The sequence below is a fragment of the Chenopodium quinoa genome, unplaced genomic scaffold, assembly GCF_001683475.1.
Source record: "Chenopodium quinoa cultivar QQ74 unplaced genomic scaffold, ASM168347v1, whole genome shotgun sequence".
In the NCBI taxonomy this organism is placed as follows: Eukaryota; Viridiplantae; Streptophyta; class Magnoliopsida; order Caryophyllales; family Amaranthaceae; genus Chenopodium; species Chenopodium quinoa.
The window spans coordinates 2,183,261-2,255,349 of record NW_018745251.1 but is presented as its reverse complement, the minus strand read 5'-3'; the positions used below and the strand labels follow the sequence as shown (position 1 = coordinate 2,255,349).

Genomic DNA, 72,089 nt, shown 5'->3' with positions numbered 1-72,089 from the left:
CTAGGATTGCTAAGAAGCTTAAGTATGAACGCTTCTTTCCTGCCTGTACTCAAGTTGGGACCGGTAACGATATATTCATTGATATCCAGCAAATGAGAAGGTCGGGGTTCATCCAAACAACTGCCGATACCAAGAATTTTCATGATTGGTGTGTTGAGCGCGAACACCATTGCATCTTGCCTAATCCCAGTCGCAAATATTTGGAGCGGAATGCTAGGAATGTGTGGAAAGTTCCGCAATATAATGTTGTGTTACCCACCGCCTTTGGTGGCGCATGAAATTTGGTAGTCGAACAACAACAACAACAACAACGACAACAATAACAACAACAACAACAACATCAAGGCATGAGTAGCCTTGTGCAGCAAATGATGAGCATGCAACTTGGCATGCAAAGCTTGATTGAGAACTAGCAAGGTATGTTCACGCAAACCCAAGCTCTTTCTTCGGTGCGGCCGTGGATAGAGGTGAGGTCACCCAACCGCCCAATTACCCTTAATGGCCACCTCAGCAAGGCCCGGTCCCTAAATGGCAGGGATCGCACCCTACTTGGCCCTATTGGTAAGGGCCCTCCTCCCAAGGCGTTCCTTAGGTCGATTACCCGACGAAAACAGGGTACGATTATCGTGCCCCAGAAGGGAGTGATTTTAGGAGTGACCCCAACTACCCTTATGTCGACCCTTCCCACCCTTCCCCGCTTCCACTTCTCGCCCCATTTGACCCGTTGCCTCAATGGCAATAAGACCTCTATCGTGGTCACTATGGTTGGCCCCCAGGTTTCATCGGTGGTCGGGACCCGCATGGCATTCCTTTTGACGGGTTCTCTTATGACCCCGAGGAAGATGGGGATGATGACGGAGCCGGCCCTAGTGGCCACTAGCCTCCATTTTTTTTTCTCCCCTTTACCCCCTCCCATTGTTTTTATTTGGCGCACCGAGGACGGTGCATTACTTTAGTGTGGGGGGGGGGAGGGGTGTAAGAAGCAAAGGGATTTTTTTTTGTAGTGCAAGGGAAGGTTTAGAATCATGCTAGTGTGGGGGGGGGGGACTCCATTGTAGGTGGTAGAGCTTTCATGGTTCGGTTGGTCCTAGCATGTTTTGATGTTGATTGTTTTTCTTGGTTGTGATGATGATATTTCAGGGTGATTTTGAAGAGATCTTGTTAATGAGTTTTCAATGAAAATTTGAGTGTTTGTGTAGGTGATGACGCTCCTAAGAAGGAAATTCAAAAATCCCGATAATCAAAATTTCCCTTGATCCAAACTTTGTAGATATATTTTTATTTCTATTACTTCCTTTTGTTTATATCTTTAGTCTCCTTCTTTGATTATTAACTTTTTTATTTTTGTCTTATCTTACTAGTTTATTTTGTTTTGGCTTGCGTTTCAAGATTGGAAATGGAGATGAAGGAAGTTAAGGGGAAACTCGAGCTCCCTTGGTGAGATTGTATAATTTAGCTTAGGAAGAAGTTGAATAGTTCTAGGATGTTTGCTTTTGGTTCTATGGAACCTGGGATCGTTGATGTTGTTATCGAACGGTCACTTGTATGATGATTGGTATTTAATTGGATCATATGCCTCGTTTGTGAACCTTTTTTATTTCTTTCTCTTTCTTTTGTTTTGTTTCCCCCTTTTTGTGTTACAAGCATGACTATGAAAAGTTCAAATGATTTTTGATTTAGAATTTGCTCATTCATTTGGGTTGGTTTGCCACTCATGATGATGTGTCTTTGAATGCTTATCTCCTAGTTGATGAGGTTTTACACGGTTTGAGAATGCTTAGGGTTGAGTTAGACACATTTTAAGCTAAGGTAGCACAGTTAAGAACTTTTGAGGACGTTTAAACCCCTAGCTCACGGGAAAGTGGTAAGATGGTGTTGCTCTCTATAGTGGATAGGATTACCTTTAGTTGGTATTTGCTTACTTCCCACCCCTTGTGAGGTCTAATATTGTTCAAGCCTTCATCATTCTTGTTGAGCGGCATTTAGGATCCTTGACTATGCGTATCTTAATCCTTGTGTTGGCCTCTAGCTCCCGAGATCGTGACCAAGCAACTCTAGAGGAGGAAAAGGGCGTTTTTCATTTTTCTTTGTTTTCCTTGTGTTTTGTTACAAATTTGGTTTTCATTTTTGCATGAACTTACTTGCTAACCAATTTGAGCCTTATTTCCCTTTCTTGACTTTACCATATTACTGACCTATCGGCATATGTCTTACCGACCCTTGTAGTTAGTGAAACATTTACATGTGAGGTTTGAGTTTTGAGATTGTAGAATATGAGCAAGAAAAATGTGTAAATTGGTTCAAGTGTAGTTTTGAAATTTGAACATGAAAAGAATATGCAAAGAGGCTTGAGAAGAAAGATACAATTCAAGAAGACCAAGTGAAGTTTAAAAAAAAAATAGATGAAAAATGAATGAATGGTGAAAAGGGATGAAGTACTGTTGTGAGGTTTGTATTGAAGGTTGTAGTTTGAGTTTAGGTTCAATTATTAGGTTCTTCGTGAGAGATGGCCACTCTTTTGCTTCACTTAGGATTTCCCACCAAAATTTTCAAATTGATTCCCATCCTTAACCCTTAGCCATCACATAACAACCCTAGTTAAGACCCTTGGACTTTAGAGGAGCGAGGTCAAAGACCGGTGGAGGGAGATAGATTTCAACCCTATGGAGAGTATATGCATAGTTAAGATGTCGGGATGACCTTATGATTCCACATAAAATTTCTTTTTCCGATTCCCTCGAGGAATCATGAGGAGATAACTAGGAGATGGATTGAAGCTAGTGGAAAGAACGCGGACGGTCTTGGTTGGGGCTAGGGCGGAGAACGAAATCATTAGTTCTCTATGCTTAGCTTAGGTTTGTCTCTTTAAACCTTGAGTATCTTAGAATGTTTTTTCCCTCTTTGAATTGAGAAAGTCAAGTATTCTTTGGTGCATTCATCTTCGTTTGAGTCCAAATGAAGCATTTCCTACCTTGAGGCTTGATTGGTTTTTCTAAAACCTTGTCATGTTATGTTTGTTGTGTTTGTCTCTTTGTTCTTCCTTGTTTGAGGACAAGAAAGAGGCAAGTGTGGGGGATTTTGATGTGTGGCATTTATGCCACTCTTTTATCCTTTTTTCTCCCTTCATTTTCAGTTGTTTGGCCCTTTTCTAAGCATTTTACCTTAGTTTTTTTTTTCTCCTTTCCCTTCTCTTTTATCTTCCTTTTTCCTATATTTTCTCCTACTCTTTATTTTAATTCCCATGCTTGTGTTTTGTAGGTATCATATGCTGAAAGTGGGAGGACTTCAAGGAACTAAGTAAGCTGTTCTGCGCGACTATTACGCAGTAACTGCTCGGGCGCTTATCCATGGTTGTGCGGGCGCGTAGCCTTGTCAGAACCCGCGCAGCCAAGCTCAAGAAACAGAACAAAACCAGAGAGTTTGCGCGACATACTGTGCGGTCTCTGTGCGGGGGCGCGACCTGCTGCGTGGGCGCGCAACTTTGCAGTGTGGGCGCGCATGCAAGGGCCTCGTTTCCCCGTACCGTCAAAGTTGCGGGCGCGCAAGATTGTGAGAGGGCACACATTGCTACTGCGCGGGTGCGCAGAATTCGTGTTCGGATGCGCATCGCGCGCTGGGTTTTTGATTTCTTTGCGCCTTGTTGCTCAAGTTTCTTTCTTTCTAGGAGCAACATATATATAGTCCGGACACTTTGGAGGAGTTTTACTTAGTTCTAATTTCATAATTTTAGCTTAATCTAGAGAGAGAAAGTGGATTATTACTCAAGTTTCCTTTATTGTATTCAACTTTTGGTAAAGTTCATTTCAATAAAGCAATACTTTAAAGTTTTCATCTTTAATCAAGTTTATCTTTAGTAATCTCTAATCCCTTCTGCTAGCTTTATTGTTGATTATTTTCATTCATCTCTTTAGTTCATCTAGTTGTTATTGTTTTCATTGTTCTTAATCATGTTTTGTTTTGTGTTTCTTGAATTCATGTCTAGTTTTGCTATTATGTTTAATCTCCCTTCTCTAGGCTAATTTCTTAGCTAGGGGAAGGGGGTGGAAAATATGTGTTGATATTGGATGAATGATGATGGTTGGATTGAACTCATGCCTTAAATTGATGAAAGACATGATTTTTGATAGCTTGAGATTATTGTGGCATTTATTTGATGTTTTCTAGTTTAAATGCATGAAAGTGATTTGAACTAGATTAAGATCATCTCTATTTTAATGATAGCATGAGAATGAGTTATTAAAGTGGAGTTTTATGGATTTTGCTTCTTTATTCTCTTGATTTGAAAGTAACTAATAGGATGCATGAGAATGATCCTTATTAGTATAGACCTTTTTCATTGATTTTCCTAGACTATTGCATGAGAATGAATTGTTTAGGTAGAATCTTGTGTTCTTTTGCATGTTCTTCTTGATAATCATTATTATTCCCCTCTTTCTAATAATATTTGACACCCTCGTATCCTTAGCGTCATTCTCCCTTGATTTTAATCATAATCTTCTTTGCTTATTTGTAGTTTTAGTGCTCTTTACTCAAAAACCAACAAAAACAATCCCCTTTTTACTCTTGCATTAGTGAATATTGATGTTGAGTTAGTGTGCTTCCCTAGTGGTTTGACTGTTAACTTGCCACTAACTAGTTTGGTGTAATTTTAGGTATTATAAATGATTAATTTGATTAGGGTAGTAGTTTACCGACCTATCTAACCCTCGGTCAGCTTGCAACATCAATTCTCAAATTTTATTTGTTTCCACAAGTCAAGAACTCATCCTGTTACTTATCCAAGTACTTGGATCTTCTTGGCAATAATCAAACGATCTATTACATAGATTCAGGTTGATTGATACTTGTAGGCGTCGTTCAAATTGTGCCTACGTTAAAGCATGTTGTGAATATGCTTGGCACTCATAGGAAGTGGGAATTGACATATACAATTGTGGACAAGGAAAGTAGGGAGCCGCCAACAAGTTTTTAAGGAACTTGTAAACCGTTCACGGATCATAAAAAGGCAACCACGATAAAGGGACAACGATAGGCAACAACGATTGACCCGTGAAGGTTACACCCCATTAATAATCCATGAGATTAATAACTCCATATGGTTCGGAACCACGAAAGAAGGATCGGGGATGATGGTACGAAGTGAGTCATGGAGTCATATTCGCCCGCATTGGCCTCTACTCGATTCTTATAGTGAAAAGTGAAACCTGCGATCTCAAAGGCATGCAAACAAAAAATCAATTTGTTCCAAACTATTATTAAGATAAATTGGTTGAATATTAATGCAACATATAATTCTAAAATATTCGTGATCACTTGATTAAACAACAAGATTAAAAAGGAACCTAAACTGGTTGTCCAAATTATCTTATTAAGCGTGATTTTTAATTACATATTCCCTTTAACATGAAATATGGTGATAAAAAATAAAATAGAATAAACATCAATATTGGAAGCAATTTAACAATAAATAGCGTTAGTCAAATCAAATAATAAAATAACCTAATCATGATACTAGCAATATAAAAATAAAATAAGTAATTAAGTGAATCAATTACACACTTTCCGCGTTACTTTGAATTGCTACATCATGAATAAACTGTTAGTAATTTCAATAAAAATAAATCAGATTGAAACAATTAAATTAAATAAAAAGTAGAGTTGATTTAGTCCAAAACCTCAGTCAATTATACCTTTCACGCCTTGGTTTAAATATAGAACTTTGGGTATTATATGGACTCCTTGGAGTGCTTAAAGGAAGGAATAGTGAAAGAATGGGGAGGCTAGTGTTTAGGCTAAAGAGGGAGAAGAGAATGATTTTTTGATCAAGCTTGTTGATCATTGAAAAAGGAGAGATATGAACTCTATTTATAAGGAAAAAAGAGGGTCGAAGAATCAAGAAAATATAAGAATTCAAATCGGAATAAAAACTCTTGCGATAGACAGCAGTTTTTGCGGGTTTTGTTTTTATCATATCTTTTGATCCATAAATTTGAATAAGGTAAATATGATATAGTTGGAAAGATCTTGAAGTCTAATTTATAACCCAATTCGAATCAAATTAAAATAATTTTAAGAACGAAGATATGGCCGAAATAGTGAGATGGTGTCAGCTTTGGATAGAGTTTGACATTTTATTCATATCTTTTTCGTTATAGCTAGGAATTGATATTATAATATATCATTGGAAAGATAATTTCAAGGGATATCCAATCATATAAAATTTGGATAAAAAAATATTAGTCATGAAAATCATATCTGACTATCTTTGAACGTCTTTCAATTCGGATAGAAATAGGATTTTTAAAAGAAAAGTTTTATTCAATTTCAAACTCTTTATTCTTATTTTTTCAAAAAGGATAATTACAATATTTTAGAAAACTATAGAAGCTTCTAATTAATCCTAAATGGTTTAGGAATTGCATTAAATAATTTGGACCCTCCACATGATCATTGGGTCGTAGGTAAGGTGGGCTTAGGTTCGGTTTGGGCTCGGCTTAATATTTTGGTCATAATTTATTCGTTATAACTTGGATTTGGGCTTATAATATATTTTTGGAAAGATCTTTTCATGTACCATCCAATTGTTAAATAATTGGACCTAGATTATGGAACAAAATAAACAGGATTAAACTTTTTTATAAAAAGGACACGAAATGAATGATTTTAAAGGACACGAAATGAAATATTTCGGGTTTAAAGGCACGAAAAGAGGAAAATAAGCTATCATTTGGGGAAATAGGATAGAAGTTGGGTTTGTTTTATGAAATGGAAATATGGATTTAAGCACTCCAAGATTAAATACTCAATCCGACCAATAATGGCGGTGAAAGGTTGTTCATCATCGGGCCGGGTTTGGTTTTGGGGAGACATTTTTAGGTGTCTACGGTATTACATATATACGACAAGTAAGTCGTGAAACGATTCCATATCATAGCGCATATGATGGATTAAGTTGCAGAGTAATTCTCAATCTTATTCTATCCATGTGACATTTTAGCTCATTCAGTTTCACAAAGTCTTGCTTAAATTGTTCGCTATGTGATACGGTTGAAATTCATTTACTAAAGTCTTTCTTGTTTAACTTGGTATTTAGCCTATCTTATACCTAGTTAAACTTTTAATTAGTTTTATACATATGGGTCGAAAGGCTTTCAAAGTCATTCATAATGCTCAACATGGTAAATTTCTTTACTCATTTAAACAATTTAATTAAGTCTATATCATTGTAGACACCTAAAAATGTCACGGTGTCCAAAAGCTTGAAAAACCTCGAAGATCAGTGCAGCCGCCGTAACATGGTCAAGCTACGTCGCGGCTCGGTTTAAGGTTGACGTGTCACGGAGATTAATTCCCGTGTCACGACAATTATGAGGGTCGCTAGAGCTCCGGCAGCAGCAACAGAGTGCAGGCGATGGAAGCAGTCAGCAGCTACAGTACGCAGAAGTAGGCAGGCAAAGAAAACCGCCGTGTCATGGTTTCCGGTCCCGTGTCACGGTGACGCCGGACGAGCGTCGGTTACTTTAACCGTGGCGCGGTGATTTGTGTGAGCAAGAAGATGAAAATGGAGAAGATAGAGAGAGGAGATGAATAAGGAAATGGCGAAATGGTGAAAAAGGTGAAGCAAAAGTGTGAATTTAAAGCCAAAAAGTAACCGTTACGCACCCCGTTCACCGTGCCACGGTAACAGTACACTGATGACGTGGCGCGCTGGGACTCGTTGGTAAAAAGCATAATAATCCACGCGTTGACCAATTCAAACAGCAAAAATAACAAAAAAAATTATATATATATATATATATATATATATATATAATACCCCCGTGACACGGGGTTTCATCCTGCTAACGGGAGATGTTACCGTGTCACGGCAAAAAAGCCACGTGCACGGTAGCTCTACGCATTGTCAGCAAATATTCCTGGCGTTTTTGACCAGTTTGAATGATATTTCGAGGTTTTTGGGCGGTTATTTTTCGCTGGAATTACGCGAAAAATTTTAACTGATACTTAAAGGGGACTAAAAGGACCATTTTACCCCTAGCAAGCATCAAAGTCTATTTTTCGGCATGGTCGGATAATCGACTTAAAGGTGTGAATCATCTGCGGCCCACGTTCGGGGATAATCGAACCATCATACACTTACAAATTTCAGCAATCGTCGGCTTTCCTCAGGCTTGGAAAGCGTTATCGATGGATTTTTCTTCAAGTATAGAAAACCGCCAAGTCAGCTTTCCTCAGGCATGGAAAGCGTTATCGGTGGATTTTTCTTCAAGTATAGAAAACCGCCAAGTCGGCTTTCCTCAGGCATGGAAAGCGTTATCGGTGGATTTTTCTTCAAGTATAGAAAACCGCCAAGTCGGCTTTCCTCAGGCATGGAAAGCGTTATCGGTGAATTTTCTTTCAAGTATAGAAAACCGCCAAATTCATTTGTCGGCTTTCCTCAAGCATGGAAGGCATTGTCGGTGGAATTCTTCAAGCATAGAATGACACCAAATTCGTACGTTGACTTCCCTCAAGCATGGTAAGTGTCATCCGGTAGGTTTCTTCAGGCTTAGAAAACTACCAAACTCTTCAATCGGCTTTCCTCAAGCATGGAAGGCGTTTCAACAAATGTCGCTCGGTGGATTCCTTCAAGCTTAGGGAGCTGCCAAATTCGTTTGTCACCAATACACTGGTGCCAGATACGTATTCTATCCCTTTACTCTTTTATATGTGGAATTAACATTTTTCTGCAGGTATCGGCGTATACAGAGTGATTTAGGATCGCAGAACGTCTTAAATCATTCTCCGTCCCTATCGGCTACTTTGACTATCGTTTTTGAAACTGACGTTTCTACAAACTCAGTCAAAGTGGGGGCTTCTGTAGACACCTAAAAATGTCTCCCCAAAACCAAACCCGATGATGAACAACCTTTCACCGCCACTATTGGTTGGGTTCAGTATTTAATCCCGAGAGTGCTTAAAAAATCGTATTTGATTAAATTCGTATTTTTGAACAGTCCATGGATTAGTCTTGATGTTTGGTAAAAGCATAGTTTTAATTTTAGCCCAAACTTTTTTTTATTTTATTGTTTTATTATTTATTTTTGGCCCAAACCTTTTATTTATTTTTATTTAATTATTTTTTCTTATTTTAGCCCAAATAATAATAAGTCAGAAAAGGCCCGAAATTATCAATCGGCACTTAAAATGCCGAATGAAATTAGGGTTAAAAATGTATTTAGACGGAAAAACAGGCTGGAAATTCCCGCGCCACGGCAGGTACCCACCGTGTCACGGGAATCCTTCCCGTATGACGGTGGGATTTCCCGTGACACGGGAAGTCTGCCGTGACACGGGACATTCCGTGTCTTTTCCGCGTAAACCCTTAACGCGTTTTCTATCCCGTTTTCTGATAATTTCCCGCGTCACACTAAAAATGTACTGTGACACGGGAAAGTGTGTCGTTTGACGGTGGGACTTCCCGTGTCACGGTACAGTTTGCCGTGTCACGGGATACTTTAATAGGGTTTTTGTCATTTTAGGGTTCCGTGTGCTTCCTCAGCACATTTTCCCTATAAATACTCCCTCATTTCTGATGTACGGGGCACCGAGTAATTCTCTGATTTATTTTTATCTCTTCTATGCTTTAGCCTAAACACTAGCCTACCCCTTTTCACTTCAAAATTCCTTCTTCAAGTGCTCAAAGAAGTCCATACTTTACTCGTGGTTCTGTCCTTAAGCCAAGGCGTGAAAGGTAGAACTGTTTGAGGGTTTGGCCCCAAATCAACTCTACTTTATTTAACTTAATTTAAATTGTTTTATTGTTTCCTTGAAGTTACTAACTCGTTTATTATTTTGTAGTTGCAAACAAACAGAATCAAAGTAAGAATCATGTTCCTTTTATTTCTATTATTTTTCTAACAATTTTATATTGTTGGATTTATTGTTAAATTGCTTCCAATATTGATGCAATTCTATTATTTTTATGATCACTATATTGCATGTTTAAAGGGAATATGTAATTGAAAATCACGCCTAATAAGATAATTTGGACAACCGGTTTAGGATCCTTTTTAATCTTGTTGCTTAATTCAAATGACCACTAATATTTTAGAATTATGTGTGCATTAATGTTCAACCAATTTAGCTTAATAATATTTTGGAGAAAATTGAATATTTTGTTTATATGCCTTTGAGATCACAGGAATGCTATTCAATATAAGAATCGAGTAGAGGCCAATACGGGCGAATGTGACTCCATGACTCACTTTGTACCATCATCCCCGATCCTCCTTTCGTGGTTCCGAACCATATGGAGTTAGTAATCTCATGGATTATGAATGGGGTGTAAACTTCACGGGTCAATCGTTGTTGCCTATCGTTGTCCCTTATTCATGGTTGCCTTTTTATGATCCGTGAACGGTTTACAAGTTCCGTAAAAAAACTTGTTGGCGGCTCCCTACTTTATTTGTCCCTAATCGTTGTCCCTAATCGTAATGTCAATTCCTATTTCCTATGAGTGCCAAGCATATTCACCACATGCTTTTTACGTAGGCGCACTTCAAACGACGCCTACAATCATAAAACTTAATTCCCAATATGTACTAAGTATCGTCTTTTTCTTTGTCCATTGTCAAAAATACTTTCAAATCTAAGCATTTAGCATTTGATAGTTATTTCACAATAGAGTTCGTAAACTTTTCGTTGGACCTTTATATAATTCACTTTTGCTCCCACTAAACTTCTTATTCATAAGAGTTTCTATGCTTCTCCATAAGCCAATCCTCTTATTAACTTCATGAGAAAACACGTTCCAATTCTTATATGCAATGCTTCCTTTAATCCCATAATGGATTCTTTGAGCTTGCTTTCAAATCTAGCGTTTATTTAGATTTTCAAAACCCTTAGACTATTTTATAGTCACTTCAAAAATCCTATTTTAGGAAGGCGGTTTTGGTATCTGTTTTTGCCATAATTCATGTGTGCAATTTTGCTAGAACAATCACGAAATGACTTTAGCATTCCAATTGGTGAATAGGTTTTTATTAAAATCAACTCTGTGAATTTAATTGTAATCCTTTTCAACCAATATGGCTATGTATATGTATACATTTCCACATTTGTTAGTTTTCTCCTTGAAAACGTATTTGGAATCGATGGGTCTTTCACCCTTTATGGATTTTAATAAAGTTTTAAAACATGATTTTCAAACATGGAGTCTATTTCGGATTTTTATGGCCTCTAAACATTATTCGGAATTTGGATTTGTCGTAGCTATTTTACAAGACATTATTCCCTTACTACCTAATAGTAAATCGTATGCTTGTAAGTCTTTGGTTTATTTCTTACTTTATATAAAATTTATAGGATTCAACCTAAGTCGTTGGTGAATTCTATAACCATACGGGGTTATTGCATCAAACACTGAGTTTTTAGGCACTTCAAAATCCCTTTCATTTTCTTGATCTTACTTCAACTTTTCAAAAGTTTTGTAAGAAATGAATTCTCTTTTAAGGCACTTGTAAAGTCCTTTTGAGTATTCTTGATCAAATATTCTCACAAAGCCCTTTATAAGGTCTTCCGAGATTCTCAATTCTAGTTTGTTGCTTAGCTCGATTGTTATCAAGTTCATTTTACACCCACTTGTCATTTTGGAAATGTGTGACTTTCTAGAAAGACACCACTTACAACAACTAACACTTTGTTCTCAATTAGGTTGTCCCTTTTCGTGGTTGCCTTTTTATGATCCGTGAACGGTTTACAAGTTCCTTAAAAAACTTGTTAGCGGCTCCCTACTTTATTTGTCCCTAATCGTAATGTCAATTCCTACTTCCTATGAGTGCCAAGCATATTCACCACATGCTTTTTACGTAGGCGCACTTCAAACGAGGCCTACAATTTGGCGACTCCACTGGGGAGGATTCTTGATTATTTATCGATTTGAGTGATCGATATTTAATTAAGATGAGTGGATGAGACTTGAAAGATTCTTGAAAAAATATTCCTGTGATTAATTTGGCATTTTTGCATCTGCATAGACGTTTTAACGTCGCATTCAGGTCTGTCCCGTAGGAAAAATTGGATAACTTGGTTGCGCGCGAAGGAAAACAGGGCACCAGTCAGATCTTCTGACTGCCGTGCCACGGAAAAATCTGCCGTGACGGTGCACAGTACCGTGACACGGGAATTTTTGCTGTGTCACGGCAGTCCTAAAATCAGTCCGGTGGCTTATTTTCTTTCCTCACAGTCAATTTCCTTCGATTTTTCTGAAAAAACGTATGTGTTCTACATGCATCTTAGCCCCGGGGGATTTAAGCTCTATCGACCCAAAAACGCTCATGACAATAAGGGTTCATCCGAGTTATTAAATCCACCCAAACCACGGAGTCGAGTTCGATTTCATCACGAACTCGCGGAGCCGCCCATTAGCATACACCCTCAAGGGAGGCTGCCTTGCTAACGCGTTCAAACTCTTAACCATGGTACCCTTTTGACACCCAAACCTTCATGTGTTTACTCTTTTGTTTAACCCATGACCGAGGGTTTTTATTTTCACATAGTAATTAGTACGGACCTAGAATCAGTTAAAATCTGGAAAAATAACAAAACTTACCTGGAACTGCGCACCGTGTCACGGCATGTTATGCCGTGCCACGGTGAACAGTGCCGTGACACGGGGCTCTCTACCGTCTGACGGTAGACTGCACAGTGTCACGACAGTATGCACTGTGACACGGTGCCCAGGAAAGGTGTCCTGTCAGTCCTTTTTTCGATTTTTGTGCGTACATATGTGGTTGTTGTGTCCAGTTTGGTGTCATGTCTAGCTATACGGTCAAAACACGCGTCCATAACCTCACTTAATCACTCACATATCGTGTTCACACACTTTTTTCTTTAAGTCGTACACTACTTTTCGACCGTATTTTTAGGGTAGTCTTGTTTTTGTGTCGTTTTTTTTCGGAGTAAGTCGGATGGTATCCTCTCATATTTTTTTTTAAAAAAATAAACAAGTAGAGTTTCAAAATTATAGATTTTTAACAAAAAAAAAAAAACATTTGCTTTTTTCCATTTTTCTTTTTAATCCGAATGGGTTAAGGTTAAGTTTGGTCATTAAAGGTGTGTTTGTTTCGGTGTCACAGCACTTGGTCAAGAAGCAGGGGTAGATTGTTACGGTTCGAGTCCATACCTCAACAACCTCTTATACCAAAGAGGCGTACAAGGAAACCACCTCAATCATCTCCACAAGATCCATCTCCAGTCTACTTTCAACCAACGGCCACTAAGGAAGACATCGAGAATCTCAACAAGACAATTGAAAAATTGTGTGACATGATACAGACACTCACCACTACCGCTGCAATGGAAAAGATCAAGGAACAGATGAGCAAGATTTCTGAAGAATTTACTTATGTGGAACAGCCTGTCACCTCTTCGTCCATAAGAGACAAGCTTCTTGAGAAATTTTCCACTGCTGACATTCCCAAATTCAAGCCTACTGATAATTCGCTTTTCCATTTGAAGGCTTTTTTTGCAACTATGGCTCTTAAGGGAGTAGATGTGACACTCTTCCCTACGGTGTTTCCTCTTTCCTTGGAGCATGCCTGTCAACAGTGGTTCTATTCTTTGGAATCCAAACGTGTCGCGACCTGGGAGGATGTTGCTGAAAGCAATATAAATCGTTACAAATGTAACATTCAGGCCAAGACTTCTGAATGTGAACTCTCCATTCTCAAACAAAAAGAGAATGAAGGCTTCACCACTTACTTAAGCAGGTGGAGGGAAACAGCTGTGCTCCTGGTGGATCCCCCCTAAGGAGAAAGAAATGGTTCGCTTGTTCATTGCCAATCTTACTCATAAGTACAAACAACACTTGAAGTTTCTGCCTCTGAGTACCTTTGAAGCTGTATACGATATTGGAATCAATATCGAGGATGAACTAATGAAGTCTGTTGGTGGTAACAATAATAACATCACTTGGAAAAACAAGAAGAACGACACTCCTTCTTCTTTGTCTTCTAAGCCCAATAATGCTACCAACAATATTAATATCAATGATGTGCTGGCCCTTAATGCTCCTCCTCAAAGATTCCAAAGGCAAAGGAGGGTTTACATGCCTTTGGGAATGACTTATGATGCTGCTTATGACCGTTTGCATGGTCAAGGACTGATTATGCCAATCGGACCATTTCCAGAACCTCGGCCAGAGAATAGGACCGCTAGCTATGACCCCAATGCTTATTGCAAGTTTCATCAAGGCAAGGGTCATAACACTGAGAAGTGTTGGAGGCTGAAGGATGCAATCCAAGACCTGATCGATGCTAATCAACTTCCTGTCCCTCCAGGGGCAAGAAGCCTAACATTCAAACATGTCCTCTTTCTGATGCTTTGGCTATCACGGGAGATGAAGTCTCCTTTGATCCGTCGATACTCATTCAACCTGTGAATGAACCTCTTCCAGAAGTCGTATTTGTCTCGAGTTCGGAAGAAGTGAATGGAATTTGGGATAGTGACGATGAAGACGTCTATCTCAAGGATATCGCCTACTCATCTCTTGGCACAAGTGAAAATGTTTGGGGGACTTTGAGGTCAAGGTCCTCACCAGAAGTGGACGGTTGCAACAACCTAATCCACCTCCACCTCCACCACAATCACATCCGATAATTGATCCCATTGACCCTGTGAACATCGATGTGGTCAAACAACTGCAAAAGACCAAGTTGGAGATGAATGTATGGAAGCTTTTGGCCACTTCCCACGAGCATCAAAAGGCTATGATGAATGCTCTGGTGAAAATAGGAGTTGATGATGACATGACTCCTCAAGGACTGGTCAACTTTCTCACTACTGAATTGCCAAGTACTAGCAATCTGATTTCGTTTTCTGACAAGGATCTGCCCCCGGAAGGGACCAACATAATAAGGCCTTACACCTCACTGTGGTGTGTAGGCAGATGAATGTTCCTGTGAGCCTGGTTGATAATGGCTCTGCAATCAATGTGTGCCCACTCCGTACTGCAAAGAAGCTGGGCATAAAGAATAAAGAACTCACTCCCTCCACTCAAGGGATTCGCGCTTATGATAATACTCGTCGTCAAGCCGTGGGTACTATCATACTGAATATAACTACTGGGGCCATTGAAAATCGCACTAAGTTTCAGGTGGTGGACATTAAGGCCTCTTTCAATTTGTTGTTAGGACGCCCTTGGCTTCATGAGCTAAAGGCGATTCCATCATCGCTGCACCAGAAAGTGAAAGCCATAGTTGGAGGGGTTCCAATTACTATTGACGCTTCTCCTATGCGCATTTAAGTTATTGACACTACTATCGTCCATGTTGAACATGACGAAGAAGATGAATATCTTTGGTGGTTTTCACTTGATGATGTTCTCGTGATTGAAGAGGAGGAAAAGTGCCATCTTGACTTCGATCCCTATTCAAACACCAATATCAATGCCATTCTGAAGAAGCAAGGTCATTTCCTTGGAATGACCCTTGGACTCAAGAAGAAAATGGCTGAATCTTGGGGTCATCCTGGTGCACTCAAGAAGGATACTTTTGGCTTGGGATTCAAGCCAACAAAAGAAGATGTGAAACAAGCTTTATTGAAGATGAAGGTTCGCAATAATGCTCGAATCAGAAAGACAGAAATGACTATGGATCCATATCCGTTCACCCTCAATGGCCAGTACATCAAAGAAGGGGAAGACTTCCCATGCTATGAATTCCCTGAACCATTTGTCCACAATGGGATCCGTGAACCAGGATTCAAGATGTTCCTCGATTGTGACTTTTTTGATGAAGACGAAGAGCTCTTCATAACCGAGAAGCCAGCTAGCCCGAACTCTGATGATCTAGGAATCAACATGCTTTTTGGAATGGAGAACAATGAGTCTAAGTCGGTCTGCAATGATAACTCCGAACTCTTTCAAGCTGTCATAGAAAACAAGGATTTTGACCCCTCCGAGTGAATCGGCCCAGCTGACAACATTTCAAGGGGATGGCGCAAGACATTGAGGATCACTACGCCGAGTGGAGAGAAGTTGAAAATGACCGCTGGCGAGGGTCCTATGTTTGATGAGTCTGAGTCGTCTGGGTCCGAGTCCGAGTTTGAGTCTAAGTCTGTAGACGAGTCCTTAGAGTCTGAGGCCGATCCTCTTTCTGCTATAGAGTTCAACCCTGAGTCTCTAGTTGAGTCCTCTCTTTCTAGTCCTAATAATTCCGGTGAGATCGCAGCCGACCTTGCCCCTCTTGATGTATTAGCCAATGAATTCAATAAAATGAGTACCTTTGCTTACGATGCGTGTCATTCCCCTAGCCCTGATTAATATTGCTTTGCTAATGATAAAAATGACAAAGAAATAGTAAAAGCAATGGAAGAACACGAAAATAAAACAACAGTTATCGAAGATACATAAACAGTTAACATTTCCAATGATACGACTGTTAAAGAAGTAAAAATTGGTTTAAAACTAAGTCAAGATGAACGCAAAGAGCTAATTAACTTGCTTAGTGAATTTGTTGATGTATTTGCTTGGTCATACCAAGATATGCCAAGAATTGACAGGGATATAGCTAAGCATACGATACCACTCATTCCAGGTATGAATCCTGTCAAACAAAAGCTGCGCCATATGAAACCCGATGTGGCTCTCAAAATCAAAGATGAAATCAGGAAGCAGTTGGCCGCAGGTTTCATCAGAGTATCCAAATATCCAGAATGGATAGCAAATGTGGTTCCAGTTCCAAAGAAGGATGGAAGGGTCGGAATGTGTGTTGATTACAGGGATCTCAATAAAGCAAGCCCAAAAAATGGGTTCCCTCTACCTCACCTTGACATTCTAGTCGATAACACAGCAAACCATGCACTCCTATCATTCATGGATGGTTACGCCGGATATAATCAGGTATTGATGGCGGAAGAAGACATGGAGAAAACCACATTCATCACGCAATGGGGTACATATTGCTATATGGTAATGCCATTCGGGTTGAAAAACGCGGGTGCCACCTACCAAAGAGCAGCTACAACATTGTTACATGACATGATGCACAAAGAGGTGGAGACCTATTTCGATGATATGATCGTTAAGTCTAAAGATCGCCCAGGCCATATTATTGCACTTCGCAAGTTCTTTGAAAGACTCTTCAAGTACAACATGAGATTAAATCCAGCAAAATGTGCATTTGGAGTCACGTCAGGCAAATTACTTGGATACGTGATCAGTTCTCGAGGGATTGAAATAGATCCTACAAAAGTAAAGGCGATCATGGCCATGCCACCACCCAAAAATGAGAAGGAGATTCGAGGTTTCATTGGAAGGTTGCAGTATATAAGTAGGTTCATATCAAAGCTCACAGCGATATGTGAACCTATATTCAAGAAGCTCAAGAAAAATGTCCCAGTCACATGGGATGACGATTGCCAAAAAGATTTTGACAAAATCAAAGAGTACTTGGCAAACCCACCCGTGTTAGTGCCAGCAATACCTGACTTTCCTCTTCGACTCTACCTTATGGTCACAAGAGAAACGATGGGGGCAATGTTAGCGCAAGAGATCGAAAGCAAGGAGAATGCAATCTATTACTTGAGTAAGAAACTTCAAGGATATGAGACGCGATACACACCGCTTGAGAAGTTGTGTCTCGCACTTGTATGGGCCGCATAGAAACTAAGACATTACATGCTCACTCATACAGTGCATGTCGTGTCCAAGATGGATCCTCTCGAATACTTGTTCGAAAAAGCAACACTCAATGGCAGATTATCAAGGTGGATTGTCAATCTTGCTCATTTTGACTTGAGATTTGGGCCACAAAAATCCATCAAAGGTTCTGCGGTTTCTGACTTCTTAGCAGACTTTCCGCTAGAAGAAGTTGAAAAAGAAGAAGATGAGTACGATTTCCCTGACGAAGATTTACTCATGACTGAAGATGATAGTTGGACACTCTATTTCGATGGAGCTTCAAACCAAAAAGGATGTGGTGTAGGAGTCTTGCATGTATCACCCAATGAAGAGCACATCCTAATTTCCATGAAGCTTGACTTTGATGTCACCAACAATGCCACAGAATATGAAGCATGCATTTTGGGGTTAGAAACAGCTGTCGCCTTGGGAATTAAGAAACTCAGAATCTATGGTGATTCTTCACTAATCATTAACCAAATCTCCAAGAGATGGAAAGTGATAAGTGAAAGTCTCGCTACGTATCAAGCTCATTTAGAAACTCTCACGGAGCAACTAGATGAAGTGGAATATACGTATTTGCCAAGAGAAGAAAACCAATTCGCCGACGCACTAGCTAAATTAGCATCAATGGTGCGAATTCCAACTGATACAATCAGAATGCCATTGACCATAGAAAGAAAATATGAGCCGGCTTATGTTCACGCACTTGACAATGAACAAGAACCACGAGAAGAAGATGAAGAGCCATGGTATACAGATATCCTTAATTATGTGACAAGAGGAGAATACCCTCCTAATACTGATAAAAGGGCACGTCGTGCTTTGAGGCTCCTAGCCTCACAGTATATGCTCATCAGGGGAGAACTCCACAAGAGAACTGCAATGGGAAGAAATCTCTTATGCATAGCCAAGAAGGAAGCACATAAAACCATGGAAAACCTTCATGTCGGTATATGTAGAACGCACATGAATGCAAAGATGTTAGTCCAAAAGATTCAACGACAAGGTTACTATTGGACTACTATGGAGAGAGACAGTCACGAATATGTAAAGAAATGTATGAAATGTCAAGTCTACGCAAATTTACAGCATGTTCCACCTTTGCTTCTCTACACATATACTTCTCCATGGCCTTTCTCCACTTGGGGCATCGACATCATTGGAAAAATAACACCACCAGGACAAGGGGGGCATGAATTCATTCTAGTAGCAATCGACTACTTCACTAAATGGGTCGAAACTGCCTCATATGCCAAGCTGACGGCGAAACACGTAGCTCAATTCATTGAGAAAAATATCATATGCCGATATGGGGTACCACATGAGATGATCAGTGATAATGGAACACATTTCAAAGCCGAATGCGCGGAATTATTACAGAAATATCATATCAAGCATCACAGATCGTCACCTTATAGACCACAAACAAATGGTGCAGTCGAATCGGCCAATAAAAATGTGAAAACTATCATCGAAAAGATGACAGAAAATTACAAGGATTGGCCAAGTAAGCTACATTTCTCCCTTTGAGGTTATCAAACCTCTGTTTGTACATCAACGGGGGCTACCCCTTTCTCTTTGGTCTATGGAGTTGAAGCTGTAGAACCAATCGAACTCGAAATCCCTTCTCTTCGAATCGCATTGGAAAGCCAACTAGATGAAGTCGACTGGATTAGAGTAAGATACGATGAACTGGTCTTACTTGATGAAAAACGCTTGGCAGCTTTGCATCATGTCCAAACCTACCAACAGCGTATGGCGCGACATTTTAATAAAAAAGTCAAGACTAGGAATATCAAAGAGGGTGACCTGGTACTTAAGGCACTTCGTAAAAATGTGTTAGATCCAAGAGGAAAATTCAGACCGAATTGGTTAGGCTCATACATTGTTAAAGCCATCCTGTCTGGTGGAGAGGCACAATTGGTAGACATGGACGGTAATGGCTTCCACAATTTAACTAACTTGGATCAACTCAAGAAATACTATGCTTAGTCGCATGGGTTCATAACCCAAAAAAGCTACATTTGGGCTGATTCCTTTTAGGATACGTAGGCAACCCCTCAAGGGGGCCCGACCACTTTAAAAAATAAAAATCCTCCCTCTGTTGATCAAATGTGCGCGTTAGTTCAGCATTGCGTCACGACAAAAAAAAAAGAAAAAAAATAAGAAATTGTCGTGACGCGGGAATTTGTAACGTGTCACGGGATTTTTCACCGTGACACTGTGGAATTTCAGGTTTTCCGCTTTTTTTTAGTGACGCATTCGTTGCGAATTCATAGTTTGTTCGAGGTTTTTTAATTTTCGTTCTTCCATTGCGTCCGACTCCTTGACTCGGATAAATAAATAATAAATAAAAGTCATTGTAATTTTTTTTAAGGATGAAATAAATATGCTATTATTATTAAAATAAATGCGACTACAGTTATTGGCATCATATGCCTTATTTTAAATAAAAATTATAAATCATAAAAAGCAAAGCACTATTGATCTAATCTCTCTTCACTTTAGGAACATCCTTCTCTTGGTCAATTAGGTCGGCCTTCACCATTAATGTGTCTTTTGTAGCCCGAACCGTCACACCCATGGTCGAACTTTCACCCCTTTCACCTTTCTTAAAATTCTTCTATTATTTCTCCCTATAGGTCATCTTTTCTTTACCCTTCCTTTTCACATAATTTTTCTTTCTCGGCATTATAGGAGTCTTAAACTCAATCCCTTGTGTTCTCGGACCTAGACGATCTTTAGTAGGGGCTTTCTTATTTCCAAGACGACTCTTCACATTAGACTTGCGTGATCCGAATCGTTCCCTCCTGCTTCCAAGGTTCAACCATGCCTTGTATGCATTAGATAAAGGAGGAGGGGCTTGGTCACTTGCAGAAATGATCGACAAAGGCCTTCCAATCCAGTAAGTCTCGTACTTGTGAACGTTACTTTCATGCAACGATACTTCACGAGGACTATCGTTATAGCGTGGAACTATTTGTTCAAGTCCATACTGCCGCATAAGTCGAGAAGGGAAATCAAAGGTCAGTTTTGAGATACTAGGAACACGACAATATGGAGTATCATTCGTGCCAACCATCCTAGTAAGCCTCCACCAAGGCACCACCCAACGAATTGAAAATTCCCTCTTTGTAAAGAAATTTTTCCAATCTTCATACGACATGTTCGTAGAGTAATTCTTTTTCCTGCGGACTAGGTCGTTAGGGCTATATTTTTTAACATCGTCGGAGGCTTCAAATAATTCTAAACGCTCCATCAACCAAATCTGCAAAAAAAAGAAAAAAAAATCAGTCGTTTATAAAAAAAAAAAAAATTGCAGATTCCCGTGACATGGCAGGTTTCACCGTGTCACGGCAGACATCCACCGTGACACGGTGCCCGTTTTGTGTCACGGGGGCTACTCGGAGTGTATTTTTACCTGTATCAGTACCAGAGAGCCCTTCCTGATGGCTTTCCGGTCAGCTTTTGCTTCGTCAAGCCCACGAAATGTTTCTCCACGGCACGTCGGCATAGGAGATCTTCCAGATTAGGCATGTTCAAGCACGGACGCTAGACAAGCATGTCCTACCCTACCATTTGCAAATAAAAGCTTGCTAAACATGCAAAAAATATATGCCCTTCTACGATATACATGATAAGACTCAGAGATAGAGCGATTAAAATATAAATTTGCAAGTTTTTCTAAGTCTACCTCATTACCACACACAATTCTATTTAAATCTGGATCTGTTAGATTCAGATGGCTTTCAAAATCTTGGTAATAATATTCACGTAGGGTAGGCATGGCAATAAGATTTCTAGCAGGAAATCCAAAGATCGCACCGAATTCCTCCGGCAGGGGACAAATCTCATCATAATCAAATTTAAAACAGTGTGTGTTTCTGGACTCCAATAATCTAATGCTGCCCTAAGAAAATCATGTTCAATAGCTACATGTCGTAGGGCTAGCAAACCCCTGACATGAAATAATTCTTACTCTCTTTTTTCAGCATTGCTCAAAGAATAAGACCAGTCGCGCAATGTATTATCAAAATTCTAAGACATGATTATTGAAATATGAAATTCTAAATTATTTTGTGTTTCGTAATTATGCATATCATGAATATACTGGTCTTATTTTATAGCAAAAGTGCTCGAAACTGCCCAGAAATTATCTTTTCATACGCGTAAAACACACCGCTGAGGAATACGCGTACCGTGACACGGGAAGTCCCACCGTGTCACGGGAACTTTTGTCGCGACACCTCACACGTTTTTTTTTTCATCTTTTCCCGTATCTATCCGGATTTTTTTTAATATTTTATCTTCATCGTTTATTTTTCAATTTTCTGAGAGTTTTATTTCTAATAAAATTCTCAACTTTTTTATTTTTTAATATTATTATCTTTATTTTATTTTTTTTATTTTTTTTATTTTTTTCTCTTTATCATTTTATTTACTTATTCGATTTATTTTCACTTGTCTTTTTTATTTCTTTTTCTTTTGGGGAAGGTCGGTACCCTCCATTACTCCACTTACGTTTTTTGTCGCGTCATTAATAAATACACGGTCACACACAATGAGTTTCAAGCACACACTAACACACAATAATAAATACATAAACTATAATTAATGTACAAAAGAGTCATAATAAATAAACATGTCAAGTGTCATCATAGTATGTACAAATAAAAACCCTCGGTCAAAAGTCTCTAGAGCCAGAATCAGTATCATCTCCACCTTGTGAATATGGGAACGGTGAGCTAAAGAGTCCCTCCATCATCCGAGTACGGGGAGTAGTGTCCCTACTAGTCCCTGTGACCCCAGCAGTAGTCAAACTCAAGGCAGGACCCGTCCAACCGGCAAATGGTGTAGACTGACTCAAAGACGCGGGAATCGTCGGTGAAGGCATCGTCCCATACATCGGAACTGAGAACAAGCCCGACATCGGTGGAGGAATCCAGGACAATGGAGCTAAAAATGAACCATGATCCAAGGGAGTCAAAACAGACCCAAGCTCAGGCTGTGGAGGCTGTGAAAAAGACTGCCCCTGCCCCTGACTCTGGCCCGAAAAGCGCTGGGAAGACTGAGGCTGCTGCCACTGAGCCTCCTGAAACGGCTGAGTAGTGTGAGGCTCTCGCCGAGAATGAGAATGCCGGTGAATCTCAGGAAATCGTCTACCACGACCAAGCTCCTCCTCATCCGAGCCTCTATGCCTCGAGTGAGAGCGGGACCTCCGTTGCTCCTAAAAGATACAAAATCAAACGGTGTCAACAATACAAAATAAAACAAATGGTAAAAGTAAAAAAATGAATAATACCTCAAGAACGTCGCTAGAGCTCCGACAAATCGCACCACGCCAAAGCTTGATGATGCAATACTTCAGGGCGTCAACCAGCTTCATGAGTCCCATCATCTCTGGGCGGTTAGGGTGAGGATAAAATAAAGAAAAGTCAGTAACAAGCGGTGTTAAAAGGATGAATAATGCATCAAAAAACTCACCGACTCAAAAACCTCGGGCAGAGACTCCTGCGCCTGTCTGTAACCCTCTGACGCGTCCACAATATGGTCCTTGGTGATACCAATCGACTCTGGATAGCGGACAGACTGAGGCGGAATCTCGATCCTCCCCACAGGGCGAATAGTCATCTAAAAAAATAATCGAATAATCAAGTTATTCGACTATTTAAAACAGAGACTAGTAAGAAAGATCCTCAAAAGAAATCATACCTCAGGAAGGCGGGGTGGAGGAGCCAGAGAGGGAAGCAAGTCCTGCCATAATCACTCTCTATGTGCACAAGCTCCTGCCATGGAAAAGTATAACGCTCTCCCTGTTTATCAACTCCCTAATCAAGCGTGAGTCCAACATCGACCTTGGTGGAGATGAGGGCACCACAAAGCGATCGCCGCTATGCTGACGAACGACACGCTCCCCAAATACCAAACAAGGCATCCGGTACCAACCAAAATGGTGCGGTGCGCTGAAAGACGCAAGGCCTCAGGAAGATTAGCCATCCCGGCCCAAGGACGATACTGGACATCAATGGAAACCTGAAAACCATAAAAAATTGGCGTGAAACAACGAAAACAACGTCAGAGGAAAAATGACAGGCAACAAAACTAATTCTTACGCCAACAGAAGAGGTGCCTCGGCGTAGCAGCCCACGCAGCGTAGGGACATACTCCACCCGCGACTCTCCTCGATCACGCCAGCTGGCCCCGACAGGGAAATCATGGACCGCTCCACGACGCCGGCGAGGAGCCAAGCCTGACAAGTACTCGTAGAACCATAACTGCAATGAAAAGTAATCTTTAGCACATGAGTCGAACAAATTAAAGTGAAACCAAAAGGGGAAAAGATCATCACCTCTACGACTCTCCACAGACCATAGACAGTGATGGGAGACTCGTCGTTAAGCTGCCGACAACCATAACGTAGCGATAGGAGAAGGTCGGCGTATTCGAGGCTGGCCCAGCTATAGGATCCTATCTCATGGATCCTGACCAAAGAGGGGAGGTAGCAAAGGAGTACGCGTGAACTCCTATCAGGAGAAAGGGTCATGGAGATCAGGATCAGGATGAAGATCCGCACTCGCTGCTCAGCCGACGTATCCTCCATGTCGAAGCCACGAGCTAAAACTGAAGCCAGCTCCGATCGCCCGCTACTAGGACCACCTCGAGACACTGGTCGGGTCCTGATATGCTGAACGATCGGACCTAACAAATTAGCTGCCTCAGCCGATCCCCAAGACAGATCAGACATCTTAGCTACGGCCCGGTCGGTGAAGCGCAGCCCGCTAATCACACTGAAGTCAAGAGGGGTCACTGTCATCTCCCCCCAAGCAAAATGAAAAGTGTTGGTAGTATCTCAGAAATACTTCAACAATGCGCGAACGACCGTCGCACCGCAACCCCGGGGGCTGCGAAACCCTACAACTGTTGTATAGAAATCTACTAAAACAGCCGATTCGCATAGGGCGTTCGTAGCAGGATCCCTCGTAATGATCTTGTGAAGTCGAGGAATCAAATCACCGGCTCCAAAACCGTGGTGGCGAAGCGTGCCGTCGACTATGCCGGAGAGTGGGCGATGAGAAACATGGTTTTTGCGGCAGAAAACCAACTGGTCTTGAGTCCACAGAGGTGAAACCCACCTACCCCTACTCGTAGAAGCCCGAGGCTCGGACTCTAAGGCATCGTCGTCCATACCCTTAGGAATAGTGGGAGTGTCCTCCCGAAAAGCCTGACGCCGGCCCTAGGTAGAAAGATCGCGATCCCGTCGCCTAGGCATGCTATTATAAAGATCTAAATGCTTAGCATCATTTCCTAAGACATTTAATTCAAGTTGCATTTTTATAAAAATTAAGATCTAAATACTTAGCATCATTTCCTAATTTATTTAGTTATTTATCGAATTATACGCTAAATTTTTACCTCCAGGCTAAAAATTGGCAAAATTATAGTTTCTCCACGACAAACTAATACTACAGTTCTCCTAGCCGCATGATACAATGTTCTCCATGAAAATATAGTACATACGCAAAATATGTTTCGAAGTTGCACAAAAACAATGAATCAACACATCATGAAACATTTTACAAGGTCTACCACCATATTTTAACCATTTCAAGTGCAAAGAAGTAACATGAACATCATTTCACAAAAAGTAGTACCCAAAAATGGTGATTTGCTCCATCTACATCAAATCATGCAATTGTCGTCTCAAATTTCTCACAAACACACATACATACATATACAAGTAAAATCATGACAAGAATTTCAACATAAAACCTCAAAATCAAAAATCCCCAAATTGATTTTTAAGGGTTTTTCATGAAATTACTTATTTGAAGCAAACTCGAGACAAAAATCAAAGGAAACTTACATGGATCCTTGTAGAGAGTCGAAAATGAGGAAAGTAGCAAGAAATTAGAGCAAAATTGATGAAAATTTGAGCTCCAAAAGCTCGAAAAACCACGAAGATCAGTGCAGCCGTCGTGACACGGTCGAGCTACGTCGCGGCTCGGTTTAAGGGTGACGTGTCACGGGGATTATTTCCTGTGTCACGACAATTATGAGGGCCTCCAGAGCTCCGGCAACAGCAATGGAGTGCAGGCGATGGAAGCAGTCAGCAGCAACAGTACGCAGAAGTAGGCAGGCGAAGAAAACCTCCGTGTCATGGTTGCCGGTCCCGTGTCACGGTGACGCCGGACGAGCGTCGGTTACTTTAACCGTGGCGCGGTGATTTGTGTGAGCAAGAAGATGAAAATGGAGAAGATAGAGAGAGGAGATGAATAAGGAAATGGCGAAATGGTGAAAAAGGTGAAGCAAAAGTGTGAATTTAAAGCCAAAAAGTAACCGTTACGCACCCCGTTCACCGTGCCACGGTTACCGTTACCGTGTAACGGTACACTGATGACGTGGCGCGCTGGGATTCGTTAGTAAAATGCATAATAATCCACGCGTTGACCAATTCAAACAGTAAAAATAACAAAATATAGAAATAATATATATATATATATATATATATATATATATATATATATATATATATATATATATATAATACCCCCGTGACACGGGGTTTCATCCCGTCTAACGGGAGATGTTACCGTGTCACGGCAAAAAAGCCACGTGGCACGGTAGCTCTACGCATTGTCAGCAAATATTCCTAGCGTTTTTGACCAGTTTGAATGATTTTTCGAGGTTTTTGGGCGGTTATTTTTCGCTGGAATTACGCGGAAAATTCTAACTGATACTTAAAGGGGACTAAAATTACCATTTTACCCCTAGCAAGCATCAAAGTCTATATTTCGGCATGGTCGGATAATCGACTTAAAGGTGTGAATCATTTGCGGCCCACGTTTGGGGATAATCGAACCATCATACACTTACAAATTTCAGCAATCGTCGGCTTTCCTCAGGCTTGGAAAGCGTTACCGGTGGATTTTTCTTCAAGTATAGAAAACCGCCAAGTCAGCTTTCCTCAGGCATGGAAAGCGTTATCGATGGATTTTTCTTCAAGTATAGAAAACCGCCAAGTCGGCTTTCCTTAGGCATGGAAAGCGTTATCGGTGGATTTTTCTTCAAGTATAGAAAACCGCCAAGTCGGCTTTCCTCAAGCATGGAAAGCGTTATCGGTGAATTTTTCTTCAAGAATAGAAAACCGCCAAATTCATTTGTCGGCTTTCCTCAAGCATGGAAGGCATTGTCGGTGGAATTCTTCAAGCATAGAATGACACCAAATTCATACGTTGACTTTCCTCAAGCATGGAAAGTGTCATCCGGTAGGTTTCTTCAGGCTTAGAAAACTACCAAACTCTTTAGTCAGCTTTCCTCAAGCATGGAAGGCGTTTCAACAAATGTCGCTCGGTGGATTCCTTCAAGCTTAGGAAGCTGCCAAATTCGTTTGTCACCAATACACTGGTGCCAGATACGTATTCTATCCCTTTCCCCTTTCATCTGTGGAATTAACATTTTTCTGCAGGTATAGGCGTATACAGAGTGATTTAGGATCGCAGAACGTCTTAAATCATTTTCCGTCCCTATCGGCTACTTTGACTATCGTTTTCGAAACTGACGTTTCTACAAACTCAGTCAAAGTGGGGGCTTCTGTAGACACCTAAAAATGTCTCCCCAAAACCAAACCCGATGATGAACAACCTTTCACCGCCCTTATTGGTCGGGTTCAATATTTAATCCCGAGAGTGCTTAAAAAATCGTATTTGATTAAATTCGTATTTTTGAACAGTCCATGGATTAGTCTTGATGTTTGGTAAAAGCATAGTTTTAATTTTAGCCCAAACTTTTTTTTTTATTTTATTGTTTTATTATTTATTTTTGGCCCAAATCTTTTATTTATTTTTATTTAATTATTTTCTTTTTTTAGCCCAAATAATAATAAGTCAGAAAAGGCCTGAAATTATCAATCGGCACTTAAAATGCCGAATGAAATTAGGGTTAAAAATGTATTTAGACGGAAACACAGGCTAGAAATTCCCGCGCCACGGCAGGTACCCACCGTGTCACGGGAATCCTTCCCGTCTGACGGTGGGATTTCCCGTGACACGGGAAGTCTTCCGTGACACGGGACATTCCGTGTCTTTTCCGCGTAAACCCTTAACGCGTTTTCTATCCCGTTTTCTGAAAATTTCCCGCGTCACATTTGTTAGTTTTCTCCTTTAACGCGTAAACCCTTAACGCGTTTTCTATGTATACGTATACATTTCCACATTTGTTAGTTTTCTCCTTGAAAACTTATTTGCAATCGATGGGTTTTTCACCCTTTATGCAAATTAATCAAGTTGTAAAACATGATTTTCAAACATGGAGTCTATTTCGGATTTTTATGGCCCTTAACCATTATTCGGAATTTTGATTTGTCTTAGCTATTTTACAAGACATTATTCCCTTACTATCTAATAGTAAATCGTATGCTTGTAAGTCTTCGGTTTATTTCTTACTTCATATAAAATTTATAGGATTCAACCTAAGTCGTTGGTGAATTATATAACCATACGGGGTTATTGCATCAAACACTGAGTTTTTAGGCACTTAAAAAGCCCTTTCATTTTCTTGATCTTACTCCAACTTTTCAAAAGTTTTGTAAGAAATGAATTCTCTTTTAAGGCACTTGTAAAGTCCTTTTGAGTATTCTTGATCAAATATTCTCACGAAGCCCTTTATAAGGTCTTCCGAGATTCTCAATTCTAGTTTGTTGCTTAGCTTGATTGTCGTCAAGTTCATTTTCCTCCCACTTGTCATTTTTGGAAATGTGTGACTTTCCAGAAAGACACCACTTAGAGCAACTAACACTATGTTCTCAATTAGGTTGTGGAGGTAATGCCCATGGTCTCAATTGAATACTTACAAAGAGACATGTATATTGTCTTTGGGTAAAAGTTTGTTGTAATATAAACATTTAGCTCCCACTTGAGCTATCTTAGCCTTTAATGATCCATTAAGCTCCTACTCAACAACCTAGATCTTGCTAAGTCGGTGAGCTCCCACTGAGTCACTTAGCTCCCACTAAGCTAGTAAACTCCCACTGTGACTAAGAGTTTTAGACATATACTTGAAAAGACATTTAGAAGTTAATTCTATACATAACTAAATAAGGCGTCCTTTCTTAGCTTCGACATTTTGTTTAGTGTAACATTAGTCCTTCTTGAAAATCTTAAGAACTTTATAGGAAGGGATATGATCCATCATTCTTCGAATAATTTTTAAACGGCATCGAGGTCTTCATGAAGACACAATATGTTCTTTGTGGAGTTATTTATGAAAATTTCAATTTCATAACTTTGTGATGGTCACGCTTGGCTTCAGCAAACATCGCTCAATCTAATCTAGACATTTTGATATCTTGCCAAGTCAATTTTATACTTCACTGAACACTTGAACTATTCAAGGTCAAGTTTGTTCACGTTTGATGAATGTAGCCATATCCTTTCAAATTCTTTGTGAAACGTTAAAGTAAATTAATCCTCTTTAGCTTTTGGAGTAAATTGTCTATACCAAGAACAATAGTTCTTTACTTTGTCGGTTTCAACAATTAAGAGTTGCTTGTCTTAGAACGATTCCGAATCGATCAACTATCAAGAGCCTATCTTATAAAGCCTTGAGTAAGTTCTTGTTGATGTGACATTGCTACAGATGTTCAAAACACAAATCATGCCCATGACTTTAAGCTTTTGCCAGTTTATCATGTTAAGAAAATGTTTGTTTATTATCAAGCATTATTGACTCATTGTTTAGACAACCATGCCATTCCAATAAACTTGCAACTACTGCTCATTGCTTTGAATGTGAGTCTTTCCGTGTGTAAACGGAACAATTGCTGATTATGGAACACAATAACCATTTATTTGTTCCAGCCTTAGTTTAAAGGTCTTTAAACAAAGCATACAACCTTTCATCTGATGTAGCACCACTTGCTTTATTCTAAGCTTGTAATTCGATAACTTAGCTTATCTTCAACAGTTTGAGGTCACTTTCAAAGTGGAAAACTCAAGAAGTATCAGATACTTTGTGAAGATAATGATTTGCTTAGTTAACTTCAATAACATGAATTCTATAGTAAAATGGAATCTCATTCCTTTTCTTTGTTCCTAGTTTCCTATATTTCTTATCATACTTTATCTCATGATCTTTAAGAACCATTTCTTTAAGAGTCTTTGACTTTTATACTTTGTTAGGCATAATTTAGCATCTAATGCGCCGTAAAACAAAGTTCCATCTTTTCCTTTAATTCACGCTTGAATTACTACATCAATGAGTCCTACTCATCTATGTATTAAGCGAAAAGATATGCTGGCTGTCAATATTTACAATTTGAGTTTGCAACTCAATACTTCATGTTTTATCAAAACTACCTAGTATTTTGAATAAATGATGTCCAACCGTCCTTTTGGACTTTGTTATAAAAGTTATTTATCTGAATTGTATTATAGAAATGCTTTACTTTTCTTGGAGAACCATTCTCAAAGATTTCCTTTACCATTCATGGAAAACAATATAGTTTGATTTGGAATTCTACAAATATAAGTGCAAAGTAAAACCATTTATCATGTAAATAACATAAAAAGTTTGAAAATTAAAAGGTATTCATAGAAATTTTTTAATCTTATTAAACGTCTTATCCACGGATTAAATTTGTCCCCATTTGGCGAGAATAAGTCGATTCCAAGATCCAAAGAAACAAAGAGTGGTTAAGCATGCTTTGTCTTGTCTTAACACTCAATCTCCTAAGGTAAGCAACGCTTTGCTAATGGCTCCAAGCCACTCATGGTTGAATAAATCGTCGCATCAAATGCCCTCTCAACAATTTATTCACTTTGCCACAACATGTTAGGACTCCATCACTCATATCGTTGAGTACAACCAAAATCAACTTGCATACCCGGTATGCCTTATGAGTCTAGGAAGTAGTAGTGATGCCTCGCTTTAGCGTAGCCCATCACTACTCTCAATAGGTCGATAAGTGTTGTTTTGGAATGACAATTTTACTCAATATTTTAGGGACCTAGGGTTTCTATGTTGGTTGGTTTAAGTGAACTTAATTAATCATCACAACATTCAAAATCCTAAACATGCATCTAACATATAAATCATATATAAATTATCATGAACATGTAAAGCATAAGCATTTTGATGCATATTGGCAACTAGCATGACCCTTTGAATTCTTCAAGTCTTCATAAGGTCTTCTTTTGCAACTTCATGGCTCTGTCTTCCAAAAACCTCCGTCTTCAAGACTTGACCAAAATTATTCAAGTATTAGTATCTACAATTAGGACTAATCTAAATATTAAGGTACAAAAATACTCAACGGTACGCATACCGTATTTATATTTACAAAAATAAATCACAAATCGCAGTCCGTATTTTCTATCCTAATCGGGGCCCACTAGTTGCCATTTTATAAAACCTGTGAGAGTGTACATTCCATTCATCCATTCACTATTTGTGAATGGCATGAATTTTACAACGATAAACAAGTAACAATGCATAAACACGCGATAACTAGTAACTATACTAGGTGGTTAATCCAATTAACACACCTAATTTAAACTAGTCAAAGTTTATTTAACCGATTATGTAAATAAGCGCAATTAATATTTGAAGCTCCCACTAAATTCCGCATCTATCTTAATTAATCCAATTAATTAAGCCGGTAAAACCCAACTGTTTGCCAAAATCAAATTTTGCAAATATCGCTCATTAAGAACCAAGGCCTAGCCTCCAAAATTTTAATTATAATAAACAAGATTAATTAAACAAATAAAACGGCTAAAATGCAGAGTAATAATGTCGCCTCAAAAACGTTGTATATGTGCTAATTAAGGGGAGGCGCGCATAACCGTGACCCATGCTAAGCGTCACACCCATATCTTAGAATACTACGTACGCGTCGACTCTTCTACGGGGCGTGCAAGAACACAAGCCACGAGGCCGCACAAGCTTGCTAGCTATGTCCACCATGCCGCAAGCCTAGCAATACATCCCCCGCACACCACTTTCGCACCAAGACGCACACGAGCAGCAAGCCTGCACCAAGCAGCAGCTAGCGTGCACAACTATGCTACTGCGGCACGCTGCTGCTTTGGCAGTGGTGCTTGCTGCCTCGTACGCACCAGCCACGCACGCGCACCAAGCAACAACACTTGGCAGCCACATGCGGGCTGCATAGATGAAGGGTGCTATCTTGGTTTGCGTGCCATACTCTCGGGTTTTTGAACCCGAGTTTTGTGTGACTTATTAGTTAATTCTTAATTATTTTTAGAACTAATGTAATGTGCAAAATAAAAATTAAGCAAGTGTAACTCAAATAAATCCATCCAAGTGCATTCAACCAAAATTATTCCAAAGAACCATTTTTTTAATAAAATTGGTTTAACTTGGTGCAACAAAAATAAGAGGGCAGTTACTCATTAGTAATTGAATCAATTTAAATTAATCTTGAGAATTTGGAAAAATAAGGGAGTTGGAAAACTGAACATAAGTTCAATAAAAAATTCCAACTTTAATACTTGTGAATCCTTGAAAAATTATATCTTATATATCTTCCAATATGAAGATAAACAAATTTCTATCACAAGTTTTAAACTTTTTATTCCAATCAACTAAAAAATGATTAAATCAACAAAGTTCAACAAAAATTCATGGAATTTAGTAACTCAAAGTTTTAATCACTTAACATAATTAAAGATTAAATCTTTAGTACTTAGAAGCCTCAAAGGACAACAAGTTCACACTCAATGCAATAAATTTACAATTATGTGAAAAATAAAACCAAGCTTTCAAACACAAATTATCAATAAGTAATCATGCCTAAAGAGGTTTAAATTTGCATATAAAATATGTATTGAACCAATTACGTAACCACCATAAATATGCAATTAATTTTCAAGGTTAGAAAGACTTAAAACTTTTTGTAAAAACGAAAAACCCCTCGAAAAGTTTATTTCTGGTCGTTTTTTTGGCTAAAAACCATTTATAGGACACCATTTCCACTCAAAATTCACTATATTTGTGTAAAAATCAGGGTTCGGGAGCTAAAGTCAACTCTAATACGAAGTTAAAATGGATAAAATGAGCTACTAATCTAATTAGCAACTAAAGACCAGAAAAATTAAGCCATAAAAACACCTTGAAATATATTATGATTTTAAATATAAACGAGCGAGGCTCTGATACCGATGTTGGGGTTTGGTAAGTCCGACTTATCACAGAAACAAACCCGAAAACAAGACCGTACTCGCAATAAATGAAACCATAAACATAATTAACTTAACAACAAGATTAAGATAAAAAGATTACCTTTTGGAGCGTGCTTCACTTGACCACTTGGGCTCTTACTTGAAAGCTAGCTTCGAAATTACGAAACCTCCAACAATGATCCACCCGCAACAACGGTAAACGACTAGGTCCAATGTCTTGGGGTTAGCAAGACCCGACCGATAAACTCGATTAATTGTGTTCAAAGGCTTTCACAAAATGTGATACCTTTTTCAACTCTTGAGTTCTAAGGTTTTCACTACTAGTGATCTCTTTTCCAACTCTTACTCAAGCATCATTTCCAATGCCCTTACTTGGGTATTTATAGGAAATAATGAGAGTATGATTGTCTCTCCCATCAATGTGGGATAGTAAGATTTTCACATTTTATTTTAATGTTAAAATAAAATTATTTAAGCAAGCTAGTAATAAATCAACAAGTGTCAACTATACATGAGAGAGCAAGTGAGGACCACTTGGAAAAGGGGGACCAAACATGCCCCACACTCTCTCCCTCACCTTGCGCCACAAGTCTTCTCCCACTTGGGCATGAAGGCTCCCATGTGGGCTTCCCATTTATTCCTTCCTTGGTCTCGGCCTAGCCACCCGCACCTTGGAGTTGGGGGATGTTGCTGCTTTCGGGCAGTAAGCCTTGCACTCTAAGTGTGGGCTGCTGCTGCTCTAGGCCAGCATGTCACGCACTTCAAGCGCGGGCTGTTGCTGCTCCTTGGTGTCGAGGCTTTCCTTGGCTGCTAGCATGGAACAGGCAGCCAAGGCTCGGCTTGGTGCGCATGCTAGCCACTATGCTACGCATTGTACCCCTAGCTCTCGAATTGCTTGGGGCACTCCGTTGTTAAGGGTATTTTAGGAAATATGTTGATTTATTACTATTTGCACATCTCGTCTTTTAATATTTTTGACTCGACTTCCGATGCTCGGTTTCAATACTTTAAGCTCAAATTTCCGACGTCTAAATAAATATTACTCGGTCGACTCGTTGGTTGCTCCTTCCAAATTAATTCGTTGCTTCGGCTCATTGGTTGCTTAGGTGTGACCCAAAGGGTTTAGTCAAGATTAAGTTGTAATATTAATTATGCATTAATATTACTGATTGGAAGCGGCCTCCACTAAGGTATTCTGATCACTTGACCTTATTGAATATATTAGCTTTCTAATAATTCTTAACCCACTATCAGAATAATACAATTGTTTGAAGGACACTATTCCTTTCATGTGGAGGCACCGACATAATGGTTCAAAAATAGCAAAGTCACCGACATAATGGTTCATGAGCAGCAAAAGCGCCGACATACTTTCAACGGTAGCAAAGTTCAAGCAAGCTTTAAAGATCGACGGGCGTTGATCTTTTGTAATTTTCTTCAGAATATTATCGCAATAACTGAGGATCGTTTCGGGCAAAGAAATCTTTGATCATGTGCCCTTCCTTGCAAAAAGTGGTCACAACGCGGTAGAAGATTGTTTCGAGCGAAACAATCTTCTATAGTGTTCTCTGGCTTGCAGAAGACTATCAAAGCATAAATTGAAGGCAGTTACGGGCGTAGCAGTCTTCAGGTGGTATCCCTTAGCTTGAGGAAGATCTTCAAACAAAAAAGAAGCTCATTTGCTCAGAGACGCGTGGGGATATCATATCAAAGCTCTTTGTTCAGAGACGCGTGGACATATCAAAAGCTCCATTGTTCAGATACGAGTGTACATCAACATCAACAAAGTTCCCTAGCTTATGGAAGTTTGTCATAACAACAAATGCAGCAACAAATCAGTTACCTACAGAGACGTGTGCTCGATGGTGCAAGATACGTGTTTCTTAACTCTCTTATCTATTTTAACTAACGCTAGTTTGCAGGTATTGGCGTTACAAGAATGATTTAGGATTGCATAACGTTCTGAATCATTCTCCGTCCCTATCGTTACTTTGACTTTTGTTTTTGAAACATAAGTTTCTCCAAACTCAATCAAAGTGGGGGCTTCTGTAGACACCCAAATGTGTCTCCCCAAAATCGAACCTAGTGATGAATACCTTTCGCGTCATTTGATTATCGAACGAGGTGAAAGTGTGAAAAGTCTAATGATGAGGATGTTTTTATTAAAATATTTCTCTTTCTGTTTTCTAAAAATATTTCTTTTCTTACTCCTATTGATCAGAAATAGCCAGTTCAATTTGGTTTGGTCCATAATATAGGTCCAATAATATTATAGTTGAATTGAGCTCGAAAAGAGATTTTCAATGATTTATTATAGGCCCTATTCCGATGAATTATGAGGAAGTTATGGATTAAATTAGATTAGGCCCAATGACTTTCAAAGGTGGACCGATGATCTAGAGAGGGCCTATTAACTATTATTTTAAAAGAATGTTTTTTTAAGAATAAAATATATTAAATCTGATTTCGAAAACTGCTCGGACGCATAATTACTTGCAACTGGTGTTTAATGTAATTACGCAAGGGAAAGCGTGTTGACTTTTGGACCAGCACGAGACGACACATTCGTCGCCAGGCGCTGACCTTCATCGCCTGAAGTTGGCCTTTATCGCCTTGTGATGAGCTCTTCGTTTGGCGCTGATAGGCCGTCGTCGAGTCTACCAAAGATAAAGTCCTATCTTGGTCTCACTAGTTAATAGCAAGGGTAAAAAAGGGTCAAACCCAAGAGAGGTGTTGAATCAACCACCGAAATACTACCGCATAAATAAGCTAAATGAAGTCGAAATTGGTTTGGTTTTATGTAACAAGTACTAGTTCAAGTCAACTAAAGCTAGGGGGAGATTAACAATATTTATAGAGTTCTAGGGCTTGGGATATACCACTTAATTTCGTCACAAATCACAATTAGCAAGTAGGAAACAATGGTAATTTGAGCGGGTAATATAGGGGAAGTCATCTAAAGCACCCAACTACTCTCTCAAGCTAGAGGGATTACTCGAATTATGAATACAACCTACTCTCGTGGTTACAAAGCATAAAACAAGTATTAAATCATAATCACGATGACAAAAACATTCCCTTGACTGGAAATTCCTTTTCTCATGGCATTTCAGGTCAATTAAGCATAAGGGAGCTAACTCAAGTTCATCACTCGATCCTTCGTTGAGAAAGCTTAGACAATAGTTAGCAATGGCCATATACAAGAACTAAGCAATTAAACCACTTAAGCTCAACTAATTAACACCCAACAATTACCAAATTAACACATGCAACAAGTAATTAGTGACTACATTGAGGGTTTTACCAAACCCCTAGAAAATTAGACTACTCACAATCCATGGAGATTAAAGCAATTAAGGATTTCAAGTAACTCATGAACAAGAATTAACTAAAGATTAAGCTAAATAACAATCTAAGCATACAAGAATTAAGCAAGATAATTAACAATCAAAGCAATTAAAATGGAAGAGAAGAGTGAGAAAATGTTACTAGAAGCTTCAAATTGAATATCAATGGTTGAACTTGTCTTCTACAATGATTGAGAATGAAATTTCCAAGCTAATAATTATAATCTAACTAATGATTTGAAAATATTTGTGTTTCTACAATTGCAAACTAAGAGGAAGCACTAAAAACTTGGATGCCGTACAAATGAGCTCTCAAAGTTATTTATAAAGACCCCCAAATAAAAAGGACGGAGAAAACAAGAGTCGGGCACGGCTATAGGTCAGCACGGACGTGCTGAGGCTGGCACGGGCATGCATCTGGGAGGCAGAAGGTACTATTTTAGTCAGGGCATCCTGCATGGACGTGCCAAATATGGCACGGACGTGCATGCCTTGTTCAGAAGAATCATTTTTTGCTGAGCAACCTGCACGGACATGCAGGATCAGGCACGGTCATGCTGAATATCCTGCACGGGTGTGCTGAGTTCTGCACGGACGTGCAGGCCTTGAAAGTAGTAGGCAGTAGCTTCTGGCCGTGCTGGAACACTTCTGCACGGACGTGCCATATTTTGCACGTCCGTGCAGACTCTTTAAGGCCTTTATCTTCACTCTTCTTCGGTTTTACTCCAATGTTTCGGCTTCTAACCTCGGTTTATCATTCAAATGACTCAAATGGTCGTCATTGAACCTAAATACCCGACAAAAACACTAACAACCCATGAAGCAAGGGATACACAAAAGTTGAAAAAAAATAGAGTAAAAGTGAACCAAAATGCCAATATGCCAAGTAAACAAGGCTCTAAATCACTCTAAAATCGTATCAAATAACAAGTTATCAAATCCCCCCAAGTTAAGCTTTTGCTAGTCCTCGAGCAAAACAAAACATGTCAAATCAAGAAGGAAGATTACTTGCTAATGATCAATCCAAGAAAAGATACTTAAAGAGAAAACACAAACACAAATCCGCATGGCAAGAACTATAAACACTTTTAGCACAAGTGAAAAGCAATTTGAACCCCTAAGTCGCCTAAGAGGGTGAGTTTTTATCTCGTGAGGGTTTCCCTTGAGCTTAACCCACAACTCACACAAACCATGCCAAAATTATCATAACACATCATCATCATCAAGGTGATCAATACACACCAAAACCAATGTTTTTAATTGCCCAAGTTAACTCATCGGGATATAAATCACAAGCAAGACAAGTGAGCGACTTTCAAGAATTACCGATCATACAAATGTGCACATGAGTTGGGGGTAGAGAGGAGAATTAATCAAGGTTGCACTAGGATACTTCTTTATACCTTTTACTAGTTCATTAGAGCACGTCTAGATATTCCAAAGTTGCAAAAAGCCCTCTTTCGGTTATAAAATCTCAAAATGCAAGTCCACCTCCCAAAATGCACTCCCAAGCCCTTTCAACTACGCTCTAATTGGAAAATTTACACAAGAAAAATCTTAATAGATAGTGTGTGGGAGGCAGCCACAAATTGACCTCTAGAGAAGAAAAAGTTAAAATTTTGAGAAATTTGGAGGAGTTTTTGATCTTTTTTATTTTTCTTTTTTTTACATTCATTGCCCTTGCCTCTTTTAACTGTGAGCGACTCTTTCTTTTATTCGATACATGTTGCTTATTATGCCACTTATTACACAAGATACAAATAGAACCAATTTCATCATAGAGTTTCATTTAGGGGGAGGAGGGGAGGAACATAAAGGGCACAAGGGACCGCAATTCGATTCAAACATATCCTACTTTGGGCAAATTTGACAATATCCTATACTAGACGTGCAATTGAGCATTCATCGGTTTTCATTTCATATACTCTAATGCAATCAAGATTAATAAGCCTCTAAATGACCCCAACTCTTGCACACACCCTTCTAAAAGAACTTTTACTCATCACTCAAGAGTCAAGCAAGCAAATCATATAAACATCGTCATTTGAGTCTCATCCAAGGGCCATTTTTTTTTTAGAGTTACTAGAAAGCAAGAATAGATAAAAAAAAAAAAAGTTAAGAAAACTAAGCTAATCATTAAAAAAAACATTTGAAGCACAACTATACATCTAAATAAATAAAGAGAGAAGAGAAGAGAAGTATTCACATATTAAGAGATTTGGATTTAGGGTGTTGGAAATCAAAGGGAGAAAATTTGGATGTTTAGGGGTTTGGATGCTAGGGGAAGGAACAATCAACATGCAAAGTTTATACCAACAAGGACATACAAGAACCAACATATGAACCAAAGAGAAAGACTCCCCCAACTATCATAAACATTGTCCCCAATGTTAAAACAATTAAAGCACAAGAAGGGGAACAAAGAGAACTAACTCATTGGCTCGCGCCTCCTTGGGAGCTTGAGCCCCCGGGGTACCAATGTCGGTAGACGTTCCGGAATTCACCCAATTCCGATCGAAGATCCTCAAAGCTTGTCCTCATGTTGTCGTAGGAGAACCTCATATCTTCGTGAGAATTTCTCATAGTCTCGAACTCGGTGGACATGCGGTTGAACTCGGCATTCATCATCTGCATTTGTTGCTCAAAGGAAAGGGGTGGGTTGCCCTCACCCATGCCTTGACCTTGGTACCCTTCTTGGTACCCTTGTTGGTGCTCATATTATTGTTGTTGTTGGAATTGTTGTTGGAAATGTTGTTGTTGCGGTTGTTGTTGTTGTGGTTGTTCTTGATCTTGCTCTTCTTCATCATCACCGGGAATCCAAGGGTGGTCCCTCTCGAAGACCCAGTTGCTCTCGTCGTAGATGAAGGTCCGCTCCGGATCGGGGAGGTAGGCATAGGGGCGGCCACTCACGTGCAACAAGTAAGGATGTGGCCTATCTCATGGTCCTAAGCGACTGCATGTCTAGCTGCGTTGGCCCTGGGCAAACCTGCTCATCTGCAAAATCAAGGTTAAGAGCAGAAGCAATAATAGTGATCATGCCACCTATGGTGATGTTACCGGACCCAGTGGCAACATCCTCTAGGTGATCGACAAACCAGGCCCCTACATCTAGGGCCGTACTACCCTTGCTCAAGTGCCATAGGAAGTGAAGCTCCCTAGTGGACACTACACCCGAACTATCACCTCTAGCGAACGTCGTGTTTGCTGTGGTGCGCTGTGATATCCTAAAGGCGGGGTGGATTATGGCCGTAGCTTTATCAGTCCTAGGGTTGTAGTCGAAAAGGCCGGTAATCTTCCTCCAAAACTCACCCGCATAATAGTTACGGGGGAGCCTATCTTTTGGTCCTATGGTGCCGTTAATTGGCCACCCAAAAGCTTGGTTCACCCTCTTTATGTTCAAGTTGTGTTGGGTGTTCATGAGTTGGAAGGTAAGGCGGCTGGGGGATCTATTGTTGTCTCGTTGCACTTGAAGGGTGGAGAGGAATTCAAGTGTCAACCTTTTGTAGGTAGGGGCGCTTATATCTAGCCAATTTCCTAAGCCACAACCCTCGATAAGCATCCTAACATCGTCCCCTACCCCTAAAGCCTCGGCAACACTCTCATCATAGAACTTTGTAAGTCGAAATCTCCTCCTACTTATTCTTATATAGTTATTCAAGAATGTTGGGTCATTGAACACGATTCCCATAGTGTCCACTTGTGGTGGATCAACGGGAGGAGGAGGAGAGGGGTTGCGGTACCTAGCATCCGCGTTTCTAGGTCGATTTCTTCTAGACATGTCGGTCTTAATGCAATGCAATCAAACAAACCAAGACAAAATAATCACCTCGCAACCACACAAAGAGACTAAGTCCGCAAATCGACCAACCAAAGCTCAAACAAGGCCAATGAACATAACACAATCAAGTCAAGTTCTAAGTCTCCCACCTAAAACAAGCAAATCACCAAGCAACAAAGACCACTTCAAATTATGAACAAACCAATACAACAATCCACCTAAACAAGCATGTTCTTCCTTCATGAAAATCAATTTTTCAACCTCATTTACAAAAAATCCAATTCTCAAAACACACCAAAATTCAATCAAACTCAATAATTCTTTTCAATTATCAACTATCAATCACTCACAACCAATTCAAACAAACTTTCTCAAGCAATTTCATGCAAAAATTCAAGAAATTAAACATGAAATTAGTGAAAGGGAGGAAAGACTATACCGAGCTTATCGTGGGTGTAAAACCCGCAAATGAACCTTTCTAACCTTCCTTTTGCTTACTTGAACTTACTCCTTCAACCAATTGTCTTGAACTTTAACTCCAAAGAAAACCCCCAAATTAATTTTTCAAGGTTAGGATTTGAGTATTTTGGGTGATTTTTGGGTTTGAATGTGAGAAAAGAAGTAGTAGATTGTGAAAATGTTAAAATGGAGTGAATATTTTGGAGAAAATTGTTGAATTTGGGTGAGGATTTGGGTGAGAATGGAGGATTGAGTGGGTTTTGAAAGAGGAAGTAAGAGCTTTAGAGAGAGGAGGAGTGAGAAACGTGAGACGGAGAAATAAGAGTGAGTGAAATTTATTTTTTTCGTTATAACCGTGCTGCTGCCAGCTATTTTCGGGGCGGCATGGACGTGCAACAATTGGCACGGACGTGCAGCCTCAGACAGAAGCGTCAATAAGGTACTGAATTATTTGGCACGGACGTGCAGAATGCGGCATGGACTTGCTAAGTTGCACGAACGTGCGTAATTTGGCACGGACGTGCAACCTCAAACAGAAACTTAGATAACATACTGACTTGTTCAGCACGGACGTGCTTAGCCACCTTGCACGGACGTGCTTAATTTGGCACGTCCGTGCCAATCAGGAGAAATTTAATTCAAAGTTTCTGATTGCTTCTGAATGCCTCTGCACGCCCGTGCAGACCTGCTGTTGCAGGATCCTTTCCCCTTTTCCTTTTTTTTTTGAATAATAGTAATAGTAAGGCATAATAATAATAAAATTATTATCACTACCATTATTATTATTATTATTATTATTATTATTATTATTATTATTATTATTATTATTATTATTATTATTATTATTATTATTATTATTATTATTATTATTATTATTATTATTATTATTATTATTATTATTATTATTATTATTATTATTATTATTATTATTATTATTATTATTATTATCTACTACTTCACTTCCACAAAAACCTTTTCTTACTTTTCTTTTCATCAACACCTACAAAAGACATTTGAGAGAAAAGTTAGTAATAGTAAGAGTGATGGAAATTAAATAATAGTTTGTGAGAGAGAGAGAGTTGAGAAACTCGGGTTGCCTCCCGGAAGCGCTCTTTTAACGTCACTAGCTTGACGACATTGCAAGATCAATGAGAGTAGGGAACATCAAACTCATCAAGGTGAACAACCTTGGCTTCCTCATGCACAAAACCGTCAAAGTATGCCTTAAGCCTTTGGCCATTCACTTTGAACGGTTCACCATTGTTATTTGTGATTTCTATCGCTCCATATGGAAACACCTTCTTAACGGTGAAAGGTCCACTCCATCTTGACTTAAGCTTACCCAGAAACAACTTCAACCGGGAATTGAAAAGTAGGACCTTATCACCTTCCTTAAACTCCCTTTTGCTAATATGCTTGTCATGCCAAGCCTTAGTCTTTTCTTTGTAAATCCTTGCACTCTCATATGCAACCATTCTTAATTCTTTACAAGGCGTGGAGGTCAAGCAACCTCTTCTCACCGACGCTTTGAAGGTCGAAGTTCAATGTTTTGATATCCCAATGAGCCCGATGCTCAAGTTCAACCGGCAAGTGGCATGACTTCCCATAAACAAGCTTGTATGGTGTGGTGCCAATAGGAGTTTTGAACGCGGTGCGATAGGCCCATAGAGCATCATCAAGCTTTGTAGACCAATCTTTTCTAGACCTATCCACCGTTTTCTCAAGGATCATTTTTACCTCCCGGTTTGAAATTTCAGCTTGACCACTTGTTTGGGGGTGGTAAGCTAATGAAACCTTGTGCCTTACACCATATTTCTCAAGGAGAGCTTGAAAGGATTGCTTTGCAAAGTGTGAACCTCCATCACTAATCATAGCCCGGGGCACTCCAAACCTTGGGAAAATTACTTTTTTGAAGAGCTTGACCACAAACTTAGCATCATTAGTAGGAGATGCAACCACTTCCACCCACTTTGATACGTAATCGACGAACACTAGAATGAACTTGTTCCCAAAAGAGCTCGGGAAAGGCCCATAAAATCGATGCCCCATACATAAAAAATTTCAAGTTCAAGTATGTTGTTCAAAGGCATTTCATTTCTTTTTGAAATATTACCGGTTCTTTGACACTGGTCACAAGCTTTCACGACACCCCACACATCTTTGAACATTGTTGGCTAAACGAAACTGCATTGCAATATTTTCGCCAAGGTCTTGTTGGCACTCATATGTCCTCCACAAGGTGAGGACACATTGTGATAACATCTTCAATTTCATTATTCGGGACACACCTTCTAAAAAGGCCATCAACATCTTGTTTGAAGAGCAAGGGGTCGTCCCAAAAGTATTGGCGAACATCATGAAGAAACTTCCTTTTTTGTTGATAGGAGAGGTCGGGAGGGAGAATAGAGCAAGACAAGTAGTTTGCAATGTCCGCAAACCATGGTGCTGGTGCTTGGAGAATAGCAAATAGTTGATCATCTGGGAATGAATCGTCGATTGACAAGTTATCAAGATCGCCTACAAGGATAGGCAACCGTGAAAGATGATCGGCCACCACATTTTCGGCACCCTTCTTGTCCCTAATCTCAATGTCATAGTCTTGTAAGAGAAAGACCCACCATATCAATCTTGGCTTTGGTTCCTTGTTAGACAAGAGGTACTTCAAGGCCGCATGGTCGTTGAAAACTATTACTTTAGATCCCAACAAGTATGACCTAAACTTCTCAATTGCATGAACAATTGCTAATAACTCCTTTTCTGTGGTTGCGTAATTCCTTTGTGCATCATCCAAAGTTTTGCTAGTGTAGTAGATAACATGGAGCTTCTTATCCTTCCTTTGTCCAAGAACGGACCCAATGGCAAAATCCGATGCATCACACATAAGCTCAAAAGGAAGCTCCCAATTAGGGGGTTGAATGATAGGAGCCGAAATCAATGCCTCCTTCAACCTATCAAATGCTAGCAAACAATCATTAGTAAACACAAAAGGGGCATCCTTTATCAACAATTGAGTGAGCGGCTTTGCGATTTTTGAAAAATCATTTATGAACCGGCGGTAAAAACTCGCGTGTCCAAGAAAGCTCCTTATCCCCTTCACATTTGTAGGGGGTGGGAGGCGCTCAATGACCTCAATTTTGGCACGATCTACTTCAATGCCCCTACTAGAAATTACATGACCAAGAACAATTCCTTCTTCTACCATGAAATGACGTTTTTCCCAATTCAAAACCAAGTTCACCTCTTGACATCTTTTCAATACTTTAATCAAATTTGAAAGGCAAATGTCAAAAGATGAACCAAAAACAGAAAAGTCATCCATGAATACTTCAATTGATGATTCAAGCATGTCGAAAAAAATAGACATCATACACCTTTGAAATGTGGAAGGTGCATTACAAAGTCCAAATGGCATCCTTCGATAAGCAAAGGTGTTAAAAGGGCATGTGAATGTAGTCTTCTCTTGATCTTCGGGTTGGATTGGGATTTGGAAGAATCCCGAGTATCCATCCAAGAAACAATAGTGACTCTGTGATGCTAGTCTTTCCAATATTTGATCGATGAAGGGGAGTGGGAAGTGGTCTTTCCGGGTGGACTTATTCAATTTTCGATAATCAATACAAATCCTCCACCCGGTGACCGACCTCGTATAAATGGTCTCACCCTTATCAATCTTGATGATGGTCATGCCTCCTTTTTTAGGCACAACTTGAACCGGGCTAACCCACTTACTATCGGAGATAGGGTAGATTATGCCCGCTTCAAGAAGTTTTAAAACTTACAACGCTTTCGCGCTAGCGCGCTTACCCGTTGCTTGTTGACTTAAGCATAAATACCTCACCTCGCGGCAACCACTAGAATATTACAGAACGATCTAAAGAGGGTCATAGCCCATGAATGGGTGAGGGTGGATGTAAGCTTTAGGCTGAAGAGACTCTAAGGGAGAGGCGCGAGAGAATGGTTCCCAAGCGCTATTAAGACTTGCTGAGTAGTCATCCGATACGACGGATGGCTGACCCCTAACAGAAGAGGAGGCGGGCGCTCAACCTAAAAGGTTGGGGGGTTGCTAGAAACCTCAGTAGGGTTGGTGCTCCCAAGGGTTCGCATTTTTAACCAAACCATTCATCTAGGTTAAAGCAAACGCCAGGAGCGGTATCCGTTACCTCGGCAAAGCGGTAGATCTCGATAGAGAACCAGGGGAAGAGTCTGCTACGCAGGCCAAAAGATCATACCCCCTCGTTTCTTCACCTTCCTCAACTAAGCCTCCCGTTAGGATAGCTTGTAAAGGATCTACTTCAAACAAATTTTCTTGGAACTTCTCTCAGTCCCTTTCCAGTGTATCAACTCTATGAAATTCATCATACAATGGCTTTTTCAATGTTTGTGGGAATGAAAATGATATTTTCTCATCTCCCACATTCAAGGTCAATCTTCCTTGCTTCATATCAATCACAACACCCGCGGTGTTCAAAAACGGTCTACCCAAGATTAGGGGCACCGTAGTATCTTCTTCCATTTCCATTACCACAAAATCACATGGCACAAATACTCTTCCAACTTGAACAGGTACATCTTCAAGAATTCCCAAAGGTAGCCTAACCATGCGGTCGGCCAATTATAAGGACATTCTTGTTGGCTTCAGGTCTCCCACTTTCAAACTCTTAGCAATAGAATAGGACATCAAACTCACACTTGCCCCAAGATCACATAAAGCATCCATAGCCTCTAAGTCTCCAATCTTCACCGGTATTGCATAGCTACCGGGGTCACCAAGATTTTGAGGGAGCTTGTTTTGAATGATTGCACTCACCTCCTTAGGAAGGGAGATGGTTGCACTCTCTTCAAGCCTACTCTTGTTGGATAAAAGATCCTTCAAAATTTTTGCATATGTAGGCATTTGTGACATAGCATGAAGAAAGGGGATTTCACTTGAAGTCCTCTCATGAATTCAAGAAAGTTTGAAAACTTTTCATTCAATTTCTTTTCAACAATCCTATGAGGGAATGGAATGGGAGGCTTGTATACTTTCATGGGGGGCTTTTCTACCTTTTCCTCATCTCCCTCATTCTTACTTTGTGGCTCCTTTCTCTCAACATCAACTATCTCATTTTCAAACTCATCCTCATTTCTCACCACAACTCCCTCATCTCTCTTTTGTGGCTCCTCTTCACTCATAACCGGCCCTTCATAACCTCTCCCCGATCTCAAAGTAATGGCCTTAGCTTGCTCTTTTGGGTTCACAACCGTTGAGCTTGGGAAGTTACCACTAGGATTGGAGGATGAACTTCCAACTTGTTGCGCAATTTGAGCCAATTGATTCTCAATTATCTTGTTGTGTGCTTGAAGTTGTTGGATGTTCGCTTGCATATCCGCATTGCTTCTTCCTTGTTGTGTAATGAAGGTCTCAAGTGCGGCTTCAAGGCTAGATTTTTTAGAAGGTGGAGGAGCGGGTTGGTTATATTGTTGCCTTTGTTGGTTTTGGACCCTTTGGTTAGGGTGACGGTAAGGAGCTTGTTGGTTTTGTGGATGAGATTGATTGTATTGGTTTTGAGGGGGGCCTTGATTTTGTTGTTTCCAACCCGTGTTTTGTTGGGGTTTCCAACCTTGATTGTAGGGTTGAGAGTATTGATCGTTTCTTTGCACAATAGCCGCAGCTTGTTCTTGGTTAGTTGAGTTACTATAGGAGGACAAGTGATCATTTCCTCCACAAGTTTCACAAGACATGACTTGTTGTGAATAAGAGCTTGGAGATGTAAGCGTGGCTTGATCTAGCTTGTGAGCTAGCATGTCAAACTTTGATGCAATAAGGTCTATTGCACTAAGGTCGTGGATTCCGCCCTTCTTTGATTGAGGTTGTCGTTTATCACCTCCGTATGCATAGTGCTTTGCCACTTCTTCAATCATCTTATATGCATCATCCACCGATAGCTTTTTAAGGCTACCACCGGCCCCGTTATCAAGGTTGGCCCTTAAAGTAGGAGTAAGACCATCATAAAAGCTTTGAACAATGATCCATGATGTGAAACCATGGTGTGGGCATTTTCTGGTGTAGTCCTTGAAACGCTCCCAAGCTTCACTTAAGGTTTCATCAATCTCTTGGTTGAAATTGGTGATTTTCCTTCTTAGTTCGGCGGTCTTTTCGGGTGGACAATACTTTCCAAGGAAAGCTCTAGTGACTTCATCCCATTTGGTCAATGATCCCTCTTCTACCGTTCTCAACCAATGCTTTGCTTTGTCATGGAGGGAGAATTGAAACATGTGCATACGGATGAACTCTTCCGTAATGTTGTTTTGCTTGATGGTTTTGCACAATTCGAGAAAGTTGTCCAAATGAGCAAAAGGACACTCATGAGAACTCCCACCAAATTGATCACTTTGTATCATACGGATGAGTTGAGGTGAAAGCTCAAAATTATTTGCATTCGTAGTAGGGAGACGTATGCCACTCCAAAGTGTGAAGGCATTAGGTTGGTCATAATCTCGTAACAATGGTGGAGAGGATTGTAATCACCCATGTTATCTTCTTCATTGGTTGCAAAGATTTCCTTCGGATCGGAATCCGAATATACAATAGAGAACTCGGGTGTGCCTTGCAAAAGCCTCCTCACGTTTCTCAAAGTCCTATTTAACTCTGGATCAACGGGAATAAGTGGTGATTGCTTACTCTTCCGTGTCATGCAAGGTCAAAAAAAGCTAAGAAAAACGTTATCAATGACTATCACAAGTGGAAAACACAAATATACAAAAATAAATAAGAAAAATTATGATACAAATATACACACTTAGACTCATTCAACAATAATACATTCAATATGACTTTGCCTCCCCGGCAACGGCGCCAAAATTTGATAGGCCGTCGTTGAGCCTACCAAAGATAAAGTCCTATCTTGGTCTCACTAGCTACAACAAGGGTAAGAAAGGGTCGAACCCAAGAGAGGCGTTGAATCAACCACCGAAATACTACCGCATAAATAAGCTAATTGAAGTCGAAATTGGTTTGGTTTTATGTAACAAGTACTAGTTCAATTCAACTAAAGCTAGGGGGAGATTAAAAATATTTAGAGAGTTCTAGGGCTTGGGATATACCACTCAATTTCGTCACAAATCACAATTAGCAAGTCAAACAATGGTAATTTGAGGAGATAATATAGGGGAAGTCATCTAAAGCACCCAACTACTCTCTCAAGCTAGAGGGATTACTCGAATTATGAATACAACCTACTCTCGTGGTTACAAATCATAAAACAAGTATTACAGCATAATCACGATGACAAAAACATTCCCTTGACTGGAAATTCCTATTCTCATGGCATTTCAAGTCAATTAAGCATAAGGGAGCTAACTCAAGTTCATCTCTCGATCCTTCGTTGACAAAGTTTAGATAATAGTTCTAGCATGGCCATATACAAGAACTAAGCAATTAAACAACTTAAGCTCGACTAATTAACACCATCAATTACCAAATTAACACATGCAACAAGTAATTAGTGACTACATTTAGAGTTTTACCCAAACCCTAGAAAATTAGACTACTTACAATCCATGGAGATTAAAGCAATTAAGGTTTTCAAGTAACTCATGAACAAGAATTAACTAAATATTAAGCTAAATAGCAATCTAAGAATGCAAGAATTAAGCAAGATAATTAACAATCAAAGCAATTAAAATGGAAGAGAAGAGTGAGAAAATGTTACTAGAAGCTTCAACTTGAATATCAATGGTGGAACTTGTCTTCTACAATGATTTAGAATGAAATTTCCAAGCTAATAATTATAATCTAACTAATGATTTGAGAATATTTGTGTTTCTACAATTGCAAACTAAGAGGAAGCACTAAAAACTTGGATGCCGTACAAATGAGCTCCCAAAGTTATTTATAAAGACCCCCAAATAAAAAGGACGGAGAAAACAAGAGTCGGGCACGGCTATAGGTCAGCACGGACGTGCTGAGGTTGGCACGGACGTGCAGCTATACCTGCACGGACGTGCTGAGATTGGCACGGGCGTGTTGAGATTGGCACGGGCGTGCACCTGGGAGGCAGAAGGTACTGTTTTAGTCAGGGCATCCTGCACGGACATGCCACATATGGCACGGACGTGCAGGCCATGTTCAGAAGAATCAGTTTTGGCTGAGCAATTGCACGGACATGCAGGATCAGGCACGGTCGTGCTGAATATCCTGCACGGGCGTGTTGAGTTCTGCACGGACGTGCAGACCTTGAAAGCAGTAGATATTAGCTTCTGGCCGTGCTGGAACACTTCTGCACGGACGTGCCGTATTTTGCACGTCCGTGCAGACTCTCTAAGGCCTTTATCTTCACTCTTCTTTGGTTTTGCTCCAAAGTTTCAGCTTCTAACCTCGGTTTATCATCCAAATGCCTCAAATGGTCGTCTTTGAACCTAAAATCCTGACAAAAAAAACTAACAACCCGTAAAACAAGGGATACACAAAAGTTGAACAAAAATAAAGTAAAAGTGAACCAAAATGCCAATATACCAAGTAAACAAGGCTCGAAATCACTCTGAAATCGTATCAAATAACAAGTTATCAGGCGCTGGCTCCTGTCATTTGTGACAGGAGGAGTTTTATTCCAAAGATGATTCTCTTAGATCCCGTGCTATTTTTGTTATAAATAGGGGAAGTATCTCCCTGTTTTCAAATCATCTACATCTACAATCTACAATTCTCTCTCTCTATAAGCGAAAAGCTTTCCCTCTCTCTCTTTTCTTTTTCTAAACCTTCCCTCACACAAAATTCCTCATACATTAGTTCTAGAAACACCTAGCCAATTTCGAAGTTGCCTTCACCCTATACGTGAAAGGTTTGATATTTATGATGTTTTGGTCCCAAATCCCTATTTTAATTATTTAATTTAATTGTTTTGTTTATTATTTTTCCTTGAAGTTACTAACGTGTGTATTTTGTCATTAGAAAGAGATACGAGGCATCGAAGTAAGTAATTTAATTGCTTTATTGATCTTTTGATATAGAAATCATGATTAGATTGTTTTATTGATTCCTAATATCACGTTAGGATGTTTTATTGCTTCCTAGTATCATGTTTAGGGTAATAACTAAAATTTCTAATATCAAGTATGATTATTATGATGCTTCTTATGTCTTTCCTTATATCATGTTAGTATCATGTTAGGGCTAGAGCTTTGATTTTTAAAGTTTAGTGACATGCTAGGGTTTGTTATTTATCTTGTTAGTATCTTGGCTAGGATCTTGCTATTGATATGCTTTAACGTGATTATTTTAATTATGATTATTATTTTTATTGTTATTATTATGTTGCTTGATATATTATTATTGCTATTTCTTGATCACGCCTTTTATGTATGTTTAAAGGGAATTTGTACTTGCAATCACGCTTAGGCTAATTTGATTATAATTAAAGTGATCGGCAATAATAGATTTGTTTGTGCATTAATATTCAACCAACATATAGATTAAACAGGTTTAGGGTTAATCTAATGATTGCATGTTAGTTAGAAAGCGCACATGAAACGAGAAGAATAAAGTAGAGGCCTATTTTAGGGCAAGTTTAATCTCTTTTAGGTTAGATTTAATTTGTACCTTCATCCCTGAACATTTAGTCATGGTTTTAGACCTATTGGAGTTAACGATCTCTGGATTGTTAAGGGGTGTAACCTTAACCCTGTAAACGGTTTACAAGTTCCTAAAACTTGTTGGCGACTCTTTTACTCTTGCTTCCTTCCCTTTGGCACCACCATGCTTAAGTGTATGATCATAGTGGGGCTAAAGTGTGGGATGGATTAAAATATTCCCTACATCTTTTTGGCGATTCTACTGGGGAGGATTTCTATTTTAATTCCTGAAATTATTTTTGGCAATGATTTTGAATGAGTGGATGAGACTCTAAAAGTTCTAAGTATTTCATGTGCGTAATTTTGATTGACATTATCGGCATAAGCATAAAAAGGTTCTCATCGAAAAGACCATCCGTAATGAGTCAAAACATAGGATTTTTACATGTAGTAATCTAGGGAAATATCTTTCACAACTAAAATCGAAGTAATGCATGCTACGAAAAAACTGGAAAATTAAAAAATCGAAAGCTGCTGAGGCATGTAGGAATTAGCGCTGATAAAACAGTGTCATCGCCTAACATTGGCGTCGTCTCTTGGAAACAAGCTTATCGTCTGGCGACAATGCCAGCGTCTGGCGGCGATGTTATTTTCTCGTGCCAAATTCTTCCACTACTGAGCCAAAAATCTACCTTCTTGTTTCGACTAGTTCTCTAGTACAGTTTACTCGGTTTTACTTTTTGATTGAGTTTTTCCTTATTTTTTGAAACCCATATGTGTTCTACATATGGACATAACCCTCTAGAAATTCATGCTCCATCTACCCAATCGAACGCTCCTGGAAACAAAGGGTACGTCCGAGAATGTTGAATTCACCAAACCATGGAAGCGAGTTTAACTCGTGGGGTCCCATCCACACTCGCCAACCCTTCAAAAGCTAAGGCTTCTGCGCGATGCATACGGACTCATAACCATGGACCCTCTTTGACTAACCCATATCTTGAACTTTAGAGAACTAGAGCCATGGTTAGGTTGCAAACTCATTGTATCATATCTGACTATATGACTACTTGTGAATTATTTGCTGTGCATACTCCATGTGTTTTTTCCTAACCGTTTATTTTACTTGTGTATGAGTTAAATAAATTAAAATAATGACTAAAATAACTTTGCTAATTTATTTAATTAAATAATTAATAATGATTAAAGTCTAATAAATTGATCAAACTGGCCTAGACTTAGTTCGACTTTAAGGCTAATCCCTTTAGAGCAAAATACTGGAAACTGTCCCAGATTAATATTCCATAACGGTGCAAAGATCAGGACTGCGGAGCCACACGCTAATGTCCGGCGCAAGGCGATGATCCCGTCATCTTGCGTAGGTTACCAGCGTCTGGCGACAGTACTGTCGTCTGACGACAGCCTGCAATTTTGCTTGAGTCTTCACGATGTGTCAGTTTAATCGATTTGCTGATACGGTGTAGTCAGTTTATTAATGGCAGTGATTATTTTCAGTCCTTAATCGAGTCTAGGCACATAGTCCCATTGTCTCACAAAAAGAGTCAAAGTATATTACTCACAATCACTATTAAATCACACACATAACATGTCACATCTTGACCATGTCTAGAGAGTCTTTTATGCGCGTATTTCCGTCATTTTCTTAGGGGGGGTAAGTCAGATATTAATCCTCTAATAAAACCATATTTATTTTAAAACCTTACTTGGTCTTCAAAAAATACATCCCATTTTTGTTTTAAATATTAATAAAGTCAAAGCCAAATTCGAGTCAAGTAATTAAAATAAATAAATAATTTAATTTACAGCGTTTGGTCAAGAATGGAAGGGCGGCTAATCAAAGACAACATTTTCGTTCAGATACTCCTTTTTGACAAATCCATCACTCCGAAAAGGAAAGATAAGAAGATCATGGCCAATCAAGAAGAAGACAATGAACTCAAGAAGGATAGATGTAGCCAACCTAACTGACTTGATGAAGAACATAGCTATTCAAGTAAATGATCCTGTAAGGAAACAACATGTGGAGCTAATGCAAGAATTTTTGAAAAAGACATCCAATGATTATAGGTTCCAAGGCATTAGCTCCCAAGGGGTCCTGGTGGACAAGGAACTTCTTCCGCAAAAGTTCAGTGCCACTAACATCCCTAAGTTCAAGGCAACAGACAATCCCTACTTTCATTTAAGAGCGTTTGAAACAATAATGAATATTAAAGGGATAGATAAGAAAATTTTCCATACATTGATTTGTTTATCGCTAGAAATTGTCAGTCAACAATGGTTTTTTTCCCTCGACAAAGAGAAAACCTCTACTTGTGACGACATTGTGTATGCCTTTATTGATAGGTATAAATGCAATATTCAAGTTGAAACTGATCATAGGTAACTTGAAATACTTAAACAAAAAGAGAATGAAGGGTTAACTTCTTTCTTTAATAAGTGGATGGAAACCTCTGCTAAGATGATTGAGGTCCCTACTGAAAAAGAGTCTGTGAGAATCACTAGTACAAAACTAGCCTCAAGTACGTAACACCCAATAAGTATTACATAAAGTGGTAAAAGTATTACTTTAGACAATAGGTAACACTTTATTGGGTGATACTTCCGCCCATGTTACCTATGGTGTTATGTAACACTTTGGGTAACGTAGGTAACACTTTCGAAAGTGGTATTATAAACCCTCTTATATAACACATTTTATATTATTAGTATAATGTTTAAAGTGTTCCCTTTTATTTCTTATGTAACACATATTTATCTTTTGTAACATTATTTAATCATATGGTATCACTTTAGTCGACATTGTGTAACACTTTTTTGAACTAATGTAGCACTTTGTCGGTTATTAGGTAACAATTTTCAATCATCTTTAGTACCACTTTACTTGACATTATGTATCACTTTTTTCAAACTAATGTAGCACCTTATTAGTTAATAGGTAACATTTATTATTATTATTATTATTATTTTTGCTAATAATAATTATACTAATAATAATAATAATAATAATTATTATTATTATTATTATTATTATTATTGAAATATAAAAATAATATTAATATGTACAATAAGGAAAGTGAAATTAACATATAAAATAAAATAATTATAATTGAAATAATAAATTTCACACTTACAAAAAAAAAACATCCATAAACACCAATTTTTTTATTTCCTAAACAATCTAATAATCAAAATGAAAATAAGTGAACTTAGGTCTCTTTGGACCTCCAACTTCTTAACAAACATACAATCAGCGCGGATACTGCAAACAGTAGTAATAATAGCACATAGCCGCAACTAGCTAGCGAAAACAACAGCTAACCAGTAACAGCAGCCATTAATACCAGTTGACAGCAGTAGCAGCAAACATTGGTAGTCGTAGAAAATAGCAGCAGCAGACAGTAGTAGCAGCAGCAAACAACAGTATAAGAAACAGATAGCAGTAACAACATCATAACACCATTTCCTTACTCTACCCTATCTAAGTTTGGACACCATTCCCTATCTCAACCTCCTCCCCTTGCTTACTATGAAATGATATACTGGTATTTTTTTAATTTAGTAGACTTGCTTATTACTTGCCTAATCTCAATTTGGAAGTCTGATATAGAACTTTTTCCTAGATTGTTATGCTACTTTATCTTGATGTTGGTCAAAAGGTGTTCGAATCTGTTGTTGTGTCGTCTACATCATATCCAAATCCATTCCCAATTGGATTTTTCTGTGTGTTGAATCTCCCTCTTGCAACCCTGATCTAAGTGTTGTTTTTTGGTGTTTTAAGACTATTTTTGTGTCTACAAACTGGGATTGAACAGCTGAACTAGAAGCAACACGAACAATTTCTTTCGTGTTTGTAGCTAGCACTTTCATCCTCTTGAGTTTCCCCTGATCCTGCAGAGTACAGGAGCAAAATATTTGATTAAATCATAGTTAAAGGCCATCATCATGGCATACGGCTTCAAATTTTAACAGCTCAAGACAATGCAAGGGTTAACTGCAAAAATTTACTTTCGACATTCCCCTATAGTAACATATCAGATGAATTGAAACTAGTTTAAAGCCAATAGCAACCCACGCGATCAGGTAGAATTTGACTGGGCCCAATGTATATAGCAAAAATATGACGATAAAAAATTGAGAAAAAATCATACCCATGTCGGTGCCTCTAAGCCTAGAAAACTTATTACCTATTTAATCAAACATGTGGAAAATTGCTGATAATGATCCAAATGCAATGCAGTTTTTTCGGTAAGAAATGGCTACTTCACAAGCTATGTATTTCAACACTAGTATATTCATTATGTTAAAACCATTTGGCAGGGAAATAGGTGTCAAGACACACTAGCAACGAAATCCTTAGGTACAAAAAAATCACTATTTACCTACCAACCAATTACAGTTAATAAAAACTCTTTGGAGTTAGAATATTATACAATATAATGAATGGTTGACCTCCATAAAAGGTGCAAATATTTTACCTTATTGTTCCAATACCGAGCCTTAGCATAATTAAAACCTCCATCTTGAAAGTAGTGGCTCCGCCTTCCAAGCAGCTATACCCTGAAAATGAAACCTTATTTGGACAGAACAACTTGAATGAAACAACATATAAAGGGAAATATTCAGAATAGCATATCACTTAAGAAGATTTAGGCTAGGATAATTTCAAAGCACATACTAGCCTTAAGAGTAGTAGACCTTGAATACATACATTGTCGCGCCTTCAATGCTCTAACATCTTTTTATAAATCGGTGTCCTAATTTTATTCTGTAAACTACATTATTGTGAGGAAATGCTTTTCAGCTAGAGTTATCTGATAATGATTATTATATAAATTGAGTAGAACACAACACTAATCAATAGTGCACACATTGAAGCCCTTTTGCTTCTTGGACTTGCCAACATTACTAGACCAGAAGCTTCTCGATCTTGAATAGGAAACACCATTCGTACGGTGTTGGAACAAGGTATGCAACAAGCCAAAGTAGTGATAAAAGGTCCTGGTCTCAGAAGAGATGCAACATTGAAACATAACATATAAATAAATGCAATGATATATGACATTTAGAGAGGACAATCTTAATTGTTAATATAACAGCACAAATGAGCAAACAGAAAGAATTCATCAATCTTTCTTCAATTATGTCAATATCTTGTATTCTTAACATTCTGGCATCAACATAAAATTCTAGATGATTTTGGGAAATAATAAACACATAAGCTCATTAATGAAGCAAAGAGCACCATGAATACAAAATTAAGCAAGAAATATTCATAATTCATGCTAGAACTCTAATTATAATTCCGATTTTAACTTTAATTGCAATAAAAGACTTGCAACTCTATAATTTTACTAATTTTAGTTTATGTAAATTAGAAAATCAAAATCTCAAATCTCCCAAATTTATAATTTAGTCAAAATCAGCCAATATTTTAAGAAAAACTTAATAAAAGTAAATAATCTAATTCATCAGTAAATAATCTTTTAAAAAAGACAAAGAAAATCCATGTAAAACAAATTTAATATTATTTTAGTCACCAAATAATCCGCATATTATTATTATTTTGGGGAAGCAAGTCTCCATCACATGATAACCCAGGAGGAAAACCTGAAATTGAGAAAAGTAAGTAAGAAGTTACCTCAGAGTTACGATCAAGACGATTGGAGGAAGTGAAATCATCACTTAACCCAGGGTGTACCGAGCAACAAGGGTGCAAATCGAAGTAATATCACCCAGTTTGAAAAATTAAAATTCAAAGATTAAAAAATACGCCTCAATGAAGGAGAGAAAGCTCAGTGCTTTAATGTTCAACAGCAAAAATTCATAGCTAAATTGCTAGTAATAGTTAGATCACAGCTTAATTGCAAAAATTAATAGCTAAAGATTAAAATTCATGGACATCAGAGCGATGATCACAAGTTATAACTTAAAGTCTATATCGTATCCTGAAAGTCGTAGCTGCTATTATTACTAGGAGCTCGTTTCCCCATTTCCCAACCCCCATTAACCCCATACTAGTTTTCAATATTAGAATGAATAAATACTGGTCTATACAATCAGCTTATCCCACCACTAAGTCAACGATACCAATTTAACTGCTCTAATTTCCGACATTATTTAGATGCTCATTCTCTAATATAAAAATATAATATATGCAAAGGGCAGTAGCCACCTTAGCTTGAAAAGGAAGCAGTAGCCTTGCAAGGGCAGAGAGTTGCATCCTTGCTTTGGCAGGGCACGTAGTAGAAGCCTTGCCTTTGCAGGGTAGCAGCTGCACCCACACCTCTACACACACACACCTGCCTTGCAAATATCCCTTGCCTGCAAACACCCCTCTTTCCCTACCCGCAATAATTGAAAAAAAAGAAAAAATTAAAATCCCAAACTAGTCAAAATACTTTGACCAATTCAGATGCATGCAAATTTCAGTATGATAATAGTGAAATTAAACATTGTAATTGGCAAATTCAACATCAAATTAAGAAATTATCAACTAGATTTGAAAGGGGGAATTGAAACCCTAACTTTACCTAGCTCATATTCTTGTTGATAATTTAAAGGAGAAGGACATGAACTAACCGTAACCCTAACTAAAAAGAGGAAGTCGTTGAAGATGGAGGCTATGAGGTATCAATCGCTGGAAAGGGCTATTGCGATGGAGATAGGCTGCGGACTACAGTGAACGGGGGCTTCAGTGGAGAGAGCGAGAAGGGACTAAAGATTGATGGACGAAGAAAAATGAGTGAGGAAGAGAGTTGTGAGGTTGTGACTTAGGGTTTATTTTATTAAAAGTGTTTGATAAAAATATGCAAAAAAAAAAAGATTGAGAATATCATATTAAGTGTTTTTCTTCAAATAAAAAAAAATAAATGTTACAACCAAATGCTATCTAATATCAATGTGTTACCATAAAGTGTTACAAAAAAATGTTAGTTAACACCACAATGTTACAAAAGTTTTACCTATAAATTAAACAATCATAAAAATTTTAAAGTGTTACTAATGGGTGTTACTTAAGCCCAACTTTGTAGTAGTGAATGTTCACAAAAAATCTCCAGGAAAAATACTCTAAGCTTCTCAAACACCAAAGCAACTTGACCACCTTTGAGGGCGTCTATGACATTGGAATAAATATTGAAGACGACCTTGCAAAAAAAAAAAAAGCTGCTAACACTAACTCTAATAGTGGCTGGAAAGGAAACAAGAACGACAATCCTTCTTCTCCTAAAACTACCCACTCAATAATGTTAGCACCTTTAATTTAAACAAAGTCCTTGCTATCAACAATCAGGGACAAAAGAAACCATTTAGGAGGAACTTTACTCATTTTGGTATGAGTTATGACACCGCATTTAATCTTCTCCATGTAAAAGGTCTTATAACTCCCATTGGACCATTTGGGGATGCACCAGTTGAAAAGAGATCACCTAACTGGAACACCAATGCACACTACAAATACCATCAAGGCAGAGGCAATCTTACTGAGAATTTCTGGAAGCTAAAGGAAGCTGTCCAAGACTTGATAGAGAATAATAAACTCCCAGTGCCTCCTGCAAGTAAGAAGCCAAGCATCAACAGATCACCACTTTCTGATTCCTTGGCCATCTTTGATGACGAAAGTTCTGTTGACCCCTTATCTTTGATCAAACCAATTGAAGAAACTCATGCCCTTTAAGAAGAAGAAGTAATCTTTGACGCCATGAGCGAACCATCCCCAATGCAACAACCGCCCACTAAGATAGACATATTGCTCCTTGTATATTCAATGGAAAAATTCGTAGGCATGTGAAGAAAGATTCTTAAACCCGATGAACAAGAACAAAATAAGCATGTCAACAAAGAGGTAACACCAACTATGAAGAAGCCATTCTTGCTTCAAGTAGTTGAAACACCAAGAAGGAGCTATAGGTCCTACACTCCGATTAGGACCACCTATGCAAACATGTTCAAAATTATCTCCAAGGGTGGCAAAATTAAACCTCTCGAACCGAGACCATTTGAATCGTTAAAGAGGACGGATAGGTTTTATCGTGTCTATCACTAATTAGGGGGAAATACAATAGAATACTATTTTAAATTTAAAGATTTACTTCAAAAACTGATTAATGATAAAAAGATAGTCCAAATTCCACAAGAAAAAGATGCTACCATTAATGGAGTTTGGGACAGCGATGATGAGGATGTCTGCTTAAATGATTTGGAAGAGACTCCACTCTCCACAATATGTCCGGTAGACGACATTTGGGATGAAGAGGATTCAACCATAGATGTCCTCACAAGGTCCAAGAGAATACAACCTCCCATTATTGTGCAACAACCTATCCCTACAACTCAGCAAGTTCCCATACCTATCATAGAAGACATCGATGTTGTTAAGAAATTAAAGAAAACAAAAGTTGATATGAATGTATTGAAACACCTAGCTACATCCCATCAACATAGGCTGGTAATATTGAATGCTTTGGACAAGATAAGAATAGATTATGAAACCACTTCTGAGGGGGTGCCTAACTTTCTCACGAGTGATCTTTCTAATCCTATAAATTTAATCACCTTTTCTAACAAGAACTTACCTCCAAAGGGTGATAAACATAATAAAGCATTAAATCTCACGGTAATCTGCAAGAGAATGAATGTCCCTATGACTCTCGTAGATAATGGATCAGCAATGAACGTCTGTCCACTCCGAACTGCCACGATGTTAGGCATAAAAGATGAAGAATTGTCTCCATCCACGCAAGGAATAAGAGTCTATGACAACACTCGCCGCCAAGCTCTCGGGACTATAACTATGAATGTGACGGCAGGAGTCATAGAACATGGCACTACGTTTCAAGTGGTAGACATTAAAGCCTCCTTCAACCTATTGTTAGGATGCCCTAGGCTTCACGACCTAACGACTGTCCCTTCATGCCTTCAGCATCAAGTGAAGGCTATAGTTGGAGGAATCCCTATCACAACTGATTCCTCACCAATGAGGATCAAAGCTATTGAAAATCCCATAATAATCGTGGAGCACGATGAAGATGACGAGGACTTGTGGGGCTTTAATGAAGAGGTCTCCTTAATCGAGGAAGATGAAAGGACACCTATTCCCTATGACCTCCACTCCAACATGACAGTGAACGCTATCTATCCTTAAGAAATAAGGACACTTTACGGAAATGACCCTCAAAAAGAACAAAGGAATAGCAAAACAGATGGGACTAACTTGCCTCCCTAAATTGGATACTTTTAGAATTGGTTTCGAACCAACTCCGAAAGATCTTAAGCGAGCCCAGGAAAAGGCAAACGCACATAAGAACGCTCTTACCAAAAAGAAAGCAATCCCATTGGATCATTATCCTCTTACTCTAAATAGACAATTCATAAAAGAGGGAGAGGATTATTTGTGCTACGAATTCCCCAAACCCTTTGTCAAGAATGGGATAAGATAACTTGGGTTCGAAATATTTTTTGATTGCAATTTTATAGAAGATGTCCCAACTCCCATCCATAAAGAAATAGTGCCCCCATGCTTTGACTTTAATGTCATAGGACTTCTCTTTGGGGATGAAAAGAATGAGCCAAAGCGCATTGAAGACAATTCCTCGCTCATTCAAACAGTACTACAGAGTGATAGATTTGATCCCTCCAAACTTATCACTTTGACAAAGGGTCTTGTTCAAGGATGGCAAAAGACCGTGAAAGTGACCACTCCCAGCGGAAGAAAGATCTCTATAACAACCGGACAAGGGCCAATGTTCGATGAATCGTCTGAGTCAGAGTTTGAGTTAGAGTCTTCCCTATCGAGTCTTCTAAATCCTTAGTTGTAGCACCCTCTCTTAGCTCTTCTTCTTTAGTGTCTTCTCCTAGGATAGTCAATAATCGAGTCCCAACGTACGTTTCTTTATTCGATGCAATGATTATTTCAGAATTTAATAATATGTCCTCTTCTACTTAACTAACAATGAAAGTGACAAAGAAATAATTAAAGTAGTGGAAACACTTGAAAATAAAACACCAATTGAGGATACTAACACTTAATAAAGATGAAAGAACCAATTTTATTAATCTATTATAAGAATTCATTGATGTATTTTCTTGGTCATCTGAAGATATGCCAGGAATTAATAGAGAAATATCTCGACAAACGATTCCATTAATTCCAGGAATGAAACATGTAAAACAGAAGTTACGTCGAATGAAACCCGACGTAGCTCTTAAGATAAAAGAAGAAGTACAAAAACAAATAACAGTAGGTTTTATCAGGGTATCCAAATACCCCGAATGGGTTGCAAATAAAGTCCCAGTTCCGAAGAAATATGGATGGGTACGAATTTTTGTCGACTATCAAGAACTAAATAAGGCAAGTCCAAAGGACAACTTCCCTTTACCGCACATCGATATTCTAGTTGATAATACAGCGAATCATATGCTTCTCTCATTAATGGATGGATACGTAGGGTACAATCAGACCCTCATGGTAGAAGAAGACACGTAGAAAACAACTTTCATAACACCTTGGGGCACTTACTGCTACACGGTAATGTCATTCGGGTTGAAAAACGCGGGCGCCACATACCAACGAGCAGCGACTGCTTTACTCAATGATCTGATGCACAAGGAAGTCGAAGTTTATGTAGATGACATAATTGTGAAATCAAAGGATCGACCCAGGGCATTTGGTAGCCCTAAAAAAGTTCTTTGAAATATTAAGAAAATATAATATGAGGTTAAATCCTTCTAAATGTGCTTTTGGAGTAACCTTAGGAAAGCTCTTGGGATATGTCATTAGCTCTAGAGGAATAGAGATAGACCCAACCAAGATTAAAGCAATCATGTCAATGCCACCACCAAAAACCGAGAAGCAGATTCGAGGATTCATTGGCCGGTTGCAATACATAAGTAGGTTCATATTAAAGTTGACAACAATATGTGAACCAATATTGAAAAGATTAAAAAGAATGTGCCGGTAATATAGAACAAAGAGTGTCAAAAATCCTTTGAGAAGATCAAAGCCTATCTCGCTAACCCTCCTATATTAGCACCAGCACTCCCAGGGATCCCTCTTAGGTTGTACTTAACATTCACTAAGGAGACAATGGGGGCTATGCTCGCACAAGAAGTAGAAGGAAAGGAGAACGCCATCTACTATTTGAGCAAAAAGATGCTCAAGTTTGTAATACGCTATACACCACTTGAGAAATTGTGTCTCGTATTAGTGTGGGCCACAACCAAGTTAATACATCACATGCTCATTCATACAGTCTTTGTAGTATCTCGAATAGATCAAATCAAGTATCTTTTTGAGAAATCTACACTAAATGGGCGGATATCAAGATGGATAGTTAACCTACCCAATTCGATGTAAGGTTCATGCCTCAAAAGGCCATTCAGGGATCCCACAATTTTAGGAGCTTGTAAATCATTCACAATTTAAGTAACTTCAAGGAAAAATAGTAAAACAAACAATTAAATTAAATATTTGAAATAGAGATTTGGGACCAAACCCTTAGAATTATTGAACCTTTCACGCCTAGGGCGAAGACAACTTCTAACATTGCTAGGTGTGTCTAGAAATAATGTATGAGGAATTTTGTAAAAGGGAAGGTTTAGAAAAAGAATAGAGAGAGAAAGAATAAGCTTCTTGCTTTTAGAGAGAGAGAGAGAGATGATGATTCTGAATGATTAAAAACGAGGAGATACGACCCTTATTTGTAGAAAAAATAGCACAGAAATCGAAAGAAAAGAGTTCGAGTCCAATTTGGAATAAAAGACCTCCTTTCGCCAATGGTAGGAGCAACGTCAGACGACAAGCTCCTCGCCAGGGGACAGGTATCATCGTCAGGCGACAGACCTGTTGTTTGGCGCTAGGACATCTTTTTTGCGGATTTTATTTTTATCATATCTTTTGATCCAGAAGTCTAAATACGTCATATAATATGTCGTTGGAAAGATCTTGAAGTCTACTTTCCAACCTAATTAGAATGAGATTAAAATCTTTTTTATATACAAAATATTGCCGAAATAGTGGATGGGTGTTAATTTTGGATAGAGTTTCGTATTCCATTCATATCTGTTTCGTTATAGCTCGAAATTAATAGTATAATATATCATTAGAAAAATAATTTCAAGATATATCCAACCATATAAGATTGGGATAAAGATTATTTGGGGAAAAAAAATATCTCACCGTCTTTGAACATCTTTAAATTTGAATAGAATTAGGATTTAAAAAAAGGAAAGTTTTATTCAATTTCAAACTCTTTGATTTTATGTTTTCAAAAAGAATAATTAAGATCTTTTAGAAAATTATGGAAGTTTCTTATTAATCCTAATTAGTTAAGGAATAGGATAATTAATATCTTTTAGAAAATTATGAAAGATTCTAATTACCCTCCACGTGATCATTGGGTCGTAGGAAAAATTCGGTTTTGGCCTAGTTTAGTATTTTGACCATAACTTCCTCATTATTCATCGGAAGTGGGCTTATAATATATTGTTGGAAAGGTATTTTGAATCCCAATCCAAAAACAATACTATTTGACCCATTTCATGGACCAAACTAAAATGGAATGCACCTTTTTCATTAATATGGTAAGAAAAGAAATATTTTCAAAAACAGAAAGAATAGATATTTTAATAAAACATACTCATCACTAGACTTTTCACACTTTCTCTTTGTTAGATAACAAATTACATGAAAGGTATTCATCACTAGGTTTGGTTTTGGGGAGACACATTTGGGTGACTACATCACCCTAGCAAGTAGACTACTAACAATCCATGGAAATCAAAATCAAAACTAAGCTAAACAACAAATTCATCATCATCATATGAATCAAGATAAAATCAATCAAAAATCAATCAAACTTGAACTATTAACAAAGAAATTGAAATCAAAAGCTAAAGATTTAATAGAAGTAAAAGAAATCCTTACAAAATTGCTTCAAATCAATGAAGAAAAAAACTTAGAATCATCAATCTTCAATCATCAATCAATAACTTCTCTCTCTACAAACTAAAGTTTCTCTCTCTACAAAATCTAACCTAGTTCTATTATAATTCTAAAAGAACTAACTCTCCCTAAAAATAGAAGAAAAATCTATATATAGTAAAACTAACAAAGATAAGGTAGTTAGATCGTCCAAAAAGACCCGTATAGGCGCGACCAACTACAAGTGGGAGTGCACCTGCGTAAAACTGGGTACGGAATATAGACCCTAAGAGGCGCGCCAACGCCACAAAGCCGCGTGGCCGCGCCATGGTCGCGCGCCCACGTTAGGTAGCAGGGCAGCCTCCTTCACCTTTAACTTGCTCTTCCTCATGTGCTCTACTTGATGATGTTGATGAACACAAAAGGGGGTAGTCATCAAATAGCCCCCACAGTGGGTTCAACACCAAGATTGGTGTACCCACCGCTTGCATGCACAATTTAGAAGAATTAGCCTATACAATTCTTCAAACTTAAACTTTAAATGGTAGGCAAGAGGCATCTCAATCGATGTAAAGCTTGGGAAGGAGACTCGGGAATCTTTGGATTACGATCATAACCTGAAAAATAAACGAAAACAAGAAAATAAAAGCGAAATAACAAAAAAGCAAGAAATGCAAAAAAATAGAAACTCGACTAAGAAAATGCAAACTAAAGAAATAAAGAGTAAAACTAAGGAAAAACTAAAGAAAAGAGCTATAAAATAGCATGAATTCCATTCTAAAGAGAACTAAATGAGTGCCATAATTGATACTCATTAGCTGACATAGGGGAGGAAGTCTCCCCTCTCAACTTCGCTTTAATTGGACATTTGACAGACATAGCTTTGGTATTCATTCTCTTGTAAGATTCTTTGGTTGGTAAGGTTGTGATGGTGGAAGGCCGATTCAAGGTGGAATGAAGAGGAAGAAGAGGAGGAGGGACCGCCCATAAAGCTAGAAATGGTAGATATGCTATGGCGGCGGGGTTGAGATGGTTGGTTGATGAGTGTCATTTATGGCAATCTTAGACTAGATTTTCTTCGTAGTTTTATGCTCATTTTTAGTCTTTTATGTCTTGTTTTACATAATAATGCTTGTTTTACGTGTTTTTGTGTAAGATTAGAGAAATTTAAGCTTTTGATGGTGTACTTATTATTTTATTCATTTCTCGGTTATTTCGCTCGGTTCTTCGTTTCTTTGACTTGTTTTGCAGGTATGTTGAGTTTCCCGGGGTTAAATTATCAAGGAGGAAGCTCGAGCGCATTCAAGAAAGTCAATAGAGCTAGGTTTGGGAATCCAAGAATGCAACTCAAGCAAACTAAGCTAGCTGCGGAAGTACGAACACCAAGGAAGCAATGATTAGGTCTGGAGTGTACAAGTGCTTGAAGATTAAAAGGCTGCCCTCCTCGTGGGCATCGCCTCGAGTGCACCGATGATAGCGATACTCGGGAGTGTAAAGATCGATCAAGCGAGCAAGGGAGGCCTGCCACTAGCACCACAGTTGGGGTGCGCGAGCAGACCCCTCTGTGCGTGCGCGTAGACACTACTGTGCGCGCGTGCAGCTGGTCTGGTGCGTTTGTACGTGGGGCTCTGCTTTCCTTCGCTCGATTTTTTATATATAGATTTTGACTTTTCCTTTTTTAGGGAGACGACTTTATTTGTACTTGAGACTTATTTTCAAGAAATAGAAGAGAGAAAAAGTAGAGAGAGAAGCTTAGGATAACTTGTTTGTACTTCAATTTGATCTTTGATTTCAACTTCTAGCTTGGATTTCATCTTCTAATCAATGAAAGTTTGTAAGATTTATTTCCTTTGAACTTACTTTTATTGCAATTTCCTTTTATTCTTGAATGTTTGATTTGAATTCTGATATTTGGTTGAGAAATTGTTGAATGTTTGATTTTCGCCTTTATTTAACTTGAAATGATAATGTTCGTGATTAAATTTGTATTGTTTTCAATTCCTCCATGATTAGTGAGTAGATTAGTTGCTAGGGAGAAGGGGAAGCATGCTTGATTGATGATTTTTGCAAGTTGATGATTCTTGGTTGATTGAATTGTTGCAATTAAATTGGTTGACATAGTTGTGCATGTGATTAATTACACTAGGAGTGATAAACCTATAAGATTAATCTAGATTGCATTGAAAATTTCAACAACATGAACCCTTTATAGAGGATTTCTTTAATTGATTGAACTTGATTGTGATATTTCTTGTTAGCCATTCATAGTGTACCATAGATTTTCTTATAGGAGATAGCTTTTGGATTCCATTAGTTACAACTATTGTTTGTCCTTTGTAATGTTTGAATCTATTTAGTCAACCATCAATTAGCATAATCATTGAGCTTGCATGTGGAACCTATATCCCTAGTGTTTAGCATATTAAATTTCTCGATTTATCTAACTTTTTAATACCTTAGTTACCAACCATATCTTTCTACAAGCTTCGAAGTAGCTTTACCTAGGTTTAGCTTGTGCCTATTCATTCCTTTGGGTTTGAACCTTGACTTACCATATACTCGTATTAGGTAGTTTGAGTGTTCATAAATTTTGTTTGGTTCCAGGGGAGGTAGAAAATGACCTACATTTTCCCTACGTCAAAATGGGGCCATTGAGGGGAAATGATACTGGTGCTTTGTTATAGTTGTTTATTCTATTTCATCTTTAATTGAAAATACAAAAATATTTTTCTTTTTAGGTTACATGTGTAGCCGTGATACTAATCATTTTTTTTGAGATTGTATGAACAGAGCACATGGTCATTCACTAGTGTCATTTGATCCGGAGATTGAGTGAACTATTGCAAGGATAAGGGTTGCTAGATGATCTTTGATTTCTAGCTCTTCAAGTGAAGAAGAACCACAACAAGAAGAACAAGAAAGAATGAGAGAAAATCCAAGGGTGGCGTTTAAAGAATTGGGGATTCCTGATGCATATAGATTTGAGAGTGGGATTTGTCCACCTATAACACCGGAAAATGACTTAAATTAGGTCGGCAATGATCACTTTGATAGAGAGGCGATAATTTATTGGGGCTAAGCATGAAATCCCACTAAATCATCTCAAGGAGTTCGAAAAATATTGCAACACTATCAAGGTGAATGGAATTTCCTAAGAATTCATCCGCCTCAAGCTTTTTCCTTTTTCCTTTATAGGGAGTGCCTTGGAATGGCTAGACATGGAGGTCAATCCAAATTCTGTAAGGACATGGAACGAAGTGACCAAGGAATTTTTATCCCTCTTTTATCCACAAAAGAAAACGACGGAGGCTAGAGCTTTGATTCAAGGTTTCAAGCAAAACCCTAGTGCTAGCCTCTATGAAGCATTGGAGAGATACAAAGAGTATCAATGAGAATGTCCTCACCACGGGATTCCTACTTACCAAATTATTCAAATCTTCTATGGAGGCCTTAGTCCTCAAGGAAAGTCATGTCTTGACGGAGGAGCCGGAGGTCCCATCATGAATAAAACGAAAGAGGAAGTGGTAGACGTAATTGAAGACGTAGTGAGGTACTATAGAGATTATATTGGCAAGAGGGAGAAAGTGAGTCAACTAGCAAGAGTAGCTCTTCGGTGTACTCGGTTGATCATCTCAATGCAATCAACAATCTATCCTCACAAATGACAAACTTGGGGAAGGAAATATCCTCTATAAAGGAGAAGTTGGAAAGTGCTACCTACAAGGTTTCAAATATTCCCTCCCAATCTAAGGGGAGAGGTATGTCTTCTAATTTACAACCCTCTCCCTCTTCTAGTAACATGCCTAGTGGATGCTTGTTTTGTTATGTTTGTGGATCGTATGATCATGATACTTCTAATTGCCCTCATGCATGTATTGATGTTTGTGATTTACAAGATGAGATGTGAATGAGAATGTGAATTATGTGTCAAACAATAATGATTCTAGGTTTGAGAATCAAAGATTTCAATGGAATAGTAATTACAGCAACCACAGTAATTTTGACAACTACAACCAAGGTGGTGGTAATAGGAACCAAGGGAACAAAAATTCCCGAGGTAACTATAACAACCAAGGTTATAGTTGCCAACATCATAACCAAAATTATGTTTATCATTACCAAGGTTATAGTACCCATAATCAAGGTAGAGGTAAATGGAACAATCAAAATAGGGGAAATTTTCAAAATAACTCTCAAAGGAGTCCCCCACCCGGATTTTCTCCAAAGACCAAAATGATAATTCCTATGTTCAATCCTCTTCTTCTTCTTCTTCTTCTTCTTCTAGGACTAATTTGGAAGAAATCATTAAAACCCAACAAAGTTGTTAAACAGTTACATGGCTGTAAGTGACAAGAAATTTAATGAAATGATAACTCATAATAAGATGCTTGAAAACTAAATTTCTCAACTTGCTAATGCTTCAAAAGACCATCCAAGTCCTTCTTCTTTACCTTCCTAAGGCCTGAATCCTAAAAGACCCGTCCATGCTATTGTTACAAGGAATGGTAAGGTTTTTGAGGAGAGTTCGCTTAAGAAGACTGAGACTAAGGAGGCCACAAAGGAGGTGCTGGTAGAGGATGAGAGAGATGGTGCATCTTTGACTGAGGTTGTGATTGAGACACCTAGTGAGGTGAGAGTAGAGAAAGAAATTGTGAAACCCAAGCTTCCTAATCCACAAAAATTCTTGAGACACAAGTTGGATGAACAATTTGAAATATTTATTGACATGCTCAAACAACTTCACCTTTCTCCACCATTTACCAAAGTTGTCACCCAAATGCCTAACAATGCAAATTTCCTCAAAGACATTTTGAGCGGTAGGATTACTTGTGATGTTGTGGAGACGGTGAACTTGATCAATAATTGTAGTGCATTCATAATGAACAAGATGCTACCTAAGATAAAGATCCCGGAAACATTTCCGTCCCTTATGCCATTTACAAAATGCAAATCGACAATGCCTTATGTGACCTAGGAGCTAGTGTTATCCTTATGCCATATGTCGTGTACGAAAAAATTAAACTAGGGGAACTCTTATCTACTAATATCACTTTGCAAGTGGCCGATAGGTCAATTAAGTTTCCTAAGGGTAAGGTGGAGGATTCCCCTTTGAGGGTTGGGATATTTGTGTATTCCAGTGAATTTTGTGGTGCTTGAGATGGACGAAGATTCTAGTATTCCTATCATTCTAGGGATACCATTCCTCACAATTTTCGGGTGATAAGATAGATTTGAAGAGTGATAAAATTTCACTCAAAGTAGGAGATGAGGTGATAGAATTTGACTTGAATGATAGTATGAAGTACCCAAGTTCTTGTTTAGAAAATTGCATGTTGATTGATTCTCTTGATCATGTTGTGTCTTCCATGCATGAGAAATTTTCCACCTCTAATGATGCTCTTGAGAATGTATTGTTGAATAAGGAAAAGATAAGTGCTCCTAGAAAGGAGATGGCTTTGTATGAAGATGTGCTCAATAGAATCCTTAAAGATGTTGATGAGAAAATGTGCTTGAGCATTTCTGGCCAAGAAGCATTGCAAGTGGCTACATCAAAGGAAGGTAAAGATGTTCCTACGGTAGAACTCAAACCTCTTCCATCACATCTTAGGTATGAGATCTTGGGACCCAACTCACTCTTTCTCGTGATTGTTAGCTCTTCTTTGAGTGAGCGACAAGCTCACGAGTTGTGTGGTGTTTTTGAAAGCACCAAAGTGCTTTGGGTTGTACCATTGATGACCTCAAGGGTATAAGCCCCGCTTTATTTACACACTATATAACCCTTGAGAAGGGTGCTCTCCCTTCTATTGAGAGGCAACGAAAGCTACATCGCCAAATGGGAGATGGTAATATTGGTCCACTACGGAACATGATTGCATAAAATATGTTAACAAATGTCCAGAGTACCAAATGTTCACTAATTTACAGCACCATTCACCATCCGAACTATACAATCTCACATCCCCTTAGTCTTTTTCAACATGGGGAATTGACATAATTGGTAAAATTTCTCCAACTAGAGCAGGAGGACACGAGTACGTATTAGTAGCCATTGATTAATTTACCAAGTGGATTGAGGCTGCTTCTTACGTGAATATCACTTCAAACATGTCGCAAAGTTTCTCGAACAAAACATATTTTGTAGATATGGAGTTCCACATGAACTAATTAGTGATCAGGGATCTCAATTCAAAGCTGAAGTTGAGACCCTCTTAACTCGTTATAAAGTAAAACATTTCATCTGCATATAGGCCTCAAATGAATTGAGCTATAGAATAGGAAAATAAAAATATAATAGTCATCATTAAGAAAATGCAAAAAATTATAAAGACTGGCCGAATAAATTAAACTTTGCACTATGGAGTTACAAAACGTCCATACGAACATCAATAAGAGTAACTCCATACTCCTTAGTTTTTGGAATGGACGCAGTTCAACCAGTCAAATTGGAAATACCATCCCTATGCATCGTACTGGAAAGTAAGCTACCAGAATCTTAATGGGTAAGAGCGAGGTATGAAGAGCTTTTATTCCTCGATGAACAATGATAAAGAGCTTTGCATCATGTATAAGTTTACCAATGATGTATTGCGCGTCATTTTAACAAAAGGGTACGATCCAGAAATACCAAAGAAGGTGACTTTTTACTAAAGGAAGTTAGGGGTCCACCAACTGATCCAAGAGGGAAATTCAAGCCTAATTGGATAGGTCCCTACCGCGTAATTGAAATCCTATCAGGAGGAGCCGTCAGATTAATGGATATTGGAGGTGATGAAATTCGCCAATTAATAAAAATTTATCGACTTAAAAAATATTGCATATGAAATCTAGATAAACTCGTTCATTCATTAAATAAATCATTTTTAGCATTCAATAAAATATTCTATGCGTTATGCACTTTACCAAATAACACAGTAAAATACATAACACTTGGGGGGGGGGTAATTTAAAAATAATAGACCATTCTATGTGTTCAGATTTTTTCGAACATCACGAAAAATCTTTACACTAGGGGGGGTAATAATGCAGAAAATAAAAACGTTAACACTTGAAGTACAGGTGTCGCGCGCGACAGGCTCGCGCAATCTCTGATGTTGCGCGCGCCACCTGAGCCCAGAATTTTTACGCTCAATTAAAGTTACGACTTTTACTTGTGATAAAAAGAGGGTGTTTCTCGAAAATAACATATACTCAGAAAATAAAAATTAAACTTTGATTGAAGCTTTGTCTAAACAAAGTTTATTTAACTTTTTCATTTAATTTCTACATAAGAGAGATTAATATATATATATATATATATATATATATATATATATATATACACGCAAAGACCTGATTTTGTAATACAAATACATAGGCAATCTTTATGATTCGGTCATATAAAAAAAATATAATGCTCATTTTATTTCATTTAAAATTCAAAATAAGAGATATTATTGAACTAGATGATTTAAAAAAAAAACATAGTAGTGATTACACATTATTCAAGTTAAACTAATGTCAAAATTGTGTAACACTTTAAGGTTTTACTATGTCCTCGATTGTCACGAATGATGGAGGAGTAGTTTCCATCGCAATATTTTTGGAAACCTTAGAGATTTCCCCTACATTCTTCTTTTTCACCCAAACATTGTTCCTCAATTTAGGGATTGGGGCCTTTGCAACCCGTTTCCTTTTCCTTTAACAATTAGAGCCCTCTTGCGAATATTTGGTGAAGGTTCTTTAATTTTCACCCCTTGTTGCGCATGTTTAGGAGGAGCCTTTCTCTTTGGTTCCTTTGAACGAGTTGTGGCCGCTTGATGTTGTGATCAACTGTTGTTCAAATCGCCCTTATCAGCCGCATTCAGCTAAGCCTTGTAAAAGGATGATAATACAATACTCGCAATAGGATTTGTACTACCCATCTAGGGAAACTTGACCAATATTCCATCCAACGAGCAATTCGTTCGGGTTTAAAGATCACATCTTTAAGGGCATCACAATCCTGTGGGGGAATAATTTATTTCATCCCCGTACTGTCTAATCACCCTGCAAGGAAAGATAAAGGTAGTACAAGATAGGCCCAGAAGCCTAATATAAGGGCAATTAAAACTATTTCCAACCATGATACTCATGTTCCACCAAGGAATCACAAAGTGTATGTTAGAAACCCCGTGATAGAAAAATGACGTCCATTCTTCTTCATTCTTGTGCTTGTAGAGAATTCGACGTCCAGGGAATATCCTTACTCCATTAGCCTCAAGGTTTTGTGGTTGATCAACAATTTGCAAACGCTCCATTAACCAAATCTAAGAAAAAAAAATAATTTTGATTTTACACAAGAAGGTGGCGTGTGCATCAAAATCTGTTGCGCGCACCATCCGCGTGCATCTCAGAAGATTCAAGCATAGAACGATTTTCGCTAAAGCCAACGGAGCGGGTGAATGATATCCCTCTATTTGCTCCACAATGGACACCATGGAATAATCTCCATACTCTTTAACTGTCTTAAGTAAACAATTAACAACAAGACAATCACATAAAGCACGAATTTTAAAGCGTTGTTTAGTCATGTTGTCACAAAGGGCGACGAAGTATTCAATAAATTGGATCAAATTCACGCCTTCTTTAGTTCTAATTTTAGTCGTATCATTGTCAGACAAACCAAAAAATCTTTGGAATATAGGTTTGGGATCCGACAAGGTAGGCATATAGGTCACATGGAGAGTATTTGCAGGGAAGCCTAGCAAGGCCTCAAACTCACTAGGTAATGGGACGATTTCATGAGATGGTGGTTTGAGTCCCAATGATTGACGGCGTCATGAAGAAAATCAAAATTTATCATTAGTTGCATTAGTTCAATAGAGGGTGTAGGTGGTAAATTTTGAAAGCTAATTTTTCCTCGGTTGTGAGGGAAGTGACCTATTGCTTAAAACTCTGTTCAAAGGTTTTCACCATTGTTCAATTCAAAAAAAGGAAAAAAAAAAGAAGAAGAGAGAATTTAGAGAGATTAATTCTTTTGAGATTCTTATGATATCACTAAGAGAATGAATGCGAGATGATCATAAGCCTACACGAGACCACGGTTAAATAGACCCAAGAAGGGCAAATTTCAGCAATTTTTGCTCAAAGGAAAGTTCACCAGCAGGCGGCGCGTGTGTAGACACCCATTTGT

General features: G+C 38.6%; 2 protein-coding genes across 2 annotated transcripts; both read right to left on the bottom strand.

The window, feature by feature from the left end:
* Positions 1-41,594: 41,594 nt before the first annotated feature.
* Positions 41,595-41,924, bottom strand: LOC110711324. The gene has a single exon (XM_021889703.1). It carries the CDS (start codon positions 41,922-41,924, stop codon positions 41,595-41,597), a length of 330 nt encoding a protein of 109 aa, XP_021745395.1.
* Positions 41,925-45,061: 3,137 nt separating this feature from the next.
* On the bottom strand, positions 45,062-46,830 carry LOC110711323. Its single transcript, XM_021889702.1, has 2 exons — positions 45,493-46,830; positions 45,062-45,316 (listed from the first exon to the last, which is right to left on the bottom strand). Exons 1-2 carry the CDS (start codon positions 46,828-46,830, stop codon positions 45,062-45,064), a joined length of 1,593 nt encoding a protein of 530 aa, XP_021745394.1.
* Positions 46,831-72,089: the final 25,259 nt, after the last annotated feature.

What these genes read in the sequence shown, in the direction of transcription:
- LOC110711324 (XM_021889703.1), bottom strand. Translation starts at nt 41,924, where the DNA reads ATGGTTGCATATGAGAGTGCAAGGATTTACAAAGAAAAGACTAAGGCT.
- LOC110711323 (XM_021889702.1), bottom strand. Translation starts at nt 46,830, where the DNA reads ATGATACAAAGTGATCAATTTGGTGGGAGTTCTCATGAGTGTCCTTTT. An exon ending in ATGAGGGAGATGAGGAAAAG is followed by an intron (nt 45,317 to 45,492) that starts GTAGAAAAGCCC and finishes AAAATTTTGAAG; the next exon opens with GATCTTTTATCCAACAAGAG.